The 60,948-nt window shown below is 38.3% G+C and overlaps 4 protein-coding genes and 1 long non-coding RNA gene across 6 annotated transcripts; 3 read left to right on the top strand and 2 right to left on the bottom strand.

The window, feature by feature from the left end:
* The first annotated feature begins 1,440 nt into the window (after positions 1–1,440).
* Positions 1,441–10,448, top strand: LOC133796629 (ATPase GET3A). The gene is made up of 7 exons (XM_062234230.1): positions 1,441–1,853; positions 2,333–2,457; positions 2,661–2,811; positions 3,582–3,692; positions 4,151–4,289; positions 4,380–4,495; positions 10,085–10,448. The coding sequence occupies exons 1-7, from the start codon at positions 1,599–1,601 to the stop codon at positions 10,259–10,261; spliced, it is 1,074 nt and encodes a 357-aa protein (XP_062090214.1). The 5' UTR covers positions 1,441–1,598; the 3' UTR covers positions 10,262–10,448.
* Positions 10,449–11,498: 1,050 nt separating this feature from the next.
* LOC133796628 (ubiquitin-related modifier 1 homolog 2-like) lies at positions 11,499–13,636 on the bottom strand. 2 transcript variants are annotated; one of them, XM_062234229.1, is made up of 5 exons: positions 13,440–13,636; positions 13,171–13,294; positions 12,433–12,508; positions 12,278–12,360; positions 11,499–11,819 (listed from the first exon to the last, which is right to left on the bottom strand). In XM_062234229.1, exons 2-5 carry the CDS (start codon positions 13,191–13,193, stop codon positions 11,702–11,704), a joined length of 300 nt encoding a protein of 99 aa, XP_062090213.1. In that variant the 5' UTR covers positions 13,194–13,294; positions 13,440–13,636; the 3' UTR covers positions 11,499–11,701. The 2 variants fall into 2 exon arrangements, with proteins under 2 accessions (XP_062090213.1, XP_062090211.1); XM_062234227.1 differs by having other exon boundaries at positions 13,171–13,217; positions 13,440–13,629.
* Positions 13,637–24,381: 10,745 nt separating this feature from the next.
* Positions 24,382–27,570, top strand: LOC133796627 (peroxisome biogenesis protein 16). Its single transcript, XM_062234226.1, has 8 exons — positions 24,382–24,756; positions 25,355–25,412; positions 25,784–26,000; positions 26,112–26,413; positions 26,511–26,776; positions 26,944–27,011; positions 27,100–27,161; positions 27,265–27,570. The coding sequence occupies exons 1-8, from the start codon at positions 24,688–24,690 to the stop codon at positions 27,324–27,326; spliced, it is 1,104 nt and encodes a 367-aa protein (XP_062090210.1). The 5' UTR covers positions 24,382–24,687; the 3' UTR covers positions 27,327–27,570.
* Positions 27,571–32,315: 4,745 nt separating this feature from the next.
* LOC133796626 (uncharacterized) lies at positions 32,316–33,245 on the bottom strand. Its single transcript, XR_009875510.1, has 2 exons — positions 32,960–33,245; positions 32,316–32,879 (listed from the first exon to the last, which is right to left on the bottom strand). It is a non-coding gene; the product is annotated as an uncharacterized LOC133796626 (long non-coding RNA).
* Positions 33,246–35,302: 2,057 nt separating this feature from the next.
* Positions 35,303–37,322, top strand: LOC133796625 (transcription factor TCP9). The gene has a single exon (XM_062234225.1). The coding sequence runs from the start codon at positions 35,500–35,502 to the stop codon at positions 36,595–36,597; it is 1,098 nt and encodes a 365-aa protein (XP_062090209.1). The 5' UTR covers positions 35,303–35,499; the 3' UTR covers positions 36,598–37,322.
* The last annotated feature ends 23,626 nt before the right edge of the window (positions 37,323–60,948 follow it).

Raw genomic sequence — 60,948 nt, 5'->3', positions numbered from 1 at the left:
GCAGTTAGAAACTGACGCAAATGACATTTTTTTGTTGTAGTGATAATTATAATTTAATTAAAGAATATTTTAATGTATTAATAAAAATCTTTAAAATGTTTTTACTAAAATTATGATAAAGTTTAATTATGTTTCATTTTGGCAATCACATGATTTGTTGTGGAATTTTAAAATCACAAAATTATAGATGATATTTATCTAAAGTTTATAAATATAAAATGATAAAGAAGTAAGAAATACACCTAAGAGCAGTTCCAATAGCTCCTTTAAAGTAGCTCTTATGTAAAAAATTTAGTTAAAAGACTTAAAATATTTCTCCATCAAATGCTCTAAATATTTAGGTACGATAACTTTGCACAAACACCAATATTCGAAGAGCTAGATATAGCCAAGCCTCGACCTTAAATATATCTATTATTTTAATATATTTTTTTAATCTTTTTTTCCTTTCTCTCTCTTAATAGTTATTTGTTTATTATTATTTTTTATTTTCAATTTTTTTCTTTGACTTTAACTAATAAATAATTGTTATAAATATAATATTTAAATAATGTAAAAAAAATACGGAGATGAATGGTGTAATGCTTAAGTGTGAGATAAGACAAAAAAAGTGAAATTTTAGTGAAGTATTTTGATAAATAGATTAGATTATCAAGTCTCTTAACAATTACTAGATGATCATATAAGAAGTGTAAAAATGACAAGACAATAAAAGGAATTACAGTACTTGGCTATCATCTTATTTGCTTAGTACCAACTAATACTTCTCTCGTTTTTTTTTTTTTTTTGAGTGAACTAATTCTTCTCTCATTTAATAAATACAAATGTATTATAAAAAAAACACTTTTTGAACATAATTTTAATCAAATCTATTTTCAATATTACTATAATATACATATTTTAATTACACAAATATATAATATTTTAAAAAATCGAAATTTAATAATAATTTTTAAAGAATTAAAGTTTGGGATTAAGAATAAAAATGTTTAAATAATTTTAATTAATTAAAAATGTAAAATTTGAATACATTAATAATTTTATTTATTAAGTTTTCAATTAATAAAATATTAACAATAATACTTTTTTATATGCTTAAATTATGATATTTTCATTATTTGTTTTTTTATTTTAATACTAAATATTTATTTACAGTTCTAAAATTGTAAAAATAACATTTTACATCAATTATCATTCATTTATAAAATAATATATACTTTTCATAGTTTTTTGTTTTAATTTTAGGATATTTAATTTATGATCAATATATATATTTGATTGTAGATACATAAATCATATTTTTTGTAATAAAAAAAATAAAATAAAATTGTGTTTTTAAAATAAAAACTAAAAATAATTACTTGTAAAAAAATATACTTAAAAAGAAATTACATAGACATAACATGTTACTAGTCTCTATCTTTACAATTTGGGGTTAACTAAAACTAAAAGGGTATCGTGGAAGCGAGGCTAATTTCGGTGTTGCCGAGTTCTGTTAGATGAGATGAGAGCGCTGTTTTGAAGTAACCCAGATTCTCATTCCAAATCCCAATTTTTTCATAACCAGAGAGAGAGAGAGAGTTGATCCACCTCTGAAAATGGCGGTGGATTTACCTGAAGGGACCGTGCAGAACATTCTGGAGCAGGAGAGCCTCAAGTGGGTCTTCGTTGGAGGCAAAGGCGGCGTTGGGAAGACCACTTGTAGCTCCATTATCTCCATTCTTCTCTCCCAAGTTCGATCTTCCGTTTTGATCATCTCCACCGACCCTGCTCACAATCTCAGCGATGCATTTCAGCAACGCTTTACCAAGACTCCTACTTTGGTTAATGGATTCACCAATCTCTACGCTATGGTAACGAACATATTGTTTTCTTGTCGGGTTTTTGCTTTTGGTAAATTTTGATTTTAATTTATCTTTCTGTATATTTTTTTGGAGGTGCGAATTATGCATGTCATTATATATATGGGTTCTTTAGTGAATTCGGACACTCAATTCCTGTTTTTTTGTTACTGTATATATTTGTGTAGATTAAAATTATAGATACTGATATTTCCCTGCTTGATTTGTGGTAGATTTTATTATTGTTTTTCTTGAATCTAGTGTAGTTATGGAATTCGGAACACCCAATTCATAAAACTATCTGCTTTGTAGAGAACAAGAGGTACCGTGTGATCATTTGAAATTTGAGAAACAGTTTTCCTCTTGCCTTGATTTGTGGTGGATTTCGTTTCGTGTCCTCATGGTTGTATAACTATGTATGCTTTCATCAAACCTTGAATTTTTTTTTCACTGAGGTTTTATGTAGTCCTCTCTGGTTTTGGCATCTACAGGAAGTGGATCCAACCGTTGAGAATGAAGATGTGGCTGGTGCGGAAGGAATGGATAGTCTATTTTCAGAGCTAGCAAACGCCATTCCTGGCATTGATGAGGCCATGAGTTTTGCAGAGATGCTGAAGTAAGAAATGAGAACAATTCCTCTCTTTCTTTCTTTTTTTTCTCTCCAACTACAGAAATTGTTTTTGGATCCAAATAAGTAATGGCTACCCTTAAGCTTGCTTTTTATTATCATGAGAAACTCTACTTGACAAACTTCAACGTCAAGGTGTTTGAGGTTTCATTTGACAAATAACTGATAGCCTTATAAATTATGTCCTGAAGATTGGTGCAAACAATGGATTACTCCGTCATAGTATTTGATACTGCTCCAACTGGTCATACACTTCGGTTATTGCAATTTCCATCTACCTTGGAGAAGGGTCTTGCAAAAATTATGTCTTTGAAAAGTAAATTTGGTGGTATAATAAACCAGGTATGTTCTGACTTTTACTAAATATAATCAGCAATTCTTATATTTTGGTCGCTGCTAATAGATTGTTTTTTGTTCTAGCAATATCTAATATCACATTGGATTGCTTTAATTTATTGTGTTTGCATATCTAAAAGTTTATGACCGTGTGGTTTCACTTTCAGTGGTGTAGTGAAATAATCTACCTGATGCAATATATTTTCTATAATAATGGTGTATTGGGTTTAATAATTGCCTGATATGCATACTCATGGTTGTTTTGTTTCCCTAAATGATGTCTGAGCATGGCTTATTCAGAGACCTTTACTTCAAGTAAATTACTTGCATGGTTTTGTTTGTTTTGACGACCGGACTAGAGAATCATTTTATTTGTTGATTCTTTTACAATACTAGCTCCCACAGTTGGACCTTTCAAGGTATACTTTTGTTCCGCCCTATCAAATTAGTGTCCTAGAGACCTCGATTTTTTGTTTTCTTGTACTTGTTATTTATCCTTGTTTATGGAGCACTTTTCTTTTTATCTGATTTATGATTCTACATTTTCCGTGCACCTGTAACCATGGACTATGGCTATTCCTTCACATATTGCCATTCTTTTGAGTGTTTTTTCTCCAATTTGAAACCTCGGCATAATTTTCCTTGCTATTCTTCACCTGTAACCACTATTTAAGAATGAGCACTCAGTCATGATCTTGTAATCATTTAATAACTATTGTTTGATTTCATTTCTAGTAAGATTAACATTCAAGTGTTTTGTAAAATGTCTGTGGTAGATGACTCGACTATTTGGTGTTGATGATGAATTTGGAGAAGATGCAATTTTGGGAAAGCTTGAAGGCATGAAAGATGTGATTGAACAAGTTAACAGACAATTTAAAGACCCGGTAAGACTCCCTACATGAAGTGATAACTGAATTCATTTTTGTGAACTTGTTAATTCAGAAAAGGCTAAGCTGGTGGGTAATAAATTTTAATATAACAAATTAAATACTTTATGCGAAAGAACTTGAAGTACCTAGTGTTAGTTCTTTGCTCTCTGGTTGATTACAATTTGTCTTTATGTTTATCTCTCCCATTTGCTCTTTGGTTAATTTACATTTTGTCTCCATGTTCTATCTGCTTGTTCTTCATTTGCGTAGCCTATCATTTCATTTCTATTGTACCTAGCACTAATGACTATCTATTGCTATTTCCTGACATTGTTAGCGACCACTTGACAAATTTTATCTTATTTTTCAGTAATGAAAAAAAAAATCAGCTTAATTAGTACGAAACTGAAATTCATGCAGTTCAATGTTGAAGCTTCACATATTGGAATTAATTCATATTTCACCGTTTGCAGGACATGACAACCTTTATCTGTGTTTGCATTCCAGAGTTTCTCTCACTCTATGAAACTGAGAGACTGGTACAGGAACTTACCAAATTTGAAATAGATACGCACAACATTATCATTAACCAAGTACTTTACGATGAAGAAGGTGCAACATTACTTCATTTTGCCATTTTTGTTCTCTTTCTCGAGTTGCTTTGACAGAAGCTAAGCACATTATTTCCCTCTGTTGTTATAGATGTCGAGTCTAAATTGCTCAAAGCAAGAATGCGGATGCAGCAGAAATATCTTGACCAGTTCTACATGTTGTATGATGATTTTCACATCACCAAGCTGCCATTACTGCCACAAGAGGTAAATTACACTGCATTAATTTATAGAGCAGAAAACTTCTTTTTGTTGTATCTAAAATTTTAGATACAGTGATTTTTGAGAACTTCATTAATTGAAAACTGGCATGATTGTTACGAACTATTTAGGGAGAATCAAAAGGTTACAGAAATATGTTGATAAGCCTCCCATACAGTTTGTGTATGGCGGTAACGAGCATAACTAGAGTAGGGTTGGTTTTATTTTATTGTTTCCCTTCTTTTATCTAGTTGGCATTTTTTTTTAGCAGGCTGAGTTGTATTGTAATTAGAGGATCCTAGTTGGTTTTCTGTTATTCTGTCCAGTACCTATATAAAGGGTGAGGGGATTCATTTGTGAGGGTAGCGGGGAAATAGACAGATTTGGTCTAAGGAGAGAACAACCCTCTTGAAAGGTTGTAATTTGGAGAGCCTAGCCTCTCGGATGCTAGCTGTATTCTTTGCCATTGATATCAATAAAGTATTTTCTTTGAGGGATTTCATCAATTGTGCTTGGTTTCTGAGATAGAAGGTTTCTAACCTAAGAAAGTTATATCAAATTGGTGCGGCGGGCTGCGGACAGTGGGCCTAAGAAAGCAACGGAGAAGCATGATCCTACTATTGGAATCGAGGAGGAATTTGAATCTCTGAAGATAGAAGTCTCTGAATTCAAAGGTTCCATTCAGAATTTGATACAGGAGATGCAGACAAGATTCAACAGCAGCTGCAAGAAACCCTTCAGCAACAGTTCAAGGCTCTCATGGCCGTTCAAGAAAAGTCAAGAACTCTCCAAGAAACAGGGGGAGAGGTGAATGGCACTGCTGGCAGCCAGGAAAAAGGAAAAAGTAAGGGGTCGGAGACACCATTTGACCCCAGCCGAGTGAGGGACGATCAGATTTTCGATGAAGGTCTGCTGGGACGTCATTAATAGCAGGTTTCCAAGGGGATCAAAACTTCGAAAGAGGTTCCTTTGACAGGGGTCAACACAAGACATGTTTTTGCCATGAAAATCATCTTAAGAAACTGAAGATGCCGACCTTTGATGGTGAAAATCCAGATGGGTGGATAATGCAAGCTGAGAGATTTTTTACTTGCCATGGCTATGACGAGGATGAGAAGATTGAGGCTGCCTTCATATCATTTTTTGGTGATGCTCTACTTTGGTACCAATACGAGAGCAACAAGAGACCCATTCATAGTTGGGAAGAGATGAAGAGATTGATGCTCCGCCATTTTCGAGACACATTAGGGATCGTTGTATGACCAGTTTTTGACTGTCAAACAAGAGGGGACAATTTCATATTATAAGAAGAGATTTATTAAGCTCTTGGCACCTTTGAAGACAGTAGATTCGGCTGTGCAACTGAGTACATTTTTGAATGGTCTACTTCCATCCTTAATAGCAGAATTGAGAGTTCACAAACCCCGGAAATGTGGATGAAGCCATGGATATTGTTCAAGACATAGAGGACAAGAATAGAGCCTCAAGACAATGTTACCCACCCTCCAACCGCACAACACTACCCGAGTCATCGACAAGAGTAGAGAAGGCACCAGCTCGGACGTACTTGACGAATTCCACTACTGAAGTTCGAAAGCTCAACGACTCAGAAATCCAATACAAACGCCAAAAGGGGTTGTGTTTTCATTGCGATGACAAATGGTCTCCGGGCTGCCGCTGCAAGAAAAGAGAGTTACAAGTCATCATGGGCCCTGAGGAGATTACCGACATCGTTTCAGAACCAGAATCCGAGGAGGATAGTGAGGACAAAGTGGAATTAGACTCAACAGAGATACAGAAAAATGTGGAAGTTTCTTTTCAATCCGTGACTGGGTTATCAAACAATTCAACCATGAACAAGGGACATCTTGGCTCGAATGCAGGAGTAATTCTTATAGACTCGGGGGTTACTCACAACTTTGTCTCTAAGGCACTAGTAGCTAAAATGAATATCTCAATCACGAAGATAAAGGAATACGGCGTCACGATGGGAAATGGAGGCTCGCTGAAATGCGAAGGAGTTTGCAGAAACTTGAATATCCACTTCCAAGGCTTGGATGTTTGGGACGATTTTTTGCTTCTACCTTTGGGGAGTGTCGATGTTATATTAGGATTACAGTGGCTCACTACACTTGGCATGACCAAAACCAATTGGAAGTTGCAAACCATGGAATTTCACATTGGAAAAAGGAATGTAACAATTAAAGGGGATCCATCTCTTGACCAATCCTTGGTGTCTTTAAAGACCATGGTTAAAAATCTTCAAGCTGAGAAACAAGGCTTTATTTTGGAGCTAAATCATGTCCACAAGGAGGACACCCTTTCGAACCGTACTGTGCTAGAATTTTTGGCACACATTCTCGATCAAGACATTGCTGTATTTGACATGCCTGAACCCCCCCAACAAGATCACATGAGCATGCAATTACACTTTAGCCTGGTTCTGCCCCCATCAGCGTTCGACCATACAGATACGCTCATTCACAAAAAGTTGAGATAGAGAAATTAATATTAGAAATGATGGCTGCTAGAATAATACAGTCGAGCACCAACCCTTTTTCAAGTCCAGTTCTCCTTGTCAAGAAGAAGGATGGCTCATGGAGATTTTGAGTCGACTATCGCGTGTTAAATAGAGTAACCATACCAGATAAGTATCCCATCCCAGTAATAGATGAGCTACTAGATGAACTTAATGGTGCTCTAATTTTTTCTAAATTGGATCTGAAATCAGGGTACCACCAGATACGAGTGCGAAAAGAAGATGTGTACAAAACGACATTTCGGATGCATGATGGCCACTATGAATTCCTTGTCATGCCTTTCAGATTAACCAATGCTCCAGCCACCTTCCAGTCACTCATGAATGATGTGTTTCGACCCTATTTGCGCCACTTTGTGTTGGTATTTTTTGACGACATACTTGTGTACAGTAAGACACGAGCTACATCAACAGCATCTGGCACAAGTTTTGACTCTTCTTTGCAAACACCAGCTGTTAGCTAATCGAAAAAAATGCACCTTTGGACAAACAAAAGTGGAGTATCCCAGCCACATTATTTCTCAACAAGGGGTAGCAGCTGATCCTGACAAAATTAGAGCAATGCTCGAATGGCTACTACTTAAGACCATCAAAGCTCAACCCTTGACCGATCAGCTCAAAAAAGACCAGTTTTCATGGGGTGAAGCGGCTGGACAAGCATTTCGTAATCTCCAAGAAGTGATGACTCAGGTTCCGATACTAGCATTACCTGATTTTTCTCAGCCCTTTGTAATCGAAACTGATGCTTCTGGCCACGGTTTGGGGGCTGTTTTGTTACAAAATCAGAATCCAGTTGCCTATTATAGTTAGGTTTTGGGTGTTCAAGCTCGAAGGAAATCTATCTATGAAAAGGAGTTAATGGCAAAAGTATATGCAATAGCTAAATGGCGTCCTTACTTGCTAGGTCGTCAATTTGTAGTGAGGACTGATTAACAAAGCTTGACATTTTTGTTGGGACAACAAGTTATAGGCTCGGAGTATAGAAGTGGGTATCTAAGCTTATGGGGCTGGATTTTGTGATCGAACATAAACCAAGTGCCCACAACAAAGTAGCGGATGCTTTATCACGTCAAGTTGACGTGGCCACACTTGACACCATGGTCACTTCGGAATGGACATTTTGGCCAGAATTAGCAATGGAAGTTGCTTCATGAGGTAAAAACAGGCAACATGGGTTTCAAGTCCACAATGACCTCCTTCATTATAAGAACCGCTTGGTTATCCCAAAGAAATCCACCCTAATCCCTCAGATATTGGAAGAATTTCACAATACACCATTTAGTGGACATTCGGGCGAACTCAAGACTTACAAACGAGTGGCAGCCGAGTTCTTTTGGGAGGGACTTCGAGTGGATGTGCACTGGCTTATACAACGCTGCACTATTTGTCAACAAACAAGCTATTCACCACTTCTCCCGTTGGCCTATTACAGCCCCTCGCCCTTCCGGCACAAGTATGGGATGAGGTCACTATGGATTTTATCGAAGGACTACCTAAGTCGGAAGGATGGGACACTATCTTAGTGGTTGTTGATCGCCTCTCTAAGTATGCCCATTTTATCAAACTAAAGCATCCATTTGCTGCTCCTACCGTAGCTGAATTTTTTATGAAAGAGATAGTTAGATTACATGGTCATATAGGGAAAAAAATTTCTTAAGTCTTTTATGGAGCCATCTCTTCAAACTACAAGGTACTACGTTGAAGAAAAGCACAGCCTACCATCTACAAATCGATGGGCAATTCGAAGTGTTAAATCACTGCCTAGAAACATATCTACGCTGCTTTGCGTACCAGCAACCAAGGCAGTGGTCAAAATGGGTAGCATGGGCCGAGTATTCTTACAACACCTCATACCATTCCTCACTCATGAGCACTCCATTTAGAGTTCTTTATGGTAGAGACCCTCCTGCCCTTATCCCATACAAGAAAGGGACTGGCATAGTGTCATCCGTGGATGAACTACTGGAATCTAGAGATGCCATTTTAGATGATCTACGTATGCATCTTCTTCAAGCCCAACACCGAATGAAGCTACAAGCAGATACGAAGAGAAGATCGCTGGAATTTTCTGTTGGCGACATGGTTTATCTCAAATTAAGACCATACTGCCAACAATCCCTTGCCAAACGTCCCAATGAAAAACTCTTAGCCCGATACTATGGACCTTTCCCCATCATCCAACGGATTGGTTCGGTAGCATACAAACTTCAGCTTCCTGACCACGCACGCATCCACCCTGTTTTTCATATTTCCCAGCTCCGACGAGCAATTGGCAACGATCCAGCTACTCCAACCATTCCACCACAACTCACGGCAGACCTTGAACTTCAAGTCAAGTGGATCCCGAGGCAGTCTTGAATCTCCGGTTTGCTACTGCCGATGCTGTCTACCCTTCGGAAGTCCTAATAAAATGGAAGACCTTACCTGAATTCGAAGCTACATGGGAGCCTTTCCACACCATCAAGGAACAATTTCCTTCCTTTCAGCTTGAAGTTTTTTGGGTATTGATAAGCCTCCCATTCAGTTTGTGTATAATAGGCGGTCACGAGCATAACTAGAGTAGGGTTGGTTTTATTTTATTGTATCCCTTCTTTTATCTAGTTGGCATTTTTTTTAGCAGGCTGAGTTGTATTGTAAATAGAGGATCCTAGTTGGTTTTCTGTTATTCTGTCCAGTACCTATATAAAGGGTGAGGGGATTCATTTGTGAGGGTAGCGGAGAAATAGTCAGATTTGGTCTAAGGAGAGAACAACCCTCTCAAAAGGTTGTAATTTGGAGAGCCTAGCCTCTCGGATGCTAGCTGTATTCTTTGCCATTGATATCAATTAAGTATTTTCTTTGAGGGATTTTATCAATTGTGCTAGCTGTATTCTTTGCCATTGATATCAATTAAGTATTTTCTTTGAGGGATTTCATCAATTGTGTTTGGTTTCTGAGATAGAAGGTTTCTAACCTAAGAAAGTTCTATCATATGTGTCTTTATTAGTAATCTTTACCAATGATGTTTATGGATATGTTTCAATTCTTTGACTAGCTAGTTATTATGGATTTTGTAGGTTACGGGAGTAGAGGCACTGAAATCATTTTCACATAAATTTTTGACACCGTACCAACCTTGCATCAGTCACACCACAGTGGAAGATTTAGAGCGAAAAGTGTCCACACTTAGACAACAGTTGAAAGGTGCTGAAACAGAGCTTGAAAGACTCAGAAAAGGAAAGCAAAAGGCCTGAGTATGCCATTCCACATTGATGGGCTACCATAAGAACTCATACAATCTGTCAGTGGACCTTCATTGTTGTCTAGGTAGCTTAATTTGGTTCTTTCACTATATTCAATTCTTTTTCTTTCGTTTTGTACTTAATGATAATAAGTCGAATATTTAAATTGGGAAGGATCCATTCACCCATTGCTGATAAATGTTGTTATAAGTATAATTCAATTAGAAACACAATATGAGACAAAACCCAGCCAAGAACAATTAAAATAAGAATTTCAGCCTAATCTAAGGGCCATATTGGTGCTTCGACTAGAGTGAAAACAACTTAATCTATAATCAACCACCAAATTGAAACTCATATGAAAAAGGAACGACCTTTAAAATAAGGTAATGTATTAGCTTTTTCTCTCAAAAGAAGAAATAGCAATTGGATATTATGTTACCTTGGAAGTGAGCGAACAAAATCACTCACAGTTTAATGTAGTTTTCTTCGTTAAGGAGAATGTTTTACTTTTCTTAGTAGTAAAATGTTACTAAAGATAAATATCGAAAAATTATTGGATCCACCAATACTTTTGAGTTTTTTTTTCTTTGCAAACATGTCTCGAATATTCTAATTATTTTCATAATTTAAAATATTTCTAATATTTTAATAATACTCTTAATTAAAATCATGTATGTTTCAATACTTTATTTTTGGAAGACAATTTTATTCTAGTTTCCTATTTTTTTTAACTAAATTTCATAATTATTTTTTAAAAAAATTTATCAAAATTAACATTATTGTCTCATTTTAGCTAAACTTTTTTTGTTCAATAAGACTGCTTTTATTTTATTTTATTACTATTAATACAATTATATTAAATTTATAAAAAAAAAATTAAACTAAAAATAAATAAATAAATTCTAAATGAAGTGTTGTAAATTTAAAAAATATATAATAAATTAATTAAAATCTAAAATATGTAAAAATATCTTATGACAAATATCTTATGACAAAAAGATGATTGATTTAATGCATCTTATAACTTGAAATTAATCATTTTGAATCAAACAAAAAATTAAAATATTTCCACGGATTCGTTGACAAAATAACTTTAATTAAAATTTATATCCAAAATTTAATTGTTAAAAAACACTTTTTTTAATCTATTTTTTTTGCAATTACTTCTTTAATTTAACGAACAGAACACTATTTTTTAAAAATATAAAATTTCAAATCTTAGGTACATGTCATATCAAATCTTAGCTAAAGAACACGAAACTTGGCTGATTTTTCAAATATATAGAATATTATTAACGGAACAAATCATGCCCAAAAACCAACCAACATGAACAAGATGTCACTTAGCTGACAGGCAAAGGCAAAATCACTCTTACAAGCATAGGCGTACTGCTATAAAACATAGTATATTATCTTTATTCCAAAAAGATGAAACAATAACTTCAGACACTACCCCCCGTGTAGGGTTGAAATAAAGACGACTACATCCTTCTCTTCAAGTGTGGTGTTGAGTTGGCCACTCAGCTCCCAATCACAGTCATTCACGAGGACTAGAACACCAGGTCTCCTGCCAAAAAAAAAACATATGAAAATCTGAGTATTCTACGAAAGAAACCAACACCTTACACTACTAGTGATGGTTAACAAAAGAAAGTTACATCGTAAGGATAAGTTGTTCCTAGAAAACTCCACACATCAACTGTTCTCAAGTGTGACTGTGAGGTACACATAATGTCAAGTAATTTAAGAGATATAGTATCTAATTTCTCGATATCCTACGAACCCCAACACTCATTTAGCCAGCTATTTGCCAACCCTGAGAATTGAACCTCAGACTGTTAATTAAACCCCGGCATGGACCTCAAATGGTCCTTCAGATTTAAACGAGGCCCTCTCTAATCCTCGGAGCCTTTTCATCATCCAATTTTTCACAGTTAACCACAAAATTGAATTTATAACAAGTTCATAATAGGAAGAAGCAAACACACTGACACGCTACTCCAAATTAAGCTGAGAACAACTTACACAGTGTCTCCTTTCATAAACATCTCAGGTCTTTCCTTGATCAAATTGGTACGCACCCAAGTAAGCAAATCTTCCATAGTTAACTGAAAAGTAAAATAACATTAGATCACAAGACAACAACAATACTAAAATTAAAAATAAACTTAATACCTTACCTTTTCTACTCCATTTTGAGTCTCAACATCGACTTTATGAATCTTTTTAGATTCACAAAGGAGTTCTAATCCCCCACTGCATTCGAGAAAGAAAATTGTAATGAGGTCCTTGCGAAACATGATTAAAATAGAAAAAAAAGATGCCAGAATCGAAGTAAACCAGAGCACACACACATGAAATACATATACAGCTCAACCGATGGAACGTAAGTTTGACATAAACATAAATCACTTCCCACCAAGGGCCAACGGTACAAGGCACGAGCCAATTAAACTCTAGGTCGCACATAAAAAGCCCCTTTATGAAAGGAGAACCAAATCATTAATGACAAATTAATCAAAACTATTCATATGTACATATATTGGATACAAACATTTCAAGAGGTTCAATAGAAGATTTCACTCCACAAACAATACAAAGGCAGAAATTAATTCTGAATTTCGTTTCTCTTTCTGAGTTACCCTTTTGCATAAAATTCAAGTTGGTATAAGTAGGTATCACCAAAAATCAATTTTAAAAACTTCATAGTTCCTTCATTAAATAATGTTCTTAGATAATCTATTATAACAATTTATTCATACACGCCATTCGCGTGTGGAGCATTCAAATATTTATACACATGTATGTGTGTGTCTTCAAAATTCCTCAAAAAAGTAATAATCACAGTTTCAAGGGAATTAGAAAGTTGATGAACACTTAGTATTAAGTTACAAAGCATATAAAAGAGAGTTAATTACCCGAATTCCAGAGTCAGTTGCATGTTTCCCTGCAGTGTTTTGAAACCCTAAGAAAGGAAGAAAATTAGTGTTGTCGGGGTTTTGAGGCCAGGTCCTTGGCGACCCATCAGGGATCAGAAGAAGACTAAGAAAAACACAGAGAAATTTCTTTATGGAGTATCAACAAAAAAAATTCTCAAACAGTTGGTGTGTACAAACTCATCCTTAACAATAACATCCTAGAGCTGTTGGAAATAAAAATAGCAGCTATCTCAGAAAAATATACATACTATATCAAGATTTCGTGGACGGCAGCGAAGATTGAATAGACAAAATTTCCAAACAGAGAAGATGGACTCAGGTATGATCCTTCGAAGAGACGAGACGGTGCTTGTGAATGTGTTCGGCTGGGCTTGGGTTGATAATTATTATTCCGTCCGGCATCTTCTTCCCTTTTCCCTTTGTTCTTCTTCTCTTTATGTAGTCTAATCTGCCACGCTGAAGCCCATTCTTCTAAAACCCATCGTGCTCTTTATGTCTAATCTGCTACAGTTTAGCCCATTCTTCTCAAACCCATCGTTCAATAGAAAAATAGTATTTAGAGAGCAGAATCACCCAATTAAAAGAGTTTATATTATATTATTTTCGTTCTTTCTATTTTTTTTTTTGGGGGGTTGGATGATTAGATTTCAAATAGGATATTTCATTTTATATATAAAAAAAATTCTTAAATACATATATTTTTTTAAGTTTCTTAATTTTTTTTCAAAAATACAGTTTTTAAAGTTTCATAATTACAAAATACAATCTTAGTAAAAACAGCTTAAAAATAACGCACAACATTAACCCAAAATAAACTTTTAAAAAAATAATATATATCAGAATAAATAAGCATAAATATATATATATATGAAAACAATGTGAAAAAAGACACAACATTATAAATATAAAAATTTCTTTAAATTTGTAAAATTTAAAAAAAAAAATTGACTATATTTATAGCAAAATTAAGTATTTTATGTAAAAGAAAATCTCTGAAAAAAAAAAGTCCATTAATGCTCAATATTTTGGTTTATTATTGATATATACCTAAAGTTTAGTTTTACCCCAAATTATTCAAAAACCTAAATAATATGCAAAATTATTTATGATTTTGTCACAACTAGGTTTGTTAGCCTTCGTTAAAACTGCCAAGTATCATGACACTATTTTCTAAATCAATGAATCTTATTTTAAATAAATGGGGAAAAGTTGAGAACTACTCACTTTTAGGAGTAGTTAATTAAAATTAGATACTAAATATATTTAGTTGAACTTTACCCATTATTATCATGAGACTTCCCAAATTACCATTATTTGAGCACATGGTTTTAAGTGTTGTTATAATGTGTATTATATGTGTCATATTATAGTAAAATTGTAAATGCATTCTAATTGTAGCGTGTTTAAGGAGAAAAAAAAACATGTAATTGAAAGGGTATAATGAGTGCATTAATTGAAAATTTGGGTACTAAAATAAAAGTTAAAAATAGTGGGTAAATTAAAGTGTATCATTTAAAATGGGTACTCGGTCTAATTTCTACAAATATAAATGTGATTATTTGAAAAAATTATCACATTACTATAAGTAATATTATCATTACTCATAAAAAAATGATATTTTAGCAATTTGCTAAATATGACATATGCAAAAAATTATGTCAAATTGAACACATGAAATATGATAAACTAAATTCGACATAATAATAAATATTTTTTTATTTATAATATTGTCATTAATGTGATATTTTGATGCACATTTTTCAATTACAATATTATCATTGATTATTTTTAAAAAAATATTTAATTTGTCAACTATAATTAATGATAATTTACTTTTTATATCAATTTATATCTTAAAATATTATATTGTGAATTAAAGTACAATTACAAATATTATACTAAATATAACATTAGTTTATTATTATTATTTATTATGGTCTAATAATTTATTATCAAATATAATTATAATTTTCTAAGTTTTTATTTATTATTATTATTATTATTATTATCATTATTATTATTATTATTTATGATATAGTACATTTTTCTAACTTTACATGTGTTGACACAAATTTTTGTCAACTTAAATAAAAAGATATTAAGGATTTTTAAGTACTTTAGTGGTTAAAATCTATCTAGCCAACGAATCACTTTTATTAAGAATTGTGAATTATAGTATTTGGAGTTAATCTCTCAGAATTTCAGTGTAACGCCCTAGTTACTTCAAGATCGTTACTGTGGACTTTAAATAGTGCTTGTAACGCTCTACTTCCTTAGAGTCGTTACTAAGTGAGTTTAAAACGTGTTTTTAACTCGCTAATCGAGGCTTTAAGGCAAACATGTAATCAAACCATAAACAGAGTCATAAACTTTGAAAATAATTCCATTTATTGAAAATCATAAAACGTTTAACATTTGGGATCCCAAAATACTGTTTATAAATATTTACAACTCAAAATATACTTAAAGTCGACTATACGACAAAATAGGGTTCTTTACAAGCAACTTCCAAAAAAAAATACCCCTAGCCGTGGCAGCCAGGCAGACCAGACATGTACGCGCCGCTTCACGCTCTTCATACTCATGGTCGGTCGACTTTCTCCTTGCCCTTACCTGCACCACAGAGCACCCGTGAGCCGAAGCCCAGCAAGAAAACTCCACATAAATAGATAACATACGCATATGAACCATTTAGCATATATCCAATTTGCCAATAGGTTAAACACATACGGCCATGCCGTCCCAGGCGCTTTACCAGGCCCTGAGTTGCGGTCTACACCATAAGGATATCCCATGTAACGCCCTACTACCTTAGAGTCGTTACTAAGTATGTTTAAAATGTGCAATTAACTCGCTAAACGAGGTTTTTAAGACAAAAGTGTGATTAAACAGAAAGTCAAGGCTGTAATCTTTGAAAGTACCCTGTTCCATTAAAAGCTCCAAGAGTTTAACATTCGGGATCCCAAAACGAGGTTTGTAAAATGTTTACAATTCAAAATAGGTTTACAAGTGACTAATTATCAAAAACATAGTTTAATACAGCCATTTCTCAAAATGCCCCCAACCAAAGCAGTCGGGCAGCCCAAACATGTACACGCTGCCCCCACGCTCTCCGTACTCATGGCTGGTTGACTTTCTCCTTGTCCTTACCTGCAACACAAAGCACCCATGAGCCGAAGCCCAGCAAGAAAACCCATACAGCACATAACATATGCATATCATACAATCGCTATAACAGATAACTCACAGTTAATCAGACAGTCCATAAGATTTAACACATATACGCCCATGCCGTCCCAGAAGCGTTACCAAAGCCTGGGTTCTCTGTCCACACCGTAAGGATATCCCATGTGTCCATTGGGGTCTCACCCTAACCATAAGCACTCCATGTGCTACGTGATATTCCCGGCCCCACTGTCGTTCTCGGCCCCTCGCCGTTCTCGGCCCCTCGCCGTTCTCGGCTCCTTTGCCGTTCATGCTACTATATCCACACATATAGCATACTTAAACAACATTCAAGCATATAATAATTCAATCAAAGCTACACCCTAACAACAATGTAATCTAGGGTCGTGCCCTGCAACAACACTATAGGCCCACGCCCTGCTCTACGGGTGCTACAGTTTTCTTACCTGTATCCCGAGCTTTCCGATGCACCAAGGTCACAAGTACAGTCCTCTATCCCGAGCCTCTCCGAAATCCTAGTCACAACACATATAAAATACTTTTAATACTAACCAATCCCAAAACCACTTCCCGGGACCAATCCCATACTCTCGGGACCTCTAATTCCCTAAAACAATGTATTGGAACCATCCCCCGAGCCCCCGGGCAAAAGCCCTAAAAATGCAAAATTTGACTGTCGAAAATAGCCTAGGGCCGTGACACTCCCATCAAGGGCCACGGCGCCCAGAACCCTCTCCTGATCCTGATGCATGCCTGCGCCGCGGCACCAAAGAACAGGGTCGCGGCGCCCCTACGCGAACCCAGAATTCTGGGTTTTCCCTTGCATTTTTCTCGAGCCAAAACACCTCCAATTCAACCCAAAGAAATACCTAAACCCCAAAATCAATTTAAAACCCCAAATAAACCATTTAACAACCTATGAACATCAAAAACAAGTTTAATTACACAATCACACCCAAAATCTACACTTGAGTTTCAAATTTCAGAAACTCAAACCATGGCTTCTAAGACCTAAACCAGAGCTTGAAAAATATGAGCCATGCCTCTAAAATCTCAAACCATACCAGATACGAAATTCAAACATGATAAAAACTCTTACCTCAATCAAGAATTTAGCTTGAATTCACCTCAATTCCAGCTTCAAGCCACTTCCCCCTTGATTATCCTAACTGAATTTTCCAAACCAAACCAACCATATTTCCTTTAAATTCCACACTTAATCTCTGAAAATCAAACTTAAATTTAAACAAAAACAGAGCATAAATCTTACCTCTGAATAATCCTAGCTTAAACTTGATTTTGGTTGCCTCCAACCCCTTGATTCTCCTCCTAGGTTTCAAATTCAGCTTTCTCCTTTTTCTTCTTTTTTCTTCTAGCTTTCACTTCCAAATTCCAGCATAAACCATCGATGACCAAGTGTAATACGTAATTCCCCTTTTCTTCAGCTGAAGTTTATCTAACCCTTGCCAAATGACCATTCTACCCTTCCATAAAAATTCTTTCCTAACTAAACCTCAAGGGCATTTTTGTCATTTCATCTCTATTACTATTCTACCATTTTCCCATCACAACTTGTTACTCTCAGCAGTTACTAATGGTTACTCAGGTTACTCAATCACCAATAACCATTAACCACTAATTCTCAACTCAACTTACAAAATTCCCAAAGTACCCCTAGGCTCCTCCCGAGCCGGGTATAAGATCCCGTTGTGACTTTTAAGTTAACCAGCTCCCTAGGACCGTCTCGGCACGTGCATCACATTAACATCACCACACTCACGTGGTACAAATCACATAATACAATTATCACATTTATGCCCTCAGCGGGCTAAAATTACCAATTTACCCCTAACATACAAACGGGGTCCACATGCATATTTATACCACCTAAACATGCATTCTAATCACATATTGATTCAAATTCATATATTATCACGTTAATTCACTTATTGCCCTCCAGGCACGCTAATCAAGGTCCTAAACCTTATTAGCAAATTGGGGTGTTACATCCCAGGTATCCTTTAGGCTCGTACCCTGGCAACTCGCACTCCGCGTGCTAAATGCTGCTTCCGGCCCCTCGCCGTTCTCGGCCTTCGTCGTTCCCGGACCTCGCCGATCATTCACATACATGCATACACAGCATAATTAAAATATAACTTAAACATATACTAACATAATCAATGGGCTACACCCAACACATAAACATATAGGGTCGTGCCCTGCAACACAACTATGGGGCCTCGCCCTGCTATATGGGTACAACAGCTTTCTTACCTGTGTCCCGAGCTTCTTGAGCACTGAACCCTCGAGCACGGTCCTCAAATCCGAGCCTCACCGAGAACCTAGTCACAACACATAAATATCACTCCCATTACTAATCGATTCAAAAGCATCTCTCGGAGCCAATCCCGAGCCCTCAGAACCTCCCGGATCCCCACACAAGGTGGTGGAAGCGTCCCCCGAGCCCCCTGGGCAAAAGCCTAAAATCTGAAATTTTCCCCTGCCCAAAAATGGCCTAGCGTCGCGGCCCTAGCCCTTAAGGGCCACGGCGCCCAGCGTGCTCCCTTCCCCTGATGCAACCTAGCACCGCGGCACGGAAGAACAGGGCCGCGGCGCCCCTTCGCAAACCCAAAAATCTAGGTTTCTCCAAACGTTTTCCCCCGAGCCAAAACACTCCCAAATCAATACCAATGCATACCTAAGTCCCAAATTCAATCCAAAACCCCATATAAACCATCTAACAACTCAGAAACATCAACAACAACAAGCCTAGACACACAATCAAACCCATGATTCACAAATTGGTTTAAAACTTTATAAAACTTAAACCATAAACCAGAAACTTAAACCACAGCAGTTCATACATATCATAGATGCATGAAACCCTTACCTCAAGTAGAAATTCGTCCCTGAGCCTCCTCCAATTCCAACTCCAAGCTAATCCCTCTTATTCCTAAACTGAATCTAGCCATAAACCAACTTTCAGTTTCCATTATCAATCTCTCAAAATCAAACTTAGAAACTCAAAGAAAACAGAGATGAACTCCTTACCTCTGACCTTAGCACACCTTTGAGCTAACTTTCCTAGCCATAGCAGCCAAATTCCTTCAATTCACTAGCCCAAAATCCTCAAAACTCAACAAGTTCTCAATCACCAAGAAGAGGAAAAAGAAAAATCGCATGGGAGAGAGAGAGAGCTGAGAAGTTCTGTTTTATTTTCTTTCCTTTGCTTTTCTAAATCGTTCTAAAATTTCCTCAATCACTATCTCAACATAACCAGCTGCCAAAAGACCCAATTACCCCTTAAGTTACCCTAAGTCCTCATATGCCACCAAGGGCAGTTTAGTCTTTTAACACATCCCGCTAAATCCTCAAGTGTGCCTAAAAATCCCCATTTTAATCCCGACATGTCTAAACTATTGCTATTGCTAACCGCTACTCAATAATTCCCGGTCACTTGATAATATTCCCAGAGTACCCCTAGGCTCCTCCCGAACCGGGTATTTGACCCCGTTGTGACTTTCTAGCTAAACAACTCCCTAGGACTGTCTCGGAACGTGCATCACAAATATATCACCATTATATCACATTTATGCCCTCAGTGGGCTAAAATTACAAGTATGCCCCTAACAACCAAATGGGGCCCACATGCATATTTAATTACCTAAACATTCATTCTAACCACATATTCATTAAATTCACATATAACAATTATTGCCCTCCAGGCACACTAATCAAGGCCCCAAGCCTTATTAGCAAATTTGGGTCGCTATAGTGCTTAACTCGCTAAACGAATCATTATGTTATAAACGTGCATCTAGGTGTTATTAATAGGCCAAGGTGAAAATCTCGGTCAAAATGAATGAATATATTTTAATTTAAAACGTTAAACTGCACATGGGCCCATAAAAGTGTTTATAAAGTTATTTACAATCCAAAATGGTCATTACAGTATAAAAGTTACAAACCGCCGACCTAAGCGGCAAAAATAGAGTTAAACCCTAGTTTCTCTGAGAAACACATTGGTCGTGGTGGTCAAGCGGTCGCATATGTACACATCGCCACCTAAGTTCTCCACTTAAGGTTGGGTGAGCTTTTCTTTCCTTTTACCTGCACCATATAGCACCCGTGAGCCAAGGCTCAGCAAGAAAACTTATTACTACATGTATACAATATCAATAAATGATCATGTAATCATTATAGGGCTTGCAGCTCTAATTAGATAGGTGACTAATGAGTCACACTTTGGATAGGTGACTAATGAATCACTCTTTGGATAGGTGACTAATGAGTCACACTCTGGATAGGTGACTAATGAGTCACACTCTGGGGCTCTGTACCCTAAGCCATGTGACGCTTCAGTCACCTGAGCATTTTGGCCCTGGCTCTAAGTAACTAGCCTTTAGACTAGACCAGTGCTTTAGTTTTCTTTGACCTTAGGGTCGATCAAGCATTTAATGCTCATGTTGATTAGATCTAATCATTTCGGCATGTGTTAAACACATTAATGTCGTTCTTGACTCATAAGGCAATACCATACGACTAGTGCTCAGTACTACTGTCGTTCATGACTGATAAGTCAAGACTTCACGACCAGTCCTAACACCAATGTCGTTTCTGACTAATAAGTTAGTGTCATTCACAAATAAGCAAAGATGCTATGCATTTACAATGCAATCAATGTCCATATATAGAGCACTCAACATGCCTTATAAATAACCATGCATGTCACATACTCGGTGCAGTTTTCTTACCTCTGGTTTGAGCATGAAATAATAAAAGAACGACCATTGAGAACGATCGGTCCTTAAGTCCCTTAGCGGTCACTTAGTCATAACCAAATATAAACTCCCATCAATAAAATGAGTAATAAAAGGTTCCCATACTAAGACCTAGCCTCCGGGACGTCGAATCCTACTAAATCGGGTAGTAGGAATGATCCCGAGGCCTTAGGTTTGAGTTCCCACGATTAAAAACCAATTCTGGCCAAAAATGCCCTTAAGCGCCGCGACCTCACATTAGTCCTGAGCCGCGGCCTGCCTCCAAACAGAGGCTGAACCCATCTCTGCCTGTGCCTAGCGTCATGGCCCTAACTGCCCATACAACAAGCCTCCTCCTTCATCAAGCCTGGGCCGCGCCACCCAAGAACAGGGTCACGACCCAACCACAAACCCAACTGAAACCTTCGTTTTCTCCCATTTAAAAATCATCCAAAAACCTATCCAAACATACCAAAATCCCAAAATCAAAGTTCCCAAACAACCCAATGATCCAAAACCATCAAAACCCGAGGCTCAAACAACTCAAAAACTCATCAACACATAAAATCAAACTTAAAACTTAGAAACTCGAAAACTCAAAACTTAAAGCTTGGATTACCTCTGATTGAGTAATTTCCCGCTAAATCCTCTGATTAAAAAGCTTTTAATCTTCCCTAGAATTGCTATAACTCGATCCTCGCTTGAATTCGAGTCCTAAAACCCAAGTTTCATTCGAAAATGCGACGAACAGTAAAAAATGATAACGGGAGAAAGGGAAAAAAGTGTTTGAACGTATTTTCCTTTTGATAGGTTACTTCAAGCTTAAGTAACCTCAAGTAAATCCTAATGCTCGGGGTCCTAAAAATGCCCCCGAGGGTAAAATAGTCAAAATTCCCATAATTTCCTCCTGATATCACTAACTCCCAATATGTCATTAAATAATCATTCTCATTATCCAATATCCCAATAATTGACTCCGATATGACAAAACCGCTAACTTGCATCCTAGGATGGTCTCATGTCGAATAGCTCAAATATATCCACATAATAATGTTGTCTCACCCATATATCACATACATGCACATAAATATACAATTATGCTCTCAATGGCCAAAATTATGAAAATGCCCTTCTAATAAGAAGTGGGCCCACATGCATCCAATTATCATCATATAATAATATAACTCACATAATCATGTATATAATTACATAATTGTATATTAAATTAATTATGGCCCTCCTAACCCCATAATCAAGGCATTAAATCACATTAGGAAATTGAGTCGTTACATTCAGTATAATGATTTGTACATGAAAAATAAATAATGATGACTAGTCTTATTTATAGAAGATTTGGGTCAAATTCTCTTCCCATGAAAAATAATGGAAGTTACAAGAGATTTGTTTAAAATACAAATAAATAAGATTCAAATTAACAGTAATGACTAATTAATCCCTAAAAATTGTAACCAATTTGTAATTCAAAAGAGATATTTATTCCCACTTTTTTCTTTTGTTATGCTTGCGCGTATTTGAGCTGATCCTTATGTGTGAAGCCCATTAGTAGATACACTTTGAGCTGAATACCTGTTGACTAAATTACTACGACCATTGACTAATTTATGTGAGTTTTTATCATGCATTTACTGAGCTGTTTAGTCGTCACAACTCGCGAGGACCCACCCCAAATAGGATTGGGATTTCCCATCTAAATGGGAAATAGAGTGGGGACGAGAATAATTTTTTGTCTCCGAATGTTAAATAGCATGTAGACAGAGATGTCACTCCCTACCCCGATGGGGGCACATTCAATATTTTTTTAGTTGTGTTTCTTATTTTTTTATCTTTATTTATGTGTTTTTCTAGTATATTAGTAGTAACTTTTTTTATATTGATTTTAAATGTATTTGGGATGATAATTAGTATTTTAAATCATAAAAATGTGTAGTATTTTAATTTTTATGTTTTGTATATTTATATTTTTAATATAAACTTTATTTCTAAATAAATGGTCTTCGTGGGGATACATGATTTTATAACATGTGGGATGGTTATATTATGGTCACCAACCTCGATATGTGCAACATTAAATGTTTTTATATATATCACTATTATTAGAAAAGTTTAATGAGTTGACTTGTCCTGTTTGCAGTATAGCTGGGAAGCGTTTAGTAAAGTTTTCCCAATCCCAAGGTCATGGTACGAGTTCCCTAAGGCTTAAGTCAGGTTAAGCATAGGTCGAAAATGGATCAAGGAGATCTTCTAGCCAGACCTCTAGGTCGCATAGACATAGTTCGAGTACCTCAATATTCTGATTGGCTTATCCTGAAAATCTCTAGCTCGTGTGGTATTTTTTCTACTCGTGACCGACACACGCAAGATACAAATCTAAATCCTTGAAGAATCGGGATTTTATATAATCTTGTAATCTTGCATGGTAAATGTATAATATTAGGCAATCCATGTACTAAATGTAATTATGTGTATATTTGGGAAGTTACCAAATCTTATAAGTTATTCAAATTTGTGTCATTAATCCTCTATAAATAGAGATGAGATTAACTGGAAAAAAGATCGTAGACTTTTATACCAAAATTTTAGAGAAATTGTCATGAACAATTTTTTGAGAGAAAATAATATAGACTCGTTGACTATGTATATTTTAACCATTGAACCACGTAAAAACTCTTTGTGTTCTAAATATACAGTTTTATAAAAACCTAACCACCTCTCGAATTTCTTAATTCTTTGTTGAATTTTTTAAACGTGACAACACTTATATTAATTTTTAATACTTTGATTTTTGATTGATTATTTTTTGAAAAATTTGATTGATTATTTATATATAAATAAATTGATTTTTCTAAAACAAAATACATATTTGATATTCCTTCAATAAAATTGAGAACATGATTTTAATATTTTTTTTTAATTTCTCCCTTTATCTTAATAAAAATTATTTAATCAATCAAAATTCTAAAAAGCACATAATTATATTTTTCAAGCAACAATTTTAAATTATAATATCTTATATTAATATTTAAAAATTATTAATTTCAAAATAAAAATCAACCATTTATCTTTGTATGTATAAATATAATACAATTTTTTGTCAAAAAAATAATAAAATATAATTCAAATTTTAGATTTAGAATATCCTTAGTTAACGAGAAAATGGAAAACAAAAAAATAAATAAAATAGAGAGATAGGTACATTATCCAACGACCAACGTTGGCTAAAAAGGCCCTTGAAATTTGCGTTGCCATAAACGACAAAGCTTTAGAACCACCACCGAGTTCCTCTCTCCCCTGAAAATTAAGGTTTACGAGCACTTCTTCAGGCCCTTCCTTCCTTCCTTGTATATATCTCTGCTGTAGTTTCTCTCTTTAAGCCCTCAGCCTACTATAAACTTCAATTACCTGAATTGGGTATCCTTTTTTGGTTCCTTCTTCATCTGGGTCTCTTCCAAAATCGCCAAAATATAAGACTAAGAGGAAGACTTGTTACTAGCTCTGGGAATTAGGGTTTACTTTTTTTTTTTTTGAAGTAATGGAGGCTTATAAAAGATGGGTTAGGGAGAACAAGGAGTATGTGCAATCACTGGAGTCTCTCGCCAACGTGAGTTCCCTACATTTTTTAAAATTTTATTTTTGGGGTCAATTTCGTTACTTTCATTTTATAAATATATTGACTGCCATTGATTTTGTTTATGTTATATTTGATGATATGGGGCTTCCATATGCAGTATTTTTGAATTGGTTTGAGTTATTATTAGTTACTTCAGTCTTTTACGTTATGTATACTAAATATTGAAAATTTTCTCTGCTCCTTAGTTCTTATTTGTTGTGTTACAACTCACAACCTTTTAGCTTTCTTCGTTTCTTTGTCTGTTAACTTAATGATGTATAGTGAGAACCAGAGTTGTTTGGATACTGAAAGGTTTTCTTTCAAGAAAATGTGAATTATGTGTGTAGAGTGATCAGCAAACATTGGCTATGGCTACACTCCATTTCTGTTTCAGACATCTATATTTTTATTTCCATCATTATAATTTATAGCAAAAAAGTCAGATATTGTAGCGAATAAATTTTCTATGATCTTTATCGCTTATGCTTTTTTGCTGTGGACTTACTTTATAACCCCTGTAACTCATAAACGGGTACGTTGATTTTAGAAGCTGAATTTACTGGGAATATTGTTTTCTTATCTTTTACAGGGTTTGACATGGCTTCTCCCTGAACGATTTTCTACTTCAGAGATAGGACCGGAAGCAGGTTTTGTGAAACTTTGGTAACATTTGGCTACTTCTTGTGCTTAGAATTAACTAGGATTTCATCACATCTTTTCGCCTTCTAAGTTAATAACAGATAGTTTTTTACAAAACAGGTTTCTTAGTAAACAAACTTTTAAATACTATTTTAATCTCTTAACAAAGAATAATTTGATGTTCAATTAAAGGGGAAAAAAGTGTTATTTCATTAATGCTTCTTGAGCAATTTGAATAAATAATTTCTTTGACTAACTTTCTTTTTATGACTGAAATACCTACAATTAAGTGTCTTCTTAATTTGTCACTTCTTTATACTTAGTGGAATGTAAAATATCTTTTCTAGATATCATTCTAAACTTTGGTGATTTACTGCAGTAACTGCTATTTTTGGCATAATTACGGCTATCAACGAACACATAATTGAAACAGCTCCTCCCCCAAAGCATGCGGGCCCTGCAGAGCCTAATTCATTCCCGTATCCGTTGTGCATATCTGCATTGAAAGAATTGGAAACATTGGTTGAAGTTGCAGCTGAAGATTATTTTGGAGAGAAGAAGAAATGGAATTTTATTGCTCTTATGGAGGCCACCAAGTAAGAAGAATTTGTTATCTAGTGTATGCCCAAAAATTGATACCCATTAGCAACTATCTTTTGTTGACGGTTTATATGTTGTCTGACTGTTGGGGTTATAATGCTACACAGGGTGATAGTTAAATTAGCTTTGCTTCGGAGTAGTGGATATAAGATGCTTCTCCTTGGAGGAGAGACACCAAATGACGAAAAGCACTTAAAATCTTCAACTCCTCCTCATGAAATTGATGGTTTCGCAAAGCCGGTGGGGAACCAGAGACCTGGTTACTTGAATAATTATGGACAAAACCCATGGAATCTAGAAGGAAGAGCACTATCAGCATTGAATAGGTTTGGAGAAAATGCTAGGACAGTCTCCAACCCAGCATGGTTGCGTAGAGTGCAACATCAACATGCAATAATTGAACCCCCAAGTAACTACTTTAAACGAAACTCAAGACATATTTCTTTTGTGGTTGTAGTAAAGTTATTGGTTGTTGTAAACTTCCTCTAATCTTTCTTTCGCTACAGGTCCAGTGGTTGAAAGGCCAACCCTTTCCACCATATTAGCTGAAAAGGGTCTTCCTGGGGCATTGTTCATTGCAGGGGAAGTGTTATTTATCACAAGACCCCTTATCTATGTTTTATTTATTCGAAAGTATGGAATTCGATCATGGATTCCTTGGTTTCTTTCATTGTCTGTTGACTTAATTGGTTCGGGAGTTCTTTCACAAGTCACGTCTCAGGTGGGTGGTAAAAAAGAGAAGATTCATCTTTCAGCACCAGAACAGCAAGAGGTTAGGGATCTTAAATCCTAATCTGTAGACATTGTAGGCCTACTTGATTAACCATACATAATACATGAGTTTTATGCTTTTTTGCGAAGTCTCTGTCCATTGTTAATTATTATTCCTTTATTGCTAGAGTAAAGCTAAATCTGTTTCAATATTGTGGTATGATTCAGATTAAGAGACGCAAGGTGTTGTGGGCATTTTACCTTGTGAGAGATCCATTTTTTACCAAGTATATCAGGTACCAATGAGTTCCAGACATCAATTCTTGATTAACGTACAGACTTGAAATTATATAGTTCCCTGACACTGATTGTTTAATATCTTAGGCAAAGACTTGAAAGAACCGAGAAGGTTTTGGAACCTGTACCTGCTATTGGGTTTCTTACTGGTGTGCGATTTTATCTTCTTTTTTCAATCTCCATTGTTATATCTCTTACAGTGCACCGAGTTTGTTTGTATGTTCAAAAGTTGATACTTTTTGGTATGTGCAGGGAAAATTGTAGAGCTTCTTGTAGGAGCTCAGACTCGGTATACATATACATCAGGCTCATAAGATGAAAACCCTAGCGAGCTAATGAATTAATGCTTCTTGTAGCTCAGATTTCGGTGGTAGAAGAAAGGAAGTAGGTTCTTATAGTTGCCCCTCGACTTTGGGGAATAGTTTGTACGATCTCTGATATGTTTAATTATTTTCATATGGTTAAAGAAACGAAATGAAGATTTAGATGACCTAGTTGTATTTGAATAAACAAAAAGTTTAATAAAATTTTAGAAGCCCTGCTTAATATTTTTTGCCATCAGGACTCACTTATGGGCACAGTATTCTGTTAGGCAAGTCTTATTGAAATTCTTTTTGGGGCAGATTGAAACCCATCTTTTTGGATAGTTTTAGAGTTCCGAAAATGTTCCCAGGTCTGGCAAACTGTTCTTCTGATATATTCATCCTTATTGCATTGAATATAATATACACATATTTATATGTATTGGTAAGTGGTCTTTGTAACTCTTATCATGTTGATTTGAACATTTTATACCAAACCAGAAAAAGAAAAAGAAAAAAAGGTGGCATTGTTAACAACGTCAGCTGCTAGATAGGTAGGGTACAATAAAGCAATGAGGGTTATTTTCAAATAAAAAAAGTTCTATGAGAGATGGCAAAATTAACAAATGACTAGGCCACTATCACATCATTCAACAGAAATGTAATAACAAGTCTTTCTCAGCTATGGCAGAAATAAGGTAAAGGACATATATTAGACGACACACTTTTTGAAGATCTATTAAACCACGTCTAAAGCATTATTGATTTATACCTGAGCTCTCAAGTCCAATCTAATGAATTTTTATCTAGCATTTTTTTAATATATTTTCATGTAAATTAGTTTAATTTAAAAAAAATTAAAATATGCATCCCTTAAATTCAATTCTTTTTATTGTCTTCAAATTATTATTGCCAGTCCTATAAATAAGACAACATTTATAAGATAAGAAAATAATAAGAAGCATAAATGGAGAATTTTAAAAGGATAAATAATATTCTGGATTCAGTATTTTGTAAAAATTATTGATTGGACTTTATGTTTTGTTAAATGATAATTTGGACTACACATTTTGTAAAATGAAACAAAAGAGTACCTTAGACCAGATCTTGATCAATTTTTTTTATATAACAAAATTTAGGGTCTAATCGGTAACTTTTGCAAAATCGAGTCCTGAGCATTTTTTTTAAAATGACTTTGGTCATTTTGGCTAAGTTTTTAAAGGTATTTTTTTTAGCTTTTAGAATCATAATAGTATTTTGGAAGTGTTTGAGTAAAAAATAAAAAATTATTTTCTAATTCAAAATCTAAAAGATCTTTTGATAATCTACTTTCTTAATTAATTTTTTTTTTCATAATTTCTATTTCTTAATTAAAAATATATTTTTAATGATTATCCAAATACTTTTAAAAAAATATTAAGAAAATATTTTTATATTATAAATATCCAAACAGAAAAAATAAAGCAAATTATAGAAGTTTTCTCAAACGAAGCTTTTAAAAGTAATACAAATTGGTTGGTTTCTTCTATTTGCATCCTTATTCCCTAGTTGATGGTGTAATTATCTTTGATAGTGGGATGCATGGATTTCTCAACTAAGCCGAGAATACTAGAATAGTGGATGCTTTAATTGTAGGGAAGGGAACTTGAGATATATTTAAAAGTGAAAAAAAATAATTCTAACTTATAAAATTATACTTTTTTAGGTGACTTCAAACTTTTGCGTGCTCACCTTTGTGTTTAAAAGAAATACTTTAATATCATTTCTTTATATATGAGGTCTAATGCATCTATAAAAGAAGAAAAGAGGAACCATTAGATGGTGAAGGGTTTGTTTTTATTTCACAAAGATTGATAAAGGAGATGACAACATGAGAAAGGAATTAATTAATTAATTAACTAAGCATGTTGATATAGTAGTCATTTTACTACTTGGAGAAAAGTAATGAAAAAGTTATCCTATAAAGGACCCAACATTCCATATCTATTTTTGTTTTTTAAAGTCAAATTATATAAGTTGATGTGCTATGTTTGATAAGGCTGATAAAAGTCAGGAATTAGTATCTTTTATTCTTACCTATATGTTTGGTGTTGTTGTTCTGACTAAATATCTTGTATTTGTCTTGAAATTACTAGATTATTGTCTAAAAAAAGGAATTTCTATTTCCTAACTCTTATCGTATTTTATTTCACTAATCACTATGCAATATTTGGAATTGGGTTTGTGAAAAAAAAAATTATATACATAACATATTACATATACGAATAGAGTAAGTAAACACTATGGGGTGTTTGGTATGAGATAAAATAAATATGAGAATGGGAATTTAAAATCTTTCTTACGTTTTGGTTCAAATTTTAAGGGATTAAAGTTAATAATTTGTGTGGGTTTCACATCTATTTTAAAAGTAAAATGAACCTTTTTGTACACAAGAATTTAATATTACCCATCATCATAACTCCCTCTACACTTTCGAAAGCAACTCAACTACTCAAAATAAATACCCCTAAGAGTATTTAGTTTAACAAAGTTTAGACTCTTATTAAGTAAACATTAAATAAACAAAAACTAAATATATTTGAGTGAACTTAGTTCCCATTGTTTGGTGCATATGATATGTTAATATTGAATTAGGTTAAATTACAAAATGGTTTGTTAAAAATAAATTATGAAAAATTAAGATATAAATTTATTAGTGATATATATATGATGATATAATGTATTAGATATGGTAAAATTATCATAAATTTTTTATTGAAATAATGAAATTGTTGATTTAACTTTTTTTTATTGACCTATCTAATTATATAATTAAATCACATGGTACAAAATATTTAATTCAATCAAATTATATCCTCATATTTTCTCTCAATCTTAAATCTATTTTTTGAGAATTTATGAAAATAGAAGTTAGAATTTAGGCACCAACTCCAAAATTAAAAGAAATAAATCCATAAAAAACAATAATTACGAAAGTCTTAAAAGAAGTGACTGAGTTTTTTTTTAATATATATATATATATATATATATGCAAACAAAACTCATACCATGAAAAATAAGTAATTCTATGGAAAAAAAGATAGAAAAAACTTTTCAAGCAACCAAAAAATGAAAAGAAAGGAGAATAGTTAAATAAGTGATGAGGTAGTCATTGTGAAAGCGAGCGGTTGTTAGTGTTTTTAGTGCATTAATTTGTCTTTTTCCTTTTTAACATTTAAAAAGTGTCGCCTTTAAACTATCTGGACTGCAAACAAATAAAATATTTTATTTTAAATTAGTAAGTACATATTAATTTTAAAAAAATTAAAATTATTATTCGTTTAAATAGATTATTTCTGATTTTTTAAAATTATATTTATCATTAAACCAACAAAATAATAAAATTTTATCATTAGAAAAATATATAATATAAAAATATGTTTTTTTAACATTTTTAATAAATTTATGTATGATATTGTATTAATTTTTTTATATTTTTATAATTAAGAAAATTTTAAATTTGTATTTAAAGAGTTTTAATTTTAAATCTAGTATAGTTATAATTAAATATATTTTTAATTTACGAAGTTAACATATTTAATTAGAAATGTAGAAATAAATTTATGGAGCTAACCCTATTTAAAATACACATTTATGGCCTAGAAATCCCAACCACTTCTAATAATCAATTTCGGCTTAAAAATAAGGATAAAACCTATAAATTCCCTTTATGTATTTTTGCTCACAATATATCTATGGTCAACAATGTTATTATCTTGCCTATTATATAATTAAGTCATCCTAGATAACAATTCTCATAAGCAACTACATGCCATTACAAAAATGAGATGTGTAATGTAAGTGTCATCTTTTGTTAATATATTACAAATTAACATTTTTCATCAATAAAAACAATTTTTTTATATATATATATATAAATAAAATTAATTAGACATGGGTGGCGGGATAAGTTGGTAAAGCTGTAAAACAAAAGGTGGGTGCCACTGAGCATTATGCAACATGAATTGGGGCCCACTAAAGAAATTAATTTTGCTAAAAAAGGGTCCCCACCACATCCCTACTTCCTTCCCTCAAATAAAAAAGTTAGATGGACCACTCTTTTTTTTTCTTCTTAGCCATACCCCATTTACATTGGTAGTGACCCATTTATGTTGTAGCTAACCCTCAAGTTGGGGACGAAGTGGGGCCCACAACCCAAAACCACTGCTTATGTCGTATGGTGAGACCCACTGCACAACACCTTTTCTTCTTTCTCTTATGGCTGGCTCTACTCCCACTCCTAATCACTATCCTAATCCCATTGTACAAAAATAAAAGCATGACCCCACTTGATCGACTTAGCTTAGCTCATTCAAGGACAACGCCTCCTTCTTTCCTTCTTTCTCATTGGCCATTGCAACATGTTACAAATAAAATTGCATAAATTTTTAAATTATACTAAAACAATTATATAATTATTGTTAATTTCAACGATATAATTAAAAATAATACCATTATATGCAACAACAAAAAAATAGTGATTGAAAATATAATTATGCGTTAATATTTAATAACTCTTTGCCAACAAATATAATTTTTTATTTGTTGAAAATGTGACTAAAATTTTTATTTTATATAAATTAGAATATATCAAAATTTTAGTTGTCGTAAAATAAATTTTAATTAGTAATGAGTAACAAGGATCACAATAGAAAATAATTATTTTTAATTTTGTCCCCTTTCTATCTTGAGATTTTTTTTCCTGTTTAGTTTGTATTTTGAGATTTTTTTTTTATCATTTTTATTTAAGGGCATTGTTTTTGAACTTTTTAATATTGATAAGATGAGTAGATAACAAAGTATGTTCATTAGCTTTGTTTTAAAAGGAGGGAAGTAGATATTTGGAGAAAAAGAAAAAAATAGAAGAGTCTGTGGAGAATGAAAAGTAAAACGCTATTTATCATTGTTTGGGAAATAAAAACAAAAATAATTGATTTATTTTGAAACTAATATTTTAAAGCTTGGTGTACAAAAAAAAAGTATTAATTTATCTTTACTTTAACAAACTTCCTCCTCATTGATGAGGAAAGTCCACTAATTAACCTTATTTACCCCATATTTATAACCACATACCCTCTAAAAAAATTCTCACAAAAATAACCCCATTACCCCTTGAAAAGTCAAAAATACCCTTAAGTAAAATTAGGGCTTCTGACCTTTCTCTCTTTCTTCACGACAGCCACCACTACCCTCACACTTACTCACGGCAGCCACCACCACCCTCACACATACTCACACCACAAAACAACGCCCCACCGCTGTCCGAAACGTCAAAAAATGGGTACGGACGTGAGTTCGGGCATGGGTTCGGACATCAACTATTTTCGGACTCGGACCATTTTCGAACATGGTTCCGACTATTTTCATACATAGTTCAGATTAGGATCGTACATGACGGGTTCCGTACATCAATTTTCGGACATATTCGGACCTAAATCATACCATTTTCGCCTATCATGTCTGAATCACAACGTAAAACCAAAAATTTCAATGGAGTTCAGACCTAGATCGAACTAAGTTCGAATCCTGTTCACAAGACCCAACAAACTCATTGCAAACTCATTCAAATTATATCTTAAACAAAAAATAGATCTAGAATGACATACCTTCAATGTGCCAGATTCTATAACTCTCATGAATGATGGGGGCTGTTTCATGGTTTCAGGCGGCAGGTGGTGGCTGCCATGAACTGGGGATAAAGAAAGAGAGAGAAAGGGAAGCCCAAATTTTTCTTAAGGGTATTTTAGACTTTTTAGGGGAGTGTGGGGTTATTTTTGTGAGAATTTTTTTAGAGGGTATGTGGTTATAAGTATGGGGTACATAAGGGTTAATTAGTGGACTTTCCTTGGGAAGAAAAATTTGGCGGTAACCACCTAAATTATTTACACCCGCTTTTCTCTTGTTTTTAATTTTTTCTCATGCCAAAACACTATTATAGATAATTAGAAGGATATACAAGATTTATTGCTAAAGATATTTATTAAAAGTAATTTATAATTGTCTCCATTCACTCATTTTCTTTTAAAGTTGCAATTTCAACGAGTATCCTCCTCTTTATTTATTCTTCTATCTTATGGATTTTGACTTAAATACTAACAGATACATTTTAATAGGTATTAAACAATACAGAAAAATGTGTTATTCTAATATTTTTAAAATAGAAAAGTTTTGTCGAAAGTAGTTAATTTTTTTTGACATCTTAAAGTTGTATAGACGTGTTTACTTGCTATATTTTATTTCAAGGTCTTTAGCAATTCGGATTGAACTGATCAACTAAACATGTTTGCGCTATTGAGATGAAACCAAATTAAATCAAAGTACCATTTTGCATTTTTTTTATTTGACCTCTAAAATGCCGTTAATGCCAATTTTAAAGCGTGTTGTTAAAAAGCGTACTAATAGCAGGTCTTTTACAACAAGAACTATTATTATTACAAAGCAATATATTCTCTTTCACTAGGGCAATATAAATTGTGGCTGATATAAACCTCAGAAATAGAAAGTGATAGGATAAGTGTTATTATTATTTACCAAATCTAGAGTTGAAGAATACCAAATTATTGAGTAAGGGTATCTGATTTGTGTCAATATAGGATATGCCTTTTGAGGGAAATTTCACAGCTAGTGAAATAGTGTGACTAAAGCCAAGGCCACAAAATTAATTGGGTTTACAAATTTGACATTTATTGAGCCATTTCAATTTTCTTTCCCTTTTTCCTAAGAACTTTGGGGATTATCATCCACGCCATCATTTGTGTGGTTTGACAAGTCATGAAGATGAAGATTAGGGCAGCACCCCAACAATAAATATATTATTTCTTTCAAAATGACAAATATTTTAACAAACTTTAACTCACAAAAAGTTGTGGTTCTTTTTCCTTTCAAACCAAAATTCATATCTTCAGTTAAAACTTGTAGAATTAAGAAAATAACCTTCTGACTCCATCCTTATAATTTCATCATATATTAGTTGGAAGTGCCTACATTAGTGCTAGCCACCATAGGTTTGGATATTGGACCACCACAAATTATTAGAATGTGCAGTGCGCCATACATATAAATATAGTTTCATCACTAATTTTGTTAATATATATATGTATATACAAACGAGTAGTTTTCCAGCAAAAAAAAAGTAGTTGACTTACTATTAATTTGTATATATAGTTACTAATTAAATGATGAAGGTTGATTATAAGCAAAATCAGTTGGCAACTCACACATTGGACCTCCGATGCTACTTTTTATGTGGAATTGAAAGCAATGTGGAAATTCTCATTTTCAGAGATACCAACGAAAAATAGCAAGACACCATGGACAAAATTAAGTGGTTATTACATAAAAACGCATCCGTACATAAATAATAATAATAATAATTATTATATATTATACGTTTCTTTCCATCAAGTAATCGTAACTTCTTCTAATTGTTTTTAATAGGTACGTTATTTTGGGTTCCAATGGTGATTTTTATCTAATTTATGAGAATTAGCCTACGAAATATTGAAATAATAACCATTGATTGAGTGAAATAAATAACAATTTCCCTACTCAAAAATGTATTTAATATGAAGGCTATAGGATTTTTTAATAACAATACTTTTGTAATGAACTTAATAGGTTTTAAAAAAAAATAAAAAATAAAAAATTACTAAACAAGCTAGAAATGATGCTTATTATTAGTCTTCATTTTCTTCGGGTAGGGAATGCTGAAGTGGAGTCGTACTATTGCATCTCACCAGACTCGTCAGCAAAGGTTGACCAATGACTTCAACCAGAAGAGATAAACCCTATTCAGAAGGAACAGGACACGTGTCATCATCTCAGGTAAATTGGAGGTGTGATAATGGACACGTGACCGTAGATTCTAATGATCAAATAATTAGGCTAATAATGGTGTACCCTTCAGTACATCCCTTTTATATAAATGAAGCACACTTTATCCTTTCTCAGATCATATTCTACGTGTTATTCTTATTTATATTCCTGTCATATGGCATCCGCCTCTTCCCGGAGGAGTCTCACTCTATTTTCTTCCAAGCTTCATCACCTTCCCTCTTCTCCCAGATAATTCGTTTTTCTTAAGAAATTCCTCGATCATTCTCTCTCTCTATATATATTTTTTGGTCCTTGTAGTTGTCTCTTCGTGATGGCCATGATTCAGAACCACGAAGTTCAGGAAGAGAAAGGCAGAAAAGTTGCGGAGCTGAAAATCAACGGGGGAGGAGAAGCCGAGCAAAACGACGTCGTCGCTGAGGAACAAACAAACCAAACGCTGTCGTTAAACGAAGCGGCGCCAACTTCGTCGTCGGTTGAACCGAAGGAAGAACCCGAGGAGAGGTCGTCGGCGGACGCGTTGCAGCTAGTGCCGCTAGCCGTTCAAGTGACGGGGCCAGTCGCGAAGAGGGCGTCGACGAAGGATCGTCATCGTAAAGTAGAGGGTCGAGGCCGGAGGATCCGAATTCCCGCGGCTTGCGCGGCACGGATCTTCCAGCTGACCCGGGAACTGGGTCACAAATCCGACGGCGAGACCATCCGGTGGCTCCTCGAGCACGCCGAACCCGCCATAATAGCCGCCACTGGAACAGGAACCGTCCCGGCCATAGCCATGTCTGTCAACGGGACACTTAAGATCCCCACCGCCACGCCCGACCCGGAACCAGACGACCCGATCCTGAAGAAGAAGCGGAAACGACCGGTAAACAGTGAGTACGTAGATGTAAACGAAGCCGTTTCAGTCTCAGCTGGACTGGCTCCTCTAACTCAAGCCCAACAACAACACCAACAGCACCAGCATCAATCAGTCCCTCAAGGTTTCGTCCCCATGTGGACCATACCTTCAAACGCCGTCGTTCCGGGCGCATTCTTCGTGGTCCCACCTATGGCTTCCGTTGCCGGACACAATAACACTCCGTCAACAACCCAACCCCATATATTCACATTCCCAACCACAACGACGCCATTTATCAACATCTCAGCAACCAGACCCATATCTTCGTTCGTCTCCTCCATGGCCAATTTCGTCACTGCGCCAGTCCAGTTCCAAGCTACTACTGCCACCACAAATTTAAGCTCGATCAATTCAGCGCAGAAATCACCACCAATGGCGGCACCGAGTATAAACTCAGACATCCCCACCGCCGCCGCCACAACGACGACGGCAACACCACAGATGCTCAGAGACTTCTCTTTGGAGATATACGATAAGAAAGAACTCCAGTTCATGACTCGCTCTTCGAAAAATTGACTTCAAGGAAAAAGAAAAAAAAGAAAGGGCAGAGAGAGAAAATCTGGAGACGGAGAGACGGGGTGTGGGGCACGTGGTCACGTGATGAGGCCGGTAAAAGGTATTGCACGTGTAAGGTGGGGTCGTATTTGGAGTAGGTAGGGACCACTTTTGTGGTGGGTCAACACTTGTAAACAAAATATAATAATATATCATATAAATATTTTTAAATTATTAGAAAAAGGGGGGGGGGGGAAAAAGAGCTGGTTGGCTTTTTTGGTCCGTGGACCGTGCGATTAAGAGAAAGAGGAGAACCAAAACTGTGGGACCCATGAAGTCGTGTCTGGATTGGTCATGTGATGGTGGGCGCGGGCCCCAAGGAGGGAGGTGGGGGCCCGGGAGGGACCTCTTTGGGGCACAATTCTCGAGGTAAGCAAGGCGTGTGCGGGAGTGGGGTCCGGTGGTCCCCAGAGCAGAGGGGAGAAGGGAGGGGGAGAGTTGGGCGGGGTTCTGTGGTCCGACCGAAAGGGTTGGGGTTTTAGGTTTGGATGTCGACACGTTTCAAGTGCTGATGCTGGTGTGTCATGGGGCCCATACTTTTTACCATTTAAATATCCGACAAGTGGGTGTCTAATGGTGGGACCATCTTCTGGTTGTTGTTGTTGTTGGTATATTTATTTTTCTTTGGATTATGAAGAAAAATGATAAAGCTCCTGCTTTTATTCCATCTATATTTAATTTTTATATGCTTTTTTTTTTAATCTTACTTGCAATTTAACTAATAATTTATGCTTATTAATTATAGTACCCCATCGCATCGCAGTACTACTTGCTCGTTGGAATATTGTAAATTTATTAGTCTAGTACTTTTCCATCTATATTTATACTGGCCCCTCCAATAGTAAGTTTTACCAAAACCATTTTCATTTATTAACAGAGGAAAAAAAAAGAATACTAGGAGCTTTATTTTCGATGAAATACGTTCAACATTAATTTGCACACGCTAAAAAAATGTATTTTTGCACAAATAAAATGATAAATAAAGGAAAACGAAAAGAAACGTGTAAATCATAAAAACGTACGCAAGAAGCTATAGGTAAGGCGAAAATAATACACGAAGAAAAATGTCTCTGAATGAAGAGTGATTAATGTTTAGTAAAAATAACAGGCAATAAAAAGTCTCATTTTTATATCTTATAATTAATAAATGGGATTTACTCATAAAAAAAATTATGGCAATATAAAGGTTTTTCAATCTGATTCCCAACTCCAATTTGATGGAACATTTTTTATTTAACATTTCCAATATGGAATTTATTTGAATATATTTTTCTCATAAAAGAAATATATATATTTTTTAAATTCGTTTAGATTAGAAGGTTTCCTAAACATGGTTATCCAAAAAGGATCTCTTGACAAAATGACTTATTTTTATAAGTCAATTTCCACTTTGGCCTACTTTCATAATTTTTTGGCTAAATGACATCTTTTATTAATAAATTTTTTGTACTGCCATTGAATTAAAATAAAACACTAAAAATAAAAATTGAAACAAAACCCTAATTTTATCATCTTCTTCCTCCATTCTCTCTTTGCACACTCACCCACACCCATTCCGGCAGCCACCACTGACAACCACTTTCGACCACCGGCCACCACAGGCAATGACTGACCACCACCAGCCCCCACATGCACAAACTGTTGGGGTTTTATGCCCTAATTAAAACCCAAATTCTTTGTAATCTCATTTTTATTATCAATAAAAGAATAGAAATCATTTTTTGACTTGGTCAATCACTTTGCTCACATGTTTTATTTTCATGATTATTTGTTTAATATAAACTTCTATTAAATCCCGAGCATATAGCTAATCTTATTTATAGTGACGTAATCACAGTGGAATATAAATATGATTATATGTTCAAAAATAAGTTAGTCCTAAGATTAGTCAGTGCACCGGATTTACACTGACTTGCCAATCTACGATATGATCTACTTACACATTACAGTGTTATGTTCTTTCCAGAACATTAGCAAAGTAGATAAGATCGGATGTATTTGTTACATCGGACAAGACCGATATTGACAGTTGATAAGATAAGTACACATACCGTTATTATCTATTCTAGTCATATCATATAGTTGACCATAGGTCAATTCAATCTCAATTCTGAGTGGTTAGTATTCTAACTGATTGTATTATTTGAGTTCTTTGACTTGTTCGTTACCAGCTTACCCTACGGACTAGCCCATACTTACATCTTGGGAACTCGGTAGTATAATTGAGTGGGAGTGTTAATCATAGATATGAACATCTATAGCTTCTGATGAAGAAGTGAAACGATGGTTTCCTTTTAGTTTGGTTCAAGGTGTTAAATGATAGAGATCTCATTTCAGTAATTAAATTAGTTTACTGAAATATCATTTACAAGGAACTAAGTGTTTTAAGGATAAAATACAATGAGGGGTAAAACGGTATTTTAGTCCTATCTCATTGTAGACCGTCTATAGAGGATTGAGTGACAATTATGGTTGTAACAATGGATAATTAATAGCGTATCTATATTTGTTATAGAGCGTTCTATGAATTCAAGAGTGCAATTCCAAGTCTATAGTGGAGTCACGATGAATTAATAAGTTAGTAAATTTATTTGTTAGATTTATGATAACTTATTGGAGCTTGATTTCATAGGCCCATGGTCCCCATTGTACCTTGGATAAAATCATCTAGATAGTCTCAATTAATTGATTTAATCATCAATTAGAATTATCAAAGTTGACCAGGTCAATTTTGGATAGTTTCACAGAGTTGTGTAATTTTGAGAAGAAAAGAGAAATTATGGCAGATTTATTAATTAAGATAAATTGGTATCTAAATTAATAAATAAATTTAAATCAAGGTTCAAATTATAAATAATTAATTTGATAAAGGATTTAAATAATTATTTAATTAATTAAATCAATAGAAAATAATACAGGCCTTGATTTTAAGTCCAATGGGCTTATAATCAAATGGGAAATTTCACGGGCCTATAGCCCATGATAATTTCGACCTAGGGCTTCAAAATGGCTGTTATTTTATTGATTTTTTTATTAAATTAAATGGCCTAATTGAGTCTATAAAAGGAGTGCTTATAGAGAAGTCAAAAAAAGAGTTTTTGATAAGTCAGATTTTCTGATAGTTTTATATTCTCTCTAAACACAAGTCCTTTTCTAAGCCTCTTTGTATTTTCTCTTCTTCTCTCTATATCTATCTCATGTGTTGAGAATTGCCCACACTAGTCTAGGTGGTTCTAAGGATACATTGGAAGATCGTGAAGAAAATAGAAGATCGGTTCAGTTTCTTGATAATACTCTGCGACAGAGAGGATACAAGAGTTAGAGAAACTGAAGGAAGGACTCTTAATTCCGCTGCGTATACTGTAAGTATTATATTGTTTGTTTCTCTTTGAATTCAATTTAGAAACATGTTTTAGGCTATCTCGTATTAATTTGTTTAATATCAGATATACATGAAAATAAATAAAGATCCTGTATAAGTTTTTCCAACACAAACATCTTATTCAAAGATAAGTTTATATAGATTTTAAAAAAAAAATAAAATTTAACTTGTATTTGTAGATTAAAAGTCCAACATTATTGCTTCAGAAGATTGAAAGTATTAGAAAAAAATTAGGTCTATTTGTGGAGTTTTTTGGAGCGTAAACCTTGAAAATTTGAAGAAGAAAAAATTAGTATTGGGTTTGGCCATTTCCGGGATGAGAGAAACCCATAATTTTTCGACAACCTGTCTGTTTTTCGACCACCCGTCTAAATTTCAAACCAACAGTCTAACATTTAGACCACTCGTCGTATATATTCGACCACCAGTTTAACTTTTAGATCAAATGTCGAAATTTAGACTAGTAGTCTAATTTTTAGATTGCATTTCCTATTTTTACGACCACTTGTCGAATTTTCAGACAATACGTCGAATTTAAAAACACGGTGTTGAATTACCATATTTTCATGATTTTTAACATGATTTTAATTTTTAAATAACTTTTTAATTTAATTAATACCAATAATTTATATTTGTTTGTTGCATTATTTTCATTTCAGATGTTATCGAAAAATATTATAATAATACGTGATGGATTATGGAAAAAGAATGAAGACTCATAAAAATGAATTTCAAATGGCTCACGATCAAGATCAACTTTGGTATAAACTGACCTAACTTTTGATGAGTTAGTTGAAGATATTTACGAAGTAACAAAAATCAATCACAACCTTTTCAATATAGAAAACAACGACAATGAGACTTGATCCAATTACAATAAAAAATAGTAGAGAGGTTATTAGTTTCTTTACCGGGAAAGAGCGTGATCTAGTTCTATTATGTGTTTGCTTGATAAACAAGATGAAAAATTTGTAATTTATCACCTAACTTTTGACGAGTTAGTTGAACATATTTATTTTGGACGTGGTTTAATATGTACTATTATGATAATTTTGTGTTATATTTATGATTTTATACATCGTGGAAAATTTCAAACGGGTTGTAGAAATTCCACATAGGTGGTCAAAATATGAAATCAAGTTGTCGAAATTATTAGACAGATGGTCGAAATTTACGACGGCTTGTAGAAATTCATAGACACGCATATAAAAATATACAACATGTGGTTGAAATATACAGACAAGTAGTTGAAATTTCAAGCAACTTGTTAAAAAAGTATAATTAACAGCTAGACAAGTAGTCGAAATTTTAGACGGCTTGTCGAAAGTAAGAGACAAGCAGTCTAAATTTTAGATGACATGTCGAAAAAGTGTAATATAGACAATCTGGCAAAAACTATAGATAAATTGTCAAATTCTTTGGACGAGTTGTGTAACGCCCCAACTCCAGGGACCGCTACAGTGCACATTGCAAACAGTGTTAAACTCGCTAATCGAGTCGTTTGGCCATAAACGTGTAACTAAGCATGATTAACGGTTTAGGGGTTAAAAACTTTGGTTAAGATATAACGTTTCACTAGAACGTTTACTGTATACATTGGGATCCCAAAAATATAATTTCAGAGTCTATTACAAGAGAATATTTACAACAGGCCGTTCTAAGCGGCAAAATAGGGTTTATCCCTAGTTCCTCTTTCAAACCTCGCCCAAGTATTGGTCGAGCAGCTGCATATGTACACGTCATCACCTAAGCTCTCCAACTCAAGGATGGCCCAGCTTCCTTATTCCTTTACCTACACCACAAAGCACTCGTGAGCCGAAGCCCAGCAAGAAAACTCATATGCTCATAGACAATCATATCATAATATCAAATCATATCTAGCATGCCTAGCAGTCATAGCTCCATTCATCATGCAAATGAATTCCAACAAATGCCGGGGTATTCAGGATAAGAAATCCTGGCCTTCTAATTGGAGGATTATCTAGTCAATCCTAATAAGATGAGTGTCGCAACACTTGAGGTTCCGATAAACCATGCTGAGTGACCGACAAGCGAGTCACTAATTCAAATAGAAGGGTGGTTGTTGGGTAAGCCTCTAGCCTTCAATAGGTTCTGGTAAACCATACTAAGTGACTGACAAGTACGTCACTAATTCAAGTGGAAGAGTGGCTGCTAGGTAAGCCACTAGCCTTCAACAAGTTCTGGTAAACCATACTGAGTGACTGACAAGCACGTCACTAATTCAAGTGGAAGAGTGGCTGCTAGGTAAGCCACTAGCCTTCAACAGGTTCTGGTAAACCATACTGAGTGACTGACAAGCACGTCACTAATTCAAGTGGAAGAGTGACTGCTAGGTAAGCCACTAGCCTTCAAGCGCTTATAATGTTCCTCAAACTTGAGGTCAATCTGGCATTAATGCTCTTTGAGTCATTCAATGCTGAAAGTTGATTAGATCTAATCTCTGTTGGCTTGCGTGACACACGCTAAGACCGTTCTGACTAATGAGTCAGCGCAACGTGACCAGTGCCCAGTACCACTGCCGAACCTGACTAATGAGTCACAGCTTCACAGTTGATACTAGCACATTTGCCAAATCTGACTAATTAGTCAGTACCATGCACAGGTAAGCAATGCTATCAATGTGTATCATATGCCAATTATCCAAGAATAAGGCATTCAACATGCTTACTAAACAGTTACTAGCATAATTATGATCATGCACAAACACAGAGACTCAAGCTCTGACCAATCTCATATTCATCATTCATGGCATGCCCTAATCACATGTTCTCATGCATCACACTTAATCATCCAGCATGCCTCAACAATAATCATATGCAAATGGGCAAGATTGCCAAGCATTCATTATGCTATCAATGTCTACATTTAAACATCCAACATGCATCAATAATAGCCATGCATGTCACACATGGGGTGCAGTTTTCTTACCTTGGGTCCAAGCACAGGTTACCAACAAATGAGCAACAAGCACGATCCCAATTCCAAGCCCCTAGTGATAACCTAGTCACAACCATAATATAAAACCTCATCAAAATGAGTAAATAAATACTTCCAAGCCCAACTCAAGCCTCCGGGACAACAAATCCCACTCAACTAGGTAGTGGGATCGATCTCAGGCCCTTAGAGTTAAGTTCCCATGCTCAAAACATTAATTTGCCCAAAAATGACAACAAGCGTCGCGGCCCTCCCGACAAGCGCCGCGACCCTTAGGCAAAACAAAACCTCCACCAGTTTCTTCAAGCCTGGGCCGCAGCCCCACCTCGAACCAGCCATTTTTCCTCGTTTTCAACATTTTAAAACCTCCCAAAAAGCATATCCAAACATCTCCAAATCATCAAATCAAAGTTCCCAAACTCCCCAATGGTCCAAAATCACCAAAACCCAAGGCTCAAACGAACTAAAAACTCAACGATTCACAAAGTCCAATTCAAGCTTAAAAACTTTTAAAAACTTAAACTTGAATTACCTCCGATTGAGTTGTTTCAAACTAAATCCTCCGGTTAATAAGCTTCTAATTCTCCTTAGGATTGCTATGCCTCGATCCTCGCTTGAATCCGAGTCCTAGAACTCAAGTTATCGTTGAAAACGCGATCGGGAGACGAAAAGGAAACTTTAGGGAGAGAGAACGTACAGAACGTTCTTTTTATTTTTTTAAAAGGTTACTTCAAGCTTAAGTAGCTTCCAATAAAACCTAATGCTCGGGGTCCCGAAAACACCCCCGGAGATATTATAGTCAAAACTTCCAGAATTTCCCCCTGGTCTTACTAACTCCCAATTTATCACCTAATATTAATTTTCATTACCCAATAACCCGGTAATGCTCTAAATACCCCTTGACTTACTCCAAGTCAAGCTTAAATCCCGTTGTGACTTTCCCACTAGCTTACCTCCTAGGATCGTCTTGTGCTGAGTAACACTGGCATAACCAAATAATAACAAAGCACCATGCCTATTTCACACATATATGCCAAAAATGCCCGAAATGGCCAAAATATGAAAATCACCCAATTAATCACAAATGGGTTCACATGCATATTTAATACACCTAACACATGCATATTATCATTAAATACCATAATAAATCAATTATGGCCCTCCCGGCCTCCTAATCAAGGTCCTAAACCTTATTAGGAAATTTGAGGCATTACAAGTTGTTGGAATTTCAGACGGGTTGTCGAAAGTAGTAGATAGGTAGTCACAATTTCAGACGACTTGTCGAAAATAATAGTTGAAAGTTTAGATGACCTATCGAAAATAATAGACAAGCAGTTGAAATTTTAGATATTTTGTCGAAAGAAATAGACAGGTAGTCAAAATGTTAGCCGACCTATCGAAAATGTGTAATTAACCACTAGAAATTATTAGTTAGGATCTAATACTATGTGTTATCCCCATTTCCTGCATGGGCTCGGGGCCTTCGTCCAGACCCATTATCAGGGGCCATGTGAGCACGCAAGCCCGGCCCAAGGCCTCTTGGTATGGAGAGTGTCCAAGAGGAAGGGTATGGACTGGGGATTCATTTCTGGGCCCATTGGAGTGGTCCGGAATGTCCCTCCGGGTCTGTCCTCCGCGATGATAGTCCGGGCGGTGTACAGAGCGTTCGGACCCCCGCGCCTACGCGTCCCGATCCCGGACCCTGATACGGTCCGGGCTTATGGTAAACGAAGCGAGACAAAGGTAAACGGACCCGGATCACCTCACCCCCGGTTGAAGGGGCCAAGCATCCAGGACCCTGAAGCCACCTCACTCCACGTGGGCGTTGTCCCCACTTTTCACCTGCAGAAAAGGCCACCTCGGGATTGCACGCCGATGTGTCAGGTCTGCGCAACCAAGTACTCTGACTGGTCTTGTCTCCTGAATCTGCCTCGTGACTCGAAGTGACCAGACCAAAAGCGTCGTTTTGTCGGGCGAGATGTAGCTCTAAGGTCAACCTGTTGGGCCTTAGCTGGCTTGGAATTCATTTATTTTGTACCTTTTGTATTGGGCCTCCACTAGAAAGGCCACATATATCCATTTCTCCGATGGGCCTGGGTTGGACCCGGCCCAGACCCGGTACTCCCATAAGCCTATAAATATAAGCTACAGAACACTGTAAAAGGGGTCTCCTTTCACCAAAAAGACAGTAACCCTGTCAAAATATAGAGAGAAAACTCCATTGTAAAAGGTTCTTCAAGCTCTAATAATATAGACTCGGGGACTAAGGCTAGTTAACGTCCCAACCACGTAAAAACCCCGTGTTAATCTTCTGCTTTCATTATAATTATCAGTAAATATTCGTTATTAATAGAGTTGCAAAAAATCTCGGTTAACAGTTTGGTGCTTTCATTGAGAGCTTGATTTCATAGGCCCATGGTCCCCATTGTACCTTGGATAAAATCATCTAGATAGTCTCAATTAATTGATTTAATCATCAATTAGAATTATCAAAGTTGACCAGGTCAATTTGGGATAGTTTCACAGAGTTGTGTAATTTTGAGAAGAAAAGGGAAATTATGGCAGATTTATTAATTAAGATAAATTGGTATCTAAATTAATAAATAAATTTAAATCAAGGTTCAAATTATAAATAATTAATTTGATAAAGGATTTAAATATTTATTTAATTAATTAAATCAATAGAAAATAATACAGGCCTTGATTTTAAGTCCAATGGGCTTATAATCAAATGGGAAATTTCACGGGCCTATAGCCCATGATAATTTCGACCTAGGGCTTCAAAATGGCTGTTATTTTATTGATTTTTTTATTAAATTAAATGACCTAATTGAGTCTGTTAACCGAGATTTTCGGCAACTATCTTAAAGAAGGATATTGACTGATAATAATAATGAGAATGGAAGATCGACACAAGATTTTTACGTGGTTGGGGCGTTAACTAGCCTTAGTCCACGAGTCTGTATATAAGTCTGTATTAGAGCTAGGATAAGCTTTTACAATGGAGTTGTTTAACTGTATTTGAACAGAGTTTCTGCCTTCTCCCCTCTTCTACGTTGCTTTACAACTTATATTTATAGGACGAGGGGGACATCAGGTTTGGGCCGGGCCTGACCCGGACCCATTTGGGAAATGTGCACAAGGGGCCCTCCTAGTGGAGGCCCGAGCTAGAAAGATACACAGAACACCAAACCCGAACCAGCTCAGGCCCAATTAGTTGCCCTGAGACGCAAGCATTCCCCCGACAAAACGGCACTTTGGCTCTGACCACTTCGAATCACGAGGCCGATTCAGGGGACAAGACCGGTCAGAGTACTTGGCTGCGCAGTCCTGACACGCCAGCAGATAATCCCAAGGAGACCCTTTCTGCAGGTGAAAAGTGGGGGGACAAGACCCACGCGAAATGAGGCGGCTTCAGTGTCCTGGACGCCTGACCCATAGCCTGGGGATGAAGCGATCCAGGTTCGTTTACCTTTGGCCCGCTGCGTTTACTTCGGGCCCGGACCATTCTGGGCCTGGGACCCGGGACGCGATGGCCGCGATGGTCCGGGGCACTCCGGACAGTGCCGGGACCGTTCAAGCAGAACATGAACCCCGGACAGTGCCGGGACCGTCCCGGACCCTTCTACACAGGCCCGGTCCGTAGCCCGCGGACTAGGCCCAAATACCGAACCGGTCCCTCTGACCGTGGGACGGGGCGAGGGCCCAAAACCCCGACAGGAAATGGGGATAACAGAGTCTATAAAAGGAGTGCTTAGAGAGAAGATTTCAGAGACGACAGATAAGTCACAAGTCAGATTTTCTAATAGTTTTATATTCTCTCTAAACACAAATCATTTTCTAAGCCTCTTTGTTATTTTCTCTTCTTCTCTCTATATCTATCTCATGTGTTGAGAATTGCCCACACTAGTATAGGTGGTTCTAAGGATACATTGGAAGATCGTGAAGAAAATAGAAGATCGGTTCAGTTTCTTGATAATACTCTGCGACAGAGAAGATACAAGAGTTAGAGAAACTGAAGGAAGGACTCTTTAATTCTGCTGCGTATACTGTAAGTATTCGATTCTTTGTTTCTCTTTGAATTCAATTTTAGAAACATGTTTTAGGCTATCTCGTATTAATTTGTTTAATATTAGATATACATGAAAATAAATAAAGATCCTGTATAAGCTGATCTAACAGGCACGGCCAAGCTGCTCATGGAGCAGATGGCCGCATTAAAAAAGGTCACTGATCGCCTGGTCCGCAAGCAAGAAGGCGCAGACACTGACTCCGACGAAGAGGATAAAGAGCCATGCGCGAGGCACATCCTGGACGCCGTACTCTCCAAGGGGTTCAAGATGTCGAGCCTCACTGCCTATACTGGAAATACCGACCCCAAGGACCATTTGTCCCGGTACAACCGACTCATGATAGTGGCCCATGTCAGCGACGACGGCAAATGCCTCTGCTTCTCAATCACTTTGGGCGGTCCCGCCGAAGAGTGGTGGAAGAGGCTTAAACCGGGGTCCATCCAATCTTGGTCCGGGCTGCAGTCAGCGTTTCGAAAGCAGTTCGTGCCCGCCATGAGGATGGATATGCAAATCAGCGCTCTCTCCAATATTAAGCAACTCCCTGCGGAGACATTGAGAGCCTACATCCAGCGCTTTACTGAAGAAGCCTCCAAGACGAAAGTCGACGACGGACAGCGCCTGGTGGCACTGCAGTCCGGGATCCGGGCCGGGTCCCCCCTTTGGGATGACATGTAGCGCAGCAAGGCCGCCACCTTGGAAGAATTCATCAGGAGGGCCCAAGGATTCATCAACTGGGAGGAAGCCCAGATCCAGGCCTTCGGGTGGCCCACGGCTCCTCATCCCGTCTCTCAGACGATTCCGGGATATACGGGACAGTTCCCGGCGTAGTCCTACGCCACGCCCCCCATTGCCCCAGGACCGGCCGTCACACCCGGAGTTAGTTACACCCCTACGGTATATGGCCCTGCCACTTCGGGGTATGCCCCGGCCCAGTCAACCCACTTCTCCGGTTATGGCCTCGCGCCGGCAGGACACAGCATGGCCCCCGTCGTGGCCCAGCAGTCACAAACGGGAGTGGCTGAGTGTAATGTCCCAAATTTCCTAATAAGGTTTAGGACCTTGATTAGGAGGCCGGGAGGGCCATAATTGATTTATTATAGTATTTAATGATTATATGCATGTTTACATGACTTATATTATTATATGATGGTGAATGCATGCATATGGGAGAGCTTATTATTGTGAGGGTATTATGGTAATTTGGCCGATGTGGGCGTAACTGTATATCTTGGGTGCATGATTGTGATTAATTAATATAGCCACATTATAAGGTGGATTGGTTCGAGCTAGTCGACATGAGACGATCATGAGATGCGAGAGTTCGGTCTGGTCATAACAGGTATAAGTTCGGGGCTCGGGGTGAGTCTCGGGGTGAATTTAATGATTAGAGCATTACCGGGAATTAAAGGGAAATGGGATATGGCTTATTGGTGTTTGAGAATATTGGGAATAGCGGGAATTGGAGGATGTTAATTGTGATTAATGAAATAGGTGCGAAAGGACGGTTTTGCCCTTGGTGGTTGCTAAGGTTTTATTTTAGACCTAAGGGTATTTAGGTCTTTTTACCCTAAGAGATATATATCAGCTTTTAAGTGTTAGAAAGCTGTGGAAATTCAGGGGAAAAACAGAGCTTCTCTTCCTTCTCTCCCGATGGACTCTCTTCCTCTTTTCTCTTTGGATTTTCAAGCTCAGTTTGAGGAATTAAGCCAAGGAACCAAGCTTAGCCAAGCTAGGGTTGTGCTCCACCATTGAAGAGGGTGTGTTGCCAAGATTGAGGTGAGTTTCTAGCCACTAGAACTCTTGGTTTTTCTCTGTTTTCTATGTTAAGTTTCTGCTGGTTTTTGAGTTGGAAACTTGGGAATTGGTTGGAGTTTTGGCTAGGGTTCTTGGGGTTGTGGTCCTTAGGACATGTGGGGATGGTTTTTGGGTTCATTTGGCACCAAAAATGGGAATTGGAAACATTGGAATCGAGTTAGAATTGAGGAAGTCGAAGAAGGAAGTTTCTGGGGTGGTGCTGTCTGGGGGTAGCGCTACAGCGCCCATCAGAGGGCGCTATAGCGCTACACAGGGTTTCAGTAGGGCGGTTGTGTTTCTGTCTTGAGCGCTGGGGCGCTAGAAGGGCAGTGCTGTAGCGCTACCCTGTTCCTTCAGAACCCTGTTTTGGGTGTTTTTAGGGGTTTTTGACTTGGGGTTTCAATCTTTAAGGCCCGGGATCGAATCTACTCACTATGTGGGCATGTTTCGAGGTCCCGAGAGTGGGGTTTAGGTTAAGACCCTATCTTTGGTGATTTTCATTAATTGGAGGTTGTTTTGGTTATGACTAGGTGACCGTCAAAGGATTGAGGATCGATCGTTCTCAGGGGTTGTTCTTACTCTAACTCTCACTCGAACCGGAGGTAAGAAAACTGCACCCTGTGTATATGTGACATGCATGGCTATTATGATGCATGTTGATTGTCTACTGGGCATGACATGCGTGGTTATTATAGATGCATGACGGTTGATTATTATGTATGACATGCATGGCTATTCTTGATGTATGTTGGTTGGCTATTAAACGTGACATGCATGGCCGTTGTTGGTGCATGTTGGATTGTTGAATATGTTGCACATGATGCATAAGAAACATGTGATTAGGACATGCTTTATATACTGGGTATGATATTGTTCAGAGCTTGAGCCTCTGTGGTTGCGCATGGTCCTATTTGTACTGGTATCTGTTAGTAAGCATGCTAAATACCTTGTTTATGGATATTTGACATGTGATATGTGTTTGGTGGCATGGCTTACTTGTGGATGGCGCTGGCTTATTAGTCAGAATCGACAATAGTGTCAGATCCGTCTGTGAAGCTGTGACTTATTAGTTAAGTTCACCACGGGCTGAGCACTGGTCGTGCTTTACCGACCCAAGGGTCAGAGGTGGCAGTGCGTTGTGAACGCCGGGCCAAATAAAGATTAGATCTAATCGAGGTTGGCATTGAATGACTCATATGGGGTATTAATGCTGGACCGACCGGAAGGTCAATGAGAACTATAAGCGCTTGCCTGGTCTATGACCAGATGTTTGTGGCCAAGGTATATGACCCCGGTGACTGTTGTCACATGGCCAAGGGACGCTGTCCATTGCACGACTCTAGAGTCGGGAGGAAGGTTATGTTGGTGACCATTCACCATGCACCTGTCCTAACCAAACTTATGAAAGGATCACTTACCAGTTAAGCCCTGGTGACCCTATCGTCACATGGCTGGAAGGAGCGATGCTCATTATTGTGACTTTTGGCTATTGTCACCCATTTGCTTGGACTGATAGTCCTGAATGGTTATTATGATCGTTGTTGACGTTATAGCATACTTTATTGGGTTTTCTTGCTGGGCTTCGGCTCACGGGTGCTATGTGGTGCAGGTAAAGGCAAGAGGAAGCTGGACCATCCTTGAGTTGGAGAGCTTAGGTGGTGATGTGTACATATGCAGCTGCTCGTCCGCCACGGCCGAGGTTTAAAGTGGAACTAGGGTTGAACCCTGTTTTGCCGCTTAGAACGGCCTGTTGTAAATATTTTCTGTAATAAACTCTGAAACTTTATTTTCGGGATCCCAGTGTATATAGTAAACGTTCTAGTGAAACGTTACATCTTAACCAAAGTTTTTAATCCTCAAGCCGCTAATCATACTTAGTTCACGGTTTTGGCCAAATGACTCAATTAGCGAGTTTAGCACTGTTTACAAGGCACACCGTAACGGTCCCTAGAGTTTGGGGCGTTACACTGAGCCAAGCGTGAATCCCTCCCGGGGGAAGCGATCAGGCAAAGACCAGAACCGGCCCGAGCCGGCCAAAAAGGGGAAGAGGGGCTACGAGCCCCAATATTCAGAATACGCCAACTTGGTGGACACCAGGGAAAACATCTATCTGGCGACAGAGAGGGCAGTCCACTACCGGAAGCCTAGCCCCATGTTCAAGGGGGGAAGGAATTCGAGAGACACCAGCAAAAAGTGCGCCTATCACAAGGACGTGGGCCACACCACTGATGAGTTTCTGCAGCTCAAAGATGAGATTGAAAATCTCATCAAGTTGGGGCACCTCCACCAGTGGATAAGGATGCCCGTGGGAGTCCCGGGCATGTCAGCAAGCCCCGGGCAATCCACGGCCCCGGGAACGACTCGGGCATACCCCCCCAGGGAGGGTATGCACAGGGACCTCCAGCGTAGGCCCCTCAGGGGGCCCTCGACGCGCAAGTTCCCGGCCCCAGAATTCCTTATCATTTCGGGGCAGCACCCCCTCGAGTTGACGGACATGTGGCAACCATCTCGGGCGGACCTCACCTGGGAGGGCCTTCAAGGAATGACCAAAAGCGCTACCTGAGCGATCTGGACCACGACTAGGAAGTTTGTGCCTTTGTCCAGGCTCCGGCTCAGCGCCCTAAATTGATAAACCTCCCCATCACCTTCACGGAGGACGACGCCCGCAACGTCCACTTTCCGCACCATGACCCGCTGGTCATAGATGCTCAAATCGCCAACAAATTGGTGTCCCGCGTGTTGGTGGATGACGGAAGTTCCGTCAACTTGTTGTTCAAACCCGCCTTCACCGCCATTGGCCTGACGAAAGCGGATCTGGCGTCCTGCCCGACCCAAATTTACGGCTTCAACGGAGATGCGCTTCTCCGCATGGGAAAGATCCAGCTGCCGGTTACGCTGGGGGGTGAATTGCAGCACTCGTTCAAGTTCTGCACCTTTGTCGTGGTGGACTGCCCCACCGCTTACAACGTCATCTTTGGCCGGCCCGCACTAGTCAAGTTCAGGGCCATCACCTCCATCCGCCATCTTTGCATGAAGTTCCCATGCGACAACGGAGGGGTAGGGACCGTCCGGGGAGACCAAAAGAGCGCCCGGAAGTGCTACCATGTCTCCGCCCGGCCCATATACATGGTCCGAGAGGAGCCCGTTGAACAAGTTCCCCTCCCTCCTGCTGAGAGGTTGGTCCAGGAAGAGGATGATCTGGACCCGCGGATAGGGGACGATCGCGTCCTGGAGCCCATGGATGAGATAGAAGAGGTGTGCATCAGCGAAACCGATCCGACCAGGATCATCCAAGTAGGAAAAAGCCTGCCGGCAGACATTCGGGCCGCCGTCATCGCCCAAGTCAAGGGAAACCAGGACCTTCTAGCCTGGTCCCACTCCGACATGATCGGGATCGACCGCAATATCATTTGCCACGCGTTAAGTATCGACCCAAACGCGACCCCGGTTCGCCAGAAGCGCAGGCCTTTAGGGACGGAGAGGGCTGAGGCTCTTAAGCTGGAGGTTGAGAAGCTATCTTCCATCAACTTCATACGCGAGGCTGTGTACCCCGTGTGGCTGGCCAATCCCGTCTTGGTGTCGAAACCGAACGGGACCTGGAGAACATGCATTGACTTCACGGACCTCAACAAAGCATGTTCGAAGGACAGTTTCCCGCTCCCTCGAATCGATCAAATGGTGGATGCCACATCTGGATACGAGATCTTGAGGTTCATGGATGCTTACTCCGGCTACAATCAGATTTCAATGCACGTGGCGGATCAGGAGCATACCAGTTTCCAAACCGACAAGGGCATCTATTGCTACATAGTCATGACTTTCAGACTCAAGAATGCCGGAGCAACTTACCAAAGGCTCGTCAATCGGATGTTTCGGGCCCAGCTAGGGCGAAACATGGAGGTATACATCGATGATATGCTGGTCAAGTCTAAGACGTCTCGGAACCATTCGGACAACTTGGCGGAGGCTTTCGCAGTTATCTGGAAGTACGGGATGAAGCCGAACCCTAAGAAGTGCACTTTCGACGTGGCTTCCGGGAAGTTCCTGGGCTTCATAGTGAGTTTCCAGGGAATAGAAGCCAATCCGGATAAGATCAAGGCACTGATCGACATGGCCTCTCCCCGGAAGCACAAGGACGTGCAAAGCTTGACGGGGCGAGTGGCCGCCCTGAGCCGTTTCGTTTCTAAAGCCACGGACAAGTGCGTCTCTTTCTTCAACGTCCTTCGGGGAAGCCAGCGTTTCGAGTGGTCGCCCAAGTTCGAAGAGGCCTTCCGGAAGCTGAAAGAACATCTGGCCAAAGCCCCAATCCTGGCGAAACTGGTAGAAGGAGAGCCACTGTGTAACGCCCTGGATACCCCAGAACAGTTACAGTGAACGGTGGACCGGAAATTTGACTCACTACCTGAGTCCTTTGGTAAAAAACGTGCTCTAAGTGTAATTAACAGGTTAAGGCATAAAACCAATAAAAAGGAAATGGAGATTTCATTACAAACTGCTCTGCAGAGCTAAACAAAACATTTACAAGTTGTTCTCAGTACAAAATGGTCACTGTAGTTGTAAAGTTACATTCGCGCCGACCTAAGCGGCAAAAATAGGGTAAACCCCCTAGTTCCTCTGAGAACACCTTGACCGTGGTGGTCAAGCGGCTGCATATGTACACACCACCACATCAGCTCTCCACTCAAGGCTAGGTGAGCTTCACTTTCCCTTTACCTGCACCACATAGCACCCGTAGCCAAGACCCAGCAAGAAAACATAACACTTTATATAAACATTATCAAATGACTATCATTATAATCACACTGAGCATAAAGCTTTCAACAAATGAGTGAACATCACACGAGGTCCTGATAAACCACACTGAGTGACTGACAAGCAAGTCACTAATTCAAATGGAAGAGTGGTTGATAGGTAAGCCACTAGCCTTCAACAGGCTCTGGTAAACCATACTGAGTGACTGCCGTGCATGTCACTAATTCAGGTGGGAGAGTGGCTGCTAAGTAAGCCACTAGCCTCCAAGCGCTTATTTCATTCATCGACCCTCGGGGTCGGTCTGGCATTAATGCTCTTTGAGTCATTCAATGCTGATAATTGATTAGATCAGATCTTATTGGCTTGCATGACACACGCTAAGGCTGTCCTGACTAGTGAGTCAGCTCAACATGATCAGTGCCCAATACCACTGCCGAACCTGACTAATAAGTCACAGCTTCACAGTGATACTAGCACCTTTGCCAAACCTGACTAATAAGTCAGTACCATGTACAAGTGAGCAACATATGCTAAACATTCCATATTCAGTCCATGTCCATATTTACACAATCAGCATGCTTCATGAATATCCATGCATGTCACACTTGGGGTGCAGCTTTTTTACCTCTGGTTCGAGCAAGAACGAATAAAAGAACAACCCTGAGAACGATCACCCTTTTGGTCCTTTAGTGGTAACCTGGTCATAACCAATTGTGGGATTCCATCAATAAAATGAACAATAAAAGATTCCCAAACCAAAACCTAACCTCCGGGACATCAAACACTACTCAACCGGGTAGTAGGTTCAACCCCGAGGCCTTAGGCTTGAATCCCCATGCTAAAAACACTATTTTGGCAAAAATGCCCTGTTGGGCCGCGGCCCGCCCTAGCCGCGGCGCGGCGCGCCTCCAAACAGAGGCGGCCACACTCCTGACAGGCACCATGGGCCGCGGCTCGCCTATTCCAGGCCGCGGCTCATTATGCCTAACAGCCCAGAAATCAGCACGCACCAGAAATTTCCTTGCGTCTTTCCCTCTCAAACCAGTCCTTCAAACCAACTTTAACCCTCTTCCAAACACCCATTTAAACCTCCAAACATCTCCCAAAACTCTCCCTCATCATAACCCAAGTAAAACACCACAAAAACTCCCTTTAATTCCAACTTTCCACACCTAAATCTAGAGCTGAAAACTTAAAACGAAAACAGGGTATAACCAGAAAAATAATGGATAAAACTCACCTCAAATTCAAAACCAAACCCTTTCCAACAGCTGAACCAAGTTTACAACCTTAGCTCCTTGATCTCCTAGCTTAATTCCACCCTTTGAGCTCAAAACTTCAAAGAAGGAAAGAGAGAAATGAATGCACGGGAAAGATGATGGAAACCCTCTGTTTTTGCTCTGTTTTGTCCGGTTCTACAACCATCTAAACATCACATACAACCCAGCCAAATGACCAATATACCCCTAGGTCTTTTAAAGCTTCTAAAATCACTTCAAGGATAATTTTGGCACTTTCCACCTATACCGTTAATCATAATTAACGCTTCCCAATTCCCGCTAATCTCAATATCCTCAACCCTCAATATTTCACATCCTGTTACCCTTTAATACCCGGTAACACTCTACTCATTAAAACACCCCGAGACTCACCCCGAGCCCCGAGCTTAAGCCCGTTATGACCAAACCATTATTCAACATTCCTTGATCGTCTCATACCAAATGGCTCGAACAAACCCACATCATAATGTGGTCTCAAATTATATCACCGACATGCGAACAAATAATCAATTTACCCTCAACGGGCCAAATTACCATCACACCCCTGTGGATAGAAATATGGACTCACATGCATGCATTTCACATCATATCATAATATAATCAACATATACATGCCTTTAATCAATTAATAACACAATTAAGCAAGTACGGCCCTCCCAGCCTACTATTCATGCCGTTAAACACATCGGAGGATTTGGGGCCTTACACACTGTATCTATACTTGGCCGTGACCGAGCACGCGATCAGCGCCGCGTTGGTACGAGAGGAAGAAAGGACACAACTCCCGGTGTACTATGTGAGCAAGCGGTTACTAGATGCTGAATCTCGATACCCATTGATCGAGAAGTTGACTTTCTGCCTGCTGATGGCATCCCGGAAGCTTCGACCTTACTTCCAGGCTCACGCCATAAAGGCCTTAACCAACCATCCCCTGCGACAGGTGTTGCAGAAGCCCGAGTCGTCGGGGAGACTGCTGAAGTGGGCAATGGAGCTGAGCCAGTTCGATATATCTTACGTGACCCGGGTCTCCATCAAGGGACAGGCCCTGGCCGATTTCATCGTCGAATGTTCCGGGATTTCTCCGGAAGAAAATATTCCCGAAGCCCCCGCGGCGCCCGTGTGGAAAATCTTCATGGACGGAGCCTCGAACGAGAATGAGGCTGGGGCCGGGATCATCTTGGTGTCACCACAGGGGCACCAGCTACAAAACGCCCTCCGTTTCCAGTTCAAGGCATCAAACAACGAGGCGGAGTATGAAGCTGTCCTAGCCGGTCTGCGCTTGGCCTGGGAAGTAGGGGCAGCGAACCTGGAAATTTATAGCGATTCCCAGCTAGTCGTTAGACAAATCTCGGGGGAGTATCAGACCAAGGGAGAGAGAATGGCGGCATACGTGAGTCAAACGAGGGAAATTCTCCAGACGTTTGCAGCACATTCCATCCGCCAGATCCCCCGAGAGCAAAATGTCTTCGCGGATACACTAGCGAAGCTGGCCACCGACGCAGAGGCCGAGCTGGCCAGACTGGTTCCCGTCAACCATCTCCCCATCCCGAGCATCAGGGCCCCCTTCGTCCACACCATCGACCACTCCGCTTCCTGGATGGGACCGCTGATCCGCTACCTGTTCACCGGGGAAGTTCCAAACAACCGGGCCGCAGCCAGGAAACTCCTGTACCAGGCCCACCAGTACATCATGATGGACGGAAAACTCTACCGTCGGGGGCTATCCATGCCTTACCTCAGGTGCGTGTCCGGGACTGAGCTGAGCGCCATCATGCATGAGGTGCATGAGGGTTTTTGCGGAGATCACACTGTCGGGCCCAGTCTGTCCAAGAAAATCCTGCGTCGAGGATACTTCTGGCCAACCATGAAGAAAGACTGTATAGACTACGTCCGCAAGTGCGAACAGTGCCAGAGGTACGCGAAGGTCCCACGGGCCCCCCCGACAGAGATAACCTTGATGAATAGCCCCTGGCCCTTCGCAGTGTGGGGGATCGATCTTGTTGGATCCCTCCCGACCGGGAAAGGAGGGTTAAAGTATGCCATTGTGGCTGTGGACTATTACACAAAATGGGTTGAGGCAGAGCCCATGAACACAATCACTTCCAAAAAGGCCTTAGATTTCGTCATCAACAACATAGTGTGTCGGTATGGCCTCCTCTACAAAATCGTGTCCGACAACGGGAAGCAGTTCGACGGCGCCCACTTCACGGATTTTTGCGCAAGGCACGGTATAGTGAAGAGCTTCTCCGCGGTTGCCAAACCTCAGGCAAACGGGCAGGCAGAAGTCGTGAACAAAATCCTAAAGGGGACACTGAAGAAAAAGCTCCAGGCCTGTAAGAGCAAATGGCTCGAGGAACTCCCCCGCGTACTATGGGCCTACCGGACGACCGAGAGGACGTCAACCAGACACACCCCCTACTCTATGAACTATGGATGCGAAGCCATCATCCCAATCGAAACGACCGTCCCGTCCCACTGACACGACACATATGATCCCACCCAGAACCACGCCTTACTCCAGGAATCGCTAGATCTCATCGAAGAGATCCGGGAAGAGTCGCAAGTGCAGCTGAAGATGTACCAGGGCAAGATCGCGCAGCATTTCAACTCCAGAGTCAAGAGCCGTAAGTTTGGAACCGGCGACCTAGTCCTGCGAAGAGTCTTCCCTGCTACTCAAGATCCGGGAGTGGGGGTTCTGGTGTAGCACCCACATTATTTTGATATAATATAGCCAATAATCACATGATTGCATTGCATTACATATCATACAATATGTATAATTTGAGCATATGTGTAATGCCCCGGATTCCCTATTATGGTTAATGGCTGGATTAGTAGGCCGGGAGGGCCATAACTGTTTAATTATGCCATTAAATGTGTTTATGCATGTTTATGAGAATTATACTATAATATGATGTTAAATGCGTGCATGTGAGTCCACACTTGTTTACAGGGGTATTATGGTAATTTGGCTTGTTGAGGGTATAATTGTATATTTTTATGAGTGTTAATGATATATTGTGAGACCACATTATAATGTGGATTGGATCAAGTATTTCAACATGAGACGATCTTTAAACATGATTTAACAGTTTGGTCATAACAGGTTTGAGCCCGGGGCTCGGGGTGAGTCTCGGGGTGATATTAATGGTTATAGCGTTACCGGGGATTTTAGGGTAACAGGATATGAATTATTGGTGTTTGAGGATATTGTGATTAGCGGGGATTGGGAAGCGTTAATTATAATTAACGGGTTTAGCGGAATGTACCAATTTTGCCCTTGAGTTGGTTTAAAAGGCTTTGGATGGCACAAGGGTATTTTGGTCTTTTTAGGGAGGATATATATGATGTTTAGTGGCTGTAGAAGGTGGTGGAATAAACAGAACAAAAACAGGGGTTTGCCTCCTCCATTCCCGTACATCACCTTCTTCACTTCTCCTTTGTGAGTTTTGAGTTCTTGGTGGGAAATCAAGCTAGGGAAACTTAAGGGCTGGATTGGAGACTTGATTTAGCTTGTGAAGGAGGTCTAAAACCGGTTTCAAGGTGAGTTTTAGCCTTTGGTTTCAGCTAGTGCTCTGTTTTCGTTTTAGTTTTCAATTCATGGTTTTTGATGTGGGAAGTGAGAATCAAAGGGGGTTTTTGTGTTGTTTTGATTGGGGTTTGATGAGGGTGAGCTATGGGTGTTATTTGGGGGTTTAATTGAGTGTTTGGAGGAGGTTTGGAGTTGGTTTGAAGGGTTAGTTCCAAGGGAAAACGTAGGGGAGAGTTGGCTGGTGCGTGCTGGTTCTTGGCTGTTTTGCGTAATGAGCCGCGGCCTGTCTATGGCGTGCCGCGGCCTATGATGGCTTAAAATGTGAAAATGGCCCTGTCAGGAGGGTGAGCCGCGGCATGGCTCTGGTGAGCCGCGGCCCATCAGGGCAGATTTAGCCAAAAGCATGTTTTTAGCTTGGGGATTCAAACCTTAGGCCTCGGGGTTAAGGCTAGATCTTGGTTTAGGAACCCTCAATTATCATTTTTATTGATGAATCCTATATTTTGGTTATGACCAGGTGACCGTCAAGGAATTTAAAGGTTGATCGTTCTGAGGGGTCGTTCATATAATAACTCTCACTCGAACCAGAGGTAAGAAAACAGTGTATGAATACAGTTGCACCCTGTATAGATATATGGCATGTATGGTTTGATATTTGAGGCATGCTGGTTGATATATGTGGACATGGATTGCATACTAAATGGTATTGAACGCTGGTTACCTGCTTGAGACACTGACTAGTCAGGGACCGACTCTAGAGTCGAGAATCATGCATTGAATGGCTCTATAGCATTAATGCCAGACCGACCCTAGGGTCGAGGAACTTACAAGCGCTTGCCTGGTCTACGACCAGATGATTATAGCCAAGGTATATGACCCCGGTGACTGTTTGTCACAAGGCTAAGGGACGTTGTCCATAGTTTTGACTCTAGAGTCATGAGGAAGGTTATGTTGGTGACCAATCACCATGCACCTGCCCTAAACAAACTTATGAAAGAATCACTTATCAGTTAAGCCTGGTGACCCTATCGTCACATGGCTAGAGGGAGCGATGCTCATTACTGTGATTTTTGGCTATTGTCACCTATTTGTTGGACTCATAGTCCTGAATGGTTATTATAATCGTTGTTGATATTATATCATGCTTTATTGTGTTTTCTTGCTGGGCCTTGGCTCATGGGTGCTATGTGGTGCAGGTAAAGGGAAGGAAAAACTTGGCCAGCCTTGAGTGGAGAGTGTTGACGCGGTTCTTCGGCAACAGGTAATTAAGAGAAGAAGAGAAAGAGATTAGTACTTAAAAGTAGAACCGCCGCAGATATGAAATCAAACTGTTGACGCGGTTCTTCGGCAACAGGTAATTAAGAGAAGAAGAGAAAGAGATTAGTACTTAAAAGTAGAACCGCCGCAGATATGAAATCTTTGTGAAAAGAACTAGGTGACCTTAAACACGTTTTTAAGTGGTTCGAAGGTTAAAAATCCTTCTACTCCACTAGTCAATATTATTGATCTTTTCTGGGTAATTGGTTTACCAAATATATAGTTCTTACAAGACTATTTTTTCCAACCCCTATCAATTCCCAGGGTCTCCATATTTATAGGAGAAGGCACCTGGAAATTGGTAGGGAGGTCATCCCGTGACCTTACCATTTGTCATATCAAGTCTGTGATATTCATGATTACTTCCTAAACCTGACACACAAGTGTGGTCTAATCAGTATGGAAGGAGATAATGGGCCGCACGGCCCAACCCGTCCGTGGGTGTCTGAATACGCACGTTCCTGCGGCGTGTCCGAGAAGTCAGGGGGATATCGGACACGTGATGGCAGGATTATGCACGTTTATCTTGCGTGTTGACTTCCCATAGGGTCAGAGCTTCCTGAGAAGCTCGCTACCGGAGCAATCCATAACCCGAGCTGATCCGTCAGTGGTCGCCGGATGTTGTTCCCAGCTCCTGGAACAACAAGAGGGAGCAGGAAACTCCATCCCCTCAAGCTAGAAAGGGCCCGTCCTGAAGATAAAGCCTCTGGCCTGTGGGAGCCTCGGGCTAAATCATGTTTAGTCCGAGGATCGTCTTGCTAAACAGCCCGTGGGAAATCCAGGGCGTACAGAGAGCTTGGGCGATGTGATGTACATACAGGGCCGCTTGACCGCCACGGTCAAGGAGTTCTCAGAGGGACTAGGGGTTTACCCTATTTTTGCCGCTTAGGCCGGCGGGGATTGTAAATTTGGAACTGTAGCAACTCTTTTGTATTACGAACATCTTGTAAATATTTTAAAAGACTCATGAGCAGTTTATTTACTTAATGAAATGTACACTTTCCTTTTTACTGGTTTTCACCTTAACCTGATAAAGATACTTAGATCACGTTTTTAACCAAAGGACTCGGGTAGGGGGTCAAATTTTCGGTTCACTGTTCACCGTAACTGTTCTGGGGTAACCAGGGCGTTACAATATGCATATTCTTATAAGTGTTTTCATGTATAAGTATAAAAGTTGTGTATGTGATGTCTATATGTATGCTCAATATTATTAACCTTGTGGCA

This window comes from Humulus lupulus, chromosome 8 (genome assembly GCF_963169125.1).
Source record: "Humulus lupulus chromosome 8, drHumLupu1.1, whole genome shotgun sequence".
Taxonomy (NCBI): Eukaryota; Viridiplantae; Streptophyta; class Magnoliopsida; order Rosales; family Cannabaceae; genus Humulus; species Humulus lupulus.
This window is presented reverse-complemented; position numbering and strand designations above follow the sequence as displayed.

Excerpts from the sequence above, each read along its gene's own strand:
- LOC133796625 (XM_062234225.1), top strand. The coding sequence starts at position 35,500 with ATGGCCATGATTCAGAACCACGAAGTTCAGGAAGAGAAAGGCAGAAAA.
- LOC133796629 (XM_062234230.1), top strand. The coding sequence starts at position 1,599 with ATGGCGGTGGATTTACCTGAAGGGACCGTGCAGAACATTCTGGAGCAG. Across the intron at positions 2,458-2,660 it reads AGTTTTGCAGAGATGCTGAA|ATTGGTGCAAACAATGGATT; the intron begins GTAAGAAATGAG and ends TATGTCCTGAAG. Across the intron at positions 2,812-3,581 it reads TTGGTGGTATAATAAACCAG|ATGACTCGACTATTTGGTGT; the intron begins GTATGTTCTGAC and ends TGTCTGTGGTAG.
- LOC133796627 (XM_062234226.1), top strand. The coding sequence starts at position 24,688 with ATGGAGGCTTATAAAAGATGGGTTAGGGAGAACAAGGAGTATGTGCAA. Across the intron at positions 25,413-25,783 it reads AGAGATAGGACCGGAAGCAG|TAACTGCTATTTTTGGCATA; the intron begins GTTTTGTGAAAC and ends GATTTACTGCAG. Across the intron at positions 26,414-26,510 it reads TGCAATAATTGAACCCCCAA|GTCCAGTGGTTGAAAGGCCA; the intron begins GTAACTACTTTA and ends CTTTCGCTACAG.
- LOC133796628 (XM_062234229.1), bottom strand. The coding sequence starts at position 13,193 with ATGCAACTGACTCTGGAATTCGG. Across the intron at positions 12,361-12,432 it reads CTCAAAATGGAGTAGAAAAG|TTAACTATGGAAGATTTGCT; the intron begins GTAAGGTATTAA and ends TTTACTTTTCAG. Across the intron at positions 11,820-12,277 it reads TTTATGAAAGGAGACACTGT|GAGACCTGGTGTTCTAGTCC; the intron begins GTAAGTTGTTCT and ends TTTTTTTGGCAG.